The sequence below is a fragment of the Ranitomeya imitator genome, chromosome 2 (assembly GCF_032444005.1).
Source record: "Ranitomeya imitator isolate aRanImi1 chromosome 2, aRanImi1.pri, whole genome shotgun sequence".
Classification (NCBI taxonomy): Eukaryota; Metazoa; Chordata; class Amphibia; order Anura; family Dendrobatidae; genus Ranitomeya; species Ranitomeya imitator.
The window spans coordinates 489914297-489986385 of NC_091283.1; the positions used below are offsets into that span (position 1 = coordinate 489914297).

General features: G+C 44.3%; 1 protein-coding gene across 10 annotated transcripts; it reads left to right on the forward strand.

Moving 5' to 3' along the window:
* The first annotated feature begins 5792 nt into the window (after positions 1-5792).
* On the forward strand, positions 5793-40375 carry KAT7 (lysine acetyltransferase 7). 10 transcript variants are annotated; one of them, XM_069751436.1, is made up of 16 exons: positions 5825-5941; positions 6717-6811; positions 8589-8736; positions 21376-21552; positions 21727-21966; positions 22793-22875; positions 23025-23114; positions 23393-23491; positions 23576-23686; positions 24455-24646; positions 28023-28112; positions 28243-28383; positions 35794-35887; positions 35964-36110; positions 36293-36399; positions 37757-37954. In XM_069751436.1, the coding sequence occupies exons 3-16, from the start codon at positions 8643-8645 to the stop codon at positions 37856-37858; spliced, it is 1767 nt and encodes a 588-aa protein (XP_069607537.1). In that variant the 5' UTR covers positions 5825-5941; positions 6717-6811; positions 8589-8642; the 3' UTR covers positions 37859-37954. The 10 variants fall into 10 exon arrangements, with proteins under 10 accessions (XP_069607538.1, XP_069607533.1, XP_069607534.1 ...); XM_069751434.1 differs by having other exon boundaries at positions 5829-5941; positions 23007-23114; XM_069751432.1 differs by lacking the exon at positions 6717-6811 and having other exon boundaries at positions 5795-5941; positions 23007-23114.
* Positions 40376-72089: the final 31714 nt, after the last annotated feature.

A 72089-nucleotide genomic window follows, 5' to 3' on the forward strand; every position in this document is an offset into this window, starting at 1 on the left:
CACTGCACATAGGCCTCCATATAGTATAATGCACTCTCCATAGGCTTCCATATGGTATAACGCACTGCCTATAGGCCTCTATATGGTATAAAGCACTCTCCATAGACTTCCACATGGTATAACACACTGCCCATATGCCTCTAAATAGTATAATGCACTCTCCATAGGCTTTCATATGGTATAATGCACTCTCTATATGCTCCAATATGGTATAACACACTGCTTATAGGCCTCTAAATAGTATAATGCACTCTCCATAGGCTTCCACATGGTATAATGCACTGCCCATAGGCCTCTATATAGTATAATGCGCTCTCCATAGGCTTTCATATGGTATAATGCACTGCCCATAGCCCTCTACATAGTACTAGATTGTGGCCCGATTCTAACGCATCGGGTATTCTAGAATATGCATGGACAATGATGATTCCAGAATTCGCGGCAGACTGTGCCTGTCGCTGATTGGTCGAGGCAACCTTTATGACATCATCATCGCCATGGCAACCATTATGACATCTACGTCGATACTGTGCCCGTCGCTGATTGGTCGAGGCAACCTTTATGACATCATCGTCGCCATGCTGTGGCCCCATTCGAACGCATCGGGTATTCTAAAATATGCATGTCCCCGTAGTATATGGACAATGATGATTCCAGAATTCGCGGCAGATTGTGCCCGTCGCTGATTGGTCGAGGCAACCTTTATGACATCATCGTCGCCATGGCAACCATTATGACATCTACGTCGATAGTGTGCCGTCGCTGAATCAGAAACGTGGGATTTCTACGTCTTTTATGACGTCCTGATTGGCGACCTCAACCAATCAGAGACGCGGGATTTCCAGGACAGACAGACAGAAAGACAGATAGACAGACAGACGGAAAAACCCTTAGGCAATTATATATATAGATAATGTACTCTCCTTAGGCTTCCATATGGCATAATGCATTGCTCATAGGCTTCCATATAGTATAAAGCACTCTTTGTAGGCTTCCATATGGTATAAGGCACTGCCCATAGTCCTTCATATAGTATAATGCACTCTCCATAGGCCTCTATATGGTATAATGCACTCCCCATAGGCTTCAATGTGGTATAATGCACTGCTCATAGGCCTCCATATAGTATAATGCACTCCTCATAGGCCTATATATAGTATAATGCACTCCCCATAGGCCCCCCACTCTGCTGCTCGCGAGCCTCAGAGCGGCCCGGTGGCAGTGCAGGGAGATTGGGTCTCTCTGCTCTGCTGCAGAGTTTAACTGTATGGACACCCTTTGTCACACCGACAACGGCGATAAGGGCAGGACGGCATACTGGGACCCGCACCTGTCCCTGTCACTATAATGGGGCCCTGGCTTTCCCTTATCTCAGGGGTACCTATGATGGTTAGGAGGCCTGAGCTGCTAGCGTATCCCTGTCTCCTGTGCAGGCCCTATCAGTGGCCCCCTCTCCCCCCCAGGGAGGTGGACCGCACCAGTGTATAAATACAACAATAAATAGGGTATACAGACAAGGTAACTAAAAGTCTCAAACTCACCAAATGCTCACACAACCACAGAGGAAACACAGAGATGGAAGAGAAGGAAAAAACTAGGAAGGAAAACAGGTTTAACATGCAACCAAAACAGCAGACACCAATCTCTGTAAATAAACCTCCAAGCTCCAACACTACGCTCCTTCAACCTCCAAGCCAGGCAGCAGAACTGATCACTGACAATAGCTGTAGTCAAGGCTGGGTCTATGTAGAGGAGGAGATTACAAAATCCACTTCGGCTGAGAGACCCAGCTCACAGCATCTCAGCAAGAAGGTTAACTCCTGCACTGCTGGCACAAAGCAGCCAGGAGCCAGGTCAGAATACAGGAGAAGAGCTTCTGTTCACTGTGTGAACGAGGCCCAGAGCGCTGTGGTTCTCTGGAACCTCTCTGTTGCGGTAGCCCCGTGACACCCTTTCCATGTATCATACTGCCGCTGCCGCCTCCTCAGCCCTGTCATACTTACCTGTCTTCAGCGTCCCGGCGCGCCTCTCCTTCTGCAGCTTCTTCCCCTCTGCGCTCGCTCCTGGCCTCTGCTTCTCGTGCGTGCGCGCATGCCAGGTTCAGCGCGCACACTTTTGATCTTCAGTCGGCGCTCCTTTCTGTCCACTCTATGGTCCTGGAGGACTAGTACCCGGAAGTCGGCGCTCCTTATCGTCCTCTCTATGGTTCTGGAGGACTGGTACCCGTAAGTGCCGCGCTGCCTTAAGGTATTTAAACTGCTTCCTGCCGTCCCTCTGTGCCTGGTGATCATTTGTCCCTTCAAGTGCTCCTGGCTGCCCTTGGTCTCTTTTAGTCCATACCCTCTGACTTTGGGTTAATCCGGTTTTTCTAATATCCTGCCAGTCTCTGCGTTGCTGCAGTACCTCCGTCAGTCCCTGTGGCACTGCAATACCTCCGTCAGTCCCTGTACCGCTGCAGTACCTCCGTCAGTCCCTGTGTCACTGCTATACCTCCGTCAGTCCCCGTACCACTGCAGTACCTCCGTCTGCTGCCAGTTCTGTGTCCCTGCAGTACTCTCCTATCCTGTGGTCCTACCGTCTTCGCCTCTTCTTGGTCTTCTCCCGTCCCGGTCCTCCAGCTTCCGTGGCGATAGTCCCTCACGGGCCTGCCCCTAACTCTCCCTGTGTAGGGGGCGGTCTATCTGGTCAGCTCGTCCGTGAGGGGTTCGTTGTCGCGGTCTAGAGGGTCCACTATCCGTTTAGCCTCTTAGAACTGTCACACCATGCCAGTACAGTTAACAGTAGCGTAGCTCTGGGTGGGCCCCTCATAGCATGGGATCCAGGGCGACTAACCCCCATTGCCCTGCGATAGCTGCGCTACTGATTCTAACCTACCGCTGCATTCTCTGATGTCCAGTGCTGTTCTGCTCATCTTCTTAGTGATTGTAACCGTGATTCCAACTAGCCGGCTCACTCCGGAAGTTTCTTTTACAATGAAAGCCAGTTCTGTTCTGCGGTTCTCTGTCCATGGCCTATGCAGACTCTTCTGAGTGGGATTCTGCCCCGTCTCTGTCTTTAGCTTCAAGACACATCCAGACTGGTGCACATGGTCTGTGCATTCACCAGCTAACACATTTGCCTCTGCTACATCCAGCAGCCGGACACTTCCTCAGGAGACTATCAGTCCATGAAGCTACTTCCTGGCTCTTAGCAAAACCCTGCAGGCACATCTAATCAATGCAGCAAACCCTTCCCACCCCCCCGCCCCCCCGCGCAGAACTGGGCCAGATGTACCGTATGTGCCAATGATGGGACCCATTGTAAGCATACCAGAAGATTACAAAGAGGGAAACAAAAAATGGCCAACAAAACACTCATTTCTTGGGTGATAAGATCGTCTTTGCAGGTACAAAAACCCCTGTTATCGGCAGCACAAAGCACTGTGTAAGTACGGGATGTGCTGACAATAACATGATGCAAGAATATGACACATAACACAATGATCACAGTAAAGATCGTTCTGTTTCCATCAGCACTTGTAAACCAGTGAAGCACCAATCTACTTGCATATAGTCAATCAGCGCTCGATAATGGGCCAATTCAGATCAGAAACTAGACTTGTAAACGCACGCAGATACATACGTATATCAGAATGCCTAACTATAGTCCCTACATCTGTATAGGAGGCCATAATACAGAAGCTCCAGACTGAAATAAATACAGTCCCCCGACAATCCAGACCCCCGCCAATAAGTCCCTACTTATAGACCATAGATCTGTCCTTTATACAGACCTTGGTCCAGTCTCTCTCAATATACCAATATACAGTACATACCACTAGACCTCAAACCAAACACCCATTTACAGACCCCAAACCAGATGACCCCCAGTTTAAAGATCCTGGGCCTATGTACAGTCGTCAGGCCAGAATCTTCTGGATACAGCCCTCAGCCCCCTCCAGATACTGATCTAAGACAAGACCAGCTTAGACATCTCAAAGCCTTTTTTACCCCTATTCTGTAAGTGCTGAGTTCCCTGACAATTGGCGAGTAGGATTTGATATAAATGGAGATCGCTATGGGGAAGTATCTCCTGTATGACACATTCGTCACTGTGTTGCACTTTCTATGATAAACAGACTTGAAGTTCGCGTGTTGACCAGGGGTTTTCCTGGCACTATGGTTTTCTCTTTTAAAAATGATCTGATGTCTCTATAATGAGCTTCGTAATTCTTGGTTTCCTTTCTTTTCATTTTTTAGCTCCCTTCAGCCATAGTTGTGTTTTTTCATTGTACACATCCAGACCTTCTTGCCAGCTCTCTGTCAGTCCCTCTAGAGGCAGAGCTCACACACTCCCACCCTCTGTACCCACTCTACCTACAAAGCACCATCCTTAGACTCCCATACATTCTCAAGAGAGGGTAAATTGCTGTACTCCGTTTTTGCTTCCTAAAATTCCTCCCACTTTACCAAGAATGTGTTCAGACTTCCCTGTGGTTACTAATGTTAGAGTAGCTGACACTGGCTCATTGCACTGTATGAGATACGAGTCAAATAATGTACATAGTTCCCAACAGTGGGACAGTCCTGAATTTGGGAGAACTGTCTCGCGGTCCTTGGATGGTCAGGACCAGTACAATATATAAAACTGAGTTCATTGCTTAGTAGTTTCTCCTGCTCTTTCCGTCTCTTGAGGAGGACCATGCATCTATGTGCTCTGTACATACTTCTATTCATTATTTAATTATCTTTTCCTGAAGTTTAGTTTCCCCAGAATTTGAACACCCAACCTGTATCATTGGAGACAGCAGCACTAGCCATTGGCTACAGTGCTAAATCTGAGAGAATTTTCTGTACCCGAATGTGCATAATATTCTTCTTCTGTACAGGCGCACTATACCAGTGCATTTCTTCATACATGAATTACTTTCAATGAATATAATATATACACACTTTATTATCTAATCCCATCTGTGTGTTAGGGGTCGAGTTCCCGCCTCTGCACAGGGGGAATATCGAACCATCTCCACTGCGGTCTCCCATTCTTCTCCAGCCGCAGTGGAGCCTGCTCAGATGGTTACTGTTGCCTTTCCAGGCTCATCCATTGGTGCCAGTACTGGTTAGCGGCGAGCAGACATCTCTGGGACCTGCTTTTCCCTTTCTGAGCATGCCCAGGGTGAGTCCTCTCATTGGAGGTCGGGGGTCACATGCTCCGGGACTACAGCAGCTCCCATTGGTCCTCTAGGAAGATCCTGAAGTGGCTCAGGTACTGTAGCAGCTCCCATTGGTCCTTTAGGAAGGTCCTGTAGTTGCTGTAGCTGTATAAGGTTCGCATGGCCATGCGCCAGTATCAACTAAGTTGTGTGTTCTGCGCCAGTGTGGTCATGTGTATGTGGTTTCAGGGCCCGGCTGAAATAAGCCCCTAGAATACCGGCACGGCGGACCCCGGATTGCAAACGCACTTATTTCTTTCTAAATATATATTTGGTGCATTCCGCCAAACCCTAACACTGTGTTCCAGAAAAAAATCAAGAACCTTTATGTTTTACTTACTTCTGCTCATTTTTATTCAGTATAAAAAATACAAAGTAAAAAGTCATCGGCTAAAATGGTAAATAACATAAATGCCCGTATTTTGCTTTGGGAATAAGGCCCGAAACCAGTCATGAAAGGGTTAATCTGCCCCTAACGCAACTGAGCGCTCGTCTTTCCTGGCACTGTGCACAAGCCGCCACTAGGGGGCGATCATTCCTTTCGGCTCAGGGCGGAGTCGCAGTTGCCGCTCTCTAAGCACTGAACCGTGGGCGGAGTTATGTGAAAATAGGTGGGCGTGAACGCGCATGCGTGCCACTCTCCCGTTACCCGGAGACGGCGCCGAACGGATTCCTGTGCTGAGGTAACCGTAGAAAACGGGAGCCCAGCGACGTTACGAAAGGGAGGGCCGAGCTATGCCCCGGAGGAAGGTAAGGGCAAGGTGACGTAAGATACAGGCTTGGCTGTAGGCGGCAGCATGGAAAACGCGAGAAGGGCAGCACTCCCTATGGCTGGCAGGCTCAGAGCTGTGAGCGAACACCCGAACTGTGGGCCGTTCTACTAACACTGCAGTTTGTCAGCCTCGGCTCATGAAAGGCCCCAGTGTGAGAAATGCAGTCAAAACAAGGCCTGTGTCGGGTTCTCCTGTTCTTTGCTAATTGGGCGTTAGGCAGTGAAGACGCACGCTGATTGGTAGGCAGGCTAATGACTCGGCACCCCATTGGCTGAAGTACTTGTCAGTCATGGCTGGCGCCTCGCGTGTGGGTTTTGAGCTCATTGATACGCTGTGGCGCCAATCACATGAAATGCCGAAGCTTCTGATTTCTGATTGGCTGTTGTGTTGGGTCTCACTCTATCATTGGCTGGTTGTGCTGCCTCTTAACTGTTTGGCGCGCCCTCCTGTGCCGTGATTGGTCCGTAGCCGCCTCTATGCCCCTTTAGCCAGTAGCGTGTGTTGTGGGCGTGGTCATAACAAACGTGTGTTCAGTTGGTCACATGCTCAGGCTGGAGCCCAGTGCTATGGTGCATGTCTGCAGGGGCCAGGCCTTCCCCTGTGGCTACAGTGCTCTCTGCTGCCTACACCCCCAGTCTGTGCCCCTGCATTTAAAGGGATTGTCTGGTTGCACAGTAGAATGGCCAAAGGCTTGCTCTGACTATTCCGCAATCCCCTTTACTCCTCCTCCAGCGTCTGTTCTCTGTTGACAGGGCTGCAGCCAATCACTTGTACTGACTACCTCGGCATGACCACTGGGTCTGGCGACCTTTTAATTCCCGGAGAGGAGGCGCTGGAACGGTACTAGGTATGTGACGCTGATTGTACATAAAGCCTTTACGCTAGTTCACTGTCACACAAGCCAATCCCTTTAAAGCACCACCACTCCAGCAGTTTTTTTTTATTGCCGTGCTGGAGTGGTGTCACTAAGTTCCCTGAATGGCATCATTCCCTGAGAGTTATTCCCCCGATTCATCAGGAAAACCGATTCTTCACTCCAGTATTGAGTGGGAATGTTGGGAGTCGGACGCTCCTGATTCATTAAGGGGTATGTGCCTCTTAAAGGGAATCTGTCGCCACCTATTAATATGGGCACACAGGTTATAGGACTGTTCTCATATCAGATGCCTTGTTGCTGATAAATCCTCTTCTCACTTTATGTAAATGACCTCTTCCAGGCTGTGGGGAGGATGTGCCCGGCGATAGCTCTGCCGTCATTATCACGTGAATCGCCTCACTGTGTGCCGTCGTTCCTCTTCAGTGTTCGCCCCTTCTCTGAGCATTGGCTTCACGTTCCTACTGTGCAGGGGAGTCGCTGGTACTTCCGCTCCCAGTGTTTCTGTGTTCTGGAGAACCAGTGATTCCCTGGTGTAGTAGGAGCATGAAGCCAGTGCCCCATAGCAGGGCAGAACACAGAATAGGGATGACTTCGCAGGCTTGCGCCTCACCAGGAATCTTTCTTCAGCCAGTGACTGGAGTAAGCCTTCTGCCATAGGTAACACCACAACTTTTCATGAATTGGACAAGTTGTGGCATCACGTCCCAACTCCTCCCATGTTGGTGGCGCCGGGCAAAAGTGTGGAAAGTTGCAAAACTTTTGTGAGACTCCACATTGCAATTTATGCCAGAATTTGTTGCAATCACTTTGAATTGGGGCCTATGTTCTCAGGATAAAAAGCACAGTAGGGTCTCGTCTGGGTATAATTGTGACACAAGCACTATCATGGCCTAGTAGTCATCTGCTGCAATGTCCACAGAGTTGTACTGTATATAATAGTCAGAAGAGTGTGCTGCCCATTCAGGAATGAATCCTGAAAGGTTTGATTGAAGATGGTTTATTTGTCAACGCGTTTCAGAGTCAGATCCGACTCCTTCCTCAGGACCACATGAGCCAGATTTAACTCTGAAGATGGTTTATTTGTCAATGCGTTTCAATCAGACTGTTTGATTCCTTCCTGAATCGGCAGCGCTTTAGAAGTCCACTTATTCTGACTCTCTATATTATGTCTCTTGGGAGAAAGAGAGGGAAAAATCAAAGTGAAACAAAAATGGGCTGTGTCCTAAAGAGGTAGAGTTGGGGCGAATCAACTTAGCTGGCCTGGTGCAGCGTCCTTTTTGCATTGACACAAATGTGATACTGCGCCAGGCTGGGTAATCAGAAGAAGAACCATGCACGGCGCCAGGTAAGATGCAGTATTTTCTGTCATAGCCAGTGGAATGGGACATGCAAATTCCCACTAACTCTAGTTAAAGGGACACAGTCATTCTCTATAGGTGGACCCGACATGAAAAGGCTGACGAGTTCCCTTTTAAAGTGTATAGCTGTTCTGGAAGTAGCACAGTGTGTTGGTCTTGATGGTGATTATTGTACCATTGAGTGGTGGTTTTCTCGGCGATGGCGTCAGCATTTTTATTCATTGACCTATCTTAAATCTGCTCACACCAGACCTCCATCTTCTCACCTCTGTCACTGGCCTTTGGGAAGGAGAGCGAGATTTGTCTTGCTGCTGTATGTATCTTGTGTGGGCTGCTCACATCACTATGAGTAGTATGACTGGTAATCCTAATCACAGTCTGTTCCGTAGAGGAATGCTGGAAGCAGTTCGGATGGGACAGAAGATTCCGATTTCTCTACAGACATGGAGCACACCGACAGTTCTGAAAGTGACGCCAACTCCCGAGGGCCTGCACGCATCACCCGATCCACAGCAAGGCTCAGCCAGAGCTCACAAGGTACGTCAGCCGAATTCTGGGTTTGCTGAACGGAATCTCCCTCTACCTGATCTCTCTCTCCACCTGTCAGCAATGAGACCCAATGAGTGCTGGATTAAAGGAAGGAACTCACTGAGTCGGTAACTGATCAAGAATGCTTTCTGTGCTTTGTCACCTTATTACTTCCCTGTACAGATCCGACGTTTATTACCTCGATCACATTTTATGTTCTGATTTCTAATATATATATATATATATGTCTTGGAAATCCCGGCTCTCTGATTGGTCGAGGCCGTCAGGCCTCGACCAATCAGAGAGCGGCACAGCATCGACGTAGAAATCCCGCGTCTCTGATTGGTCGAGGCCGCCAGGCCTCGACCAATCAGCGATGAGCACAGCGACGATGATGTCATAAAGGACGTAGACATCCCGCGTCTCTGATTGGTCGAGGCCTCCAGGCCTCGACCAATCAGCAACGGGCACAGCGACGATGATGTCATAATGGTTGCCATGGCGACGATGATGTCATAAAGGTCGCCTCGACCAATCAGCGACGGGCACAGTGTGCCGCGAATTCTGGAATCATCATTGTCCATATACTACTGGGACATGCATATTCTAGAATACCCGATGCGTTAGAATCGGGCCACAATCTAGTATATATATATATATATACTAAAACAGACCAAAAGTTTGGACACACCCTCTCATTTAAAGATTTTTCTGTATTTTCATGACTATGAGAATTGTACATTCACACTGAAGGCATCAATACTATGAATTAACACATGTGGAATTATATACTTAACAAAAAAGCGTGAAACAACTGAAAATATGTCTTATATTCTAGGTTCTTCAAAGTAGCCACCTTTTGCTTTGACTGCTTTGCACACTCTTGGCATTCTCTTGATGAGCTTCAAGAGGTAGTCACCGAGACTGGTTTTCACTTCACAGGTGTGCCCTGTCAGGTTTAATAAGTGGGATTTCTTGCCTTATAAATGAGGTTGGGACCATCAGTTGTGTTTTGCGGAAGTCTGGTGGATACACAGCTGATAGTCCTACTGAATAGACTGTTAAAATTTGTATTATGGCAAGAGAAAAGCAGCTAAGTAAAGAAAAACCAGCTGCAATCATTACTTTAAGAAATGAAGGTCAGTCAGTCCAAAAAATTGGGAAAACTTTGAAAGTGTCCCCAAGTGCAGTTGCAAAAACCATCAAGCGCTACAAAGAAACTGGCTCACATGAGGACCGCCCCAGGAAAGGAAGACCAAGAGTCACATCTGCTTCTGAGGATAAGTTTATCAGAGTCACCAGCCTCAGAAATTGCAGGTTAACAGCAGCTCAGATTAGAGACAAGGTCAATGCCGCACAGAGTTCTAGCAGCAGACACATCTCTACAACAACTGTTAAGAGAAGACTTTGTGCAGCAGGCCTTCATGGTAAAATAGCTGCTAGGAAACCACTGCTAAGGACAGGCAACAAGCAGAAGAGACTTGTTTCGGCTAAAGAACACAAGGAATGGACATTAGACCAGTGGAAATCTGTGCTTTGGTCTGATGAGTCCAAATTTGAGATCTTTGGCTCCAACCACCGTGTCTTTGCGCAATGCAGAAAAGTTGAACAGATGGACTCTACATGGCTGGTTCCCACTGTGAAGCATGGAGGAGGAGGTGTGATGGTGTGGGGGTGCTTTGCTGGTGACACTGTTGGGGATTTATTCAAAATTGAAGGCATACTGAACCAGCATGGCTACCACAGCATCTTGCAGCGGCATGCTATTCCATCCGGTTTGCGTTTAGTTGGACCATCATTTATTTTTCAACAGGACAATGACCCCAAACACAGCTCCAGGCTGTGTAAGGGCTATTTGACCAAGAAGGAGAGTGATGGGGTGCTACGCCAGACCTGAACCCAATCGAGATGGTTTGGGGTGAGCTGGACCGCAGAGTGAAAGCAAAAGGCCAACAAGTTCTAAGCATCTCTAGGAACTCCTTCAAGATTGTTGGAAGACCATTCCCAGTGACTACCTCTTGAAGCTCATCAAGAGAATGCCAAGAGTGTGCAAAGCAGTCATCAAAGCAAAAGGTGGCTACTTTGAAGAACCTAGAATATAAGACATAATTTCAGTTGTTTCACACTTTTTTGTTAAGTATATAATTCCACATGTGTTAATTCATAGTTTTGATGCCTCCAGTGTGAATTTACAATTTTTATAGTCATGAAAATACAGAAAAATCTTTAAATGAGAAGGTGAGTCCAAACTTTTGGTCTGTACTGTGTGTGTATATATAAATATAATATATTATAATATAATATATTATAATTTTTTTTAAAAATATTTCTTGCTTACAGAGCAGAGGTGCATGGCAGCTTACAGTCCAACTAATCAGTTAGCGTGAAGGGGGGGATTTGTGCTTCTGATCCTAGCCTTGCGGATTGGATTGCATTAGATCCTAGGTTTTCACCGGAGCAGAGAGGAATTGCAGCTGAATATGTCTTATAAGTGCACCCAGGGTATTAACACCGTTCATTAGTAGTTTTGCTCAGTGCTAGCGGTAATGGCTGCTCCATTGATTTTTCAATTAGTTCTGCCTTAAATGAGGAACCGAAGTTCTAAAAGTGCATTTGGTAGCTCTAATTCTGCTGTTTTCATTTTATCAGTCTCTCACTTCTGCTAAATTCTGGTATTGCATGTTTTTGCTTTCGGCAAGGGAGCACAAAAAATGTTGCTAGGTCTCATGCGATGACAGGGATATTCTGGTATAACATATCAATATGATGATCTGTGTCTCTGACCAGGATTCATTCACTGACAGCAAGCACAAGCCAATTTTACCGTACACCCATAAAAGTTGATTTGATCATGTCCAACAAATACAGGACTGATTGCTGTCTGCTAAACAAGCCACTCCAAACTCCTCATAAATGAGCATTCTTGGATCAGTCGAGCATACATGGCTCCCGGGAAAGGAAATGATTGGTGTGTCCGACGTCACTCTTGTCCGTGTCAGTAGGACGTGATCAGGATGATTTTTTTTTTTTTTCTTTCTAGTTTTAAACAGCGGCTCTTTCTTTCTTTTTCTTGGCAGCAAGAAGAGATCTTGAAAATTTACAAAATTGAAACCCACATAATGTTAAAATAAATTGCAGCATGTTCCAGAACATGATGAATAAGTGTTATATAGAGCCAAATGTTCCATGTAAATGGTCTGTAAATTAGGCTATGTGCACACGTCAGGATTTCTTGCAGAAATTTCCTGAACAAAACTGGACATATTCTGTAAGAAATCCGCATGCAGTTTTTATGTGTTTTTTTTTTTTTTTTGCGGATTTTTCTGGAGGTTCCCAAAGCAATAATATAGTGGGGAAATCCAAAAAATAAATCCGTCAAATTAATGAACATGCTGCGGTTTTTACCGCGATGCGTTTTTTTTTCGCGGAAAAAAACGCAACATATAGTTACATAGTTATTAAGGTTGAAGGAAGACTATATGTCCATCTAGTTCAACCCATAGCCTAACCTAACATGCCCTAACATGTTGATCCAGAGGAAGGCAAAAAAAACCCATGTGGCAAAGAGTAAGCTCCACATTGGGGGGAAAAAATTCCTTCCCGACTCCACATACGGCAATCAGACTAGTTCCCTGGATCAACGCCCTATCAAGGAATCTAGTGTATATACCCTGTAACATTATACTTTTCCAGAAAGGTATCCAGTCCCCTCTTAAATTTAAGTAATGAATCACTCATTACAACATCATACGGCAGAGAGTTCCATAGTCTCACTGCTCTTACAGTAAAGAATCCGCGTCTGTTATTATGCTTAAACCTTTTTTCCTCCAAATGCAGAGGATGCCCCCTTGTCCCTGTTTCAGGTCTATGATTAAAAAGATCATCAGAAAGGTCTTTGTACTGTCCCCTCATATATTTATACATTAAAATAAGATCACCCCTTAGTCTTCGTTTTTCCAAACTAAATAGCCCCAAGTGTAATAACCTATCTTGGTATTGCAGACCCCCCAGTCCTCTAATAACCTTGGTCGCTCTTCTCTGCACCCGCTCCAGTTCAGCTATGTCTTTCTTATATACCGGAGACCAGAACTGTGCACAGTATTCTAAGTGTGGTCGAACTAGTGACTTGTATAGAGGTAAAATTATATTCTCCTCATGAGCATCTATGCCTCTTTTAATGCATCCCATTATTTTATTTGCCTTTGTAGCAGCTGCCTGACACTGGCCCCTGAATATGAGTTTGTCATCCACCCATACACCCAGGTCTTTTTCATTGACGGTTTTGCCCAGAGTTTTAGAATTAAGCACATAATTATACATCTTATTACTTCTACCCAAGTGCATGACCTTACATTTATCCCCATTAAAGCTCATTTGCCATTTATCAGCCCAAGCTTCTAGTTTACATAAATCATCCTGTAATATAAAATTGTCCTCCTCTGTATTGATTACCCTGCAGAGTTTAGTGTCATCTGCAAATATTGAAATTCTACTCTGAATGCCCCCTACAAGGTCATTAATAAATATGTTAAAAAGAAGAGGGCCCAATACTGACCCCTGTGGTACCCCACTGCTAACCGCGACCCAGTCCGAGTGTGCTCCATTAATAACCACCCTTTGTTTCCTATCCCTGAGCCAGCTCTCAACCCACTTGCACATATTTTCCCCTATCCCCATTATTCTCATTTTATGTATCAACCTTTTGTGTGGCACCGTATCAAAAGCTTTTGAAAAGTCCATATACACTGCATCCACTGGGTTCCCTTGGTCCAATCCGGAACTTACCTCTTCATAGAAACTGATCAAATTAGTCTGACATGAACGGTCCCTAGTAAACCCGTGCTGATACTGGGTCATGAGGTTATTCCTCTTCAGATACTCCAGTATAGCATCCCTTAGAATGCCCTCCAGGATTTTACCCACAGTAGAGGTTAAGCTTACTGGCCGATAATTTCCGAGTTCAGTTTTTGATCCCTTTTTGAATATTGGCACCACATTTGCTATACGCCAGTCCTGTGGCACAGACCCTGTTATTATGGAGTCTTTAAAGATTAAAAATAATGGTCTATCAATGACTGTACTTAATTCCTGCAGTACTCGAGGGTGTATCCCATCCGGGCCCGGAGATTTGTCAATTTTAGTGATTTTTAGACGCCGCCGCACTTCCTGCTGGGTTAAGCATATATGCACAAAAATTACAGAATGCGTTCTAAATAATGGGATTCATATGTATGCGTGTTTTATGCGTTTTTATCGCAAAAAATCCGGAAAACTAAAGCAACTAGGGCACAACTTGGCCATTCACAGGATTTATTCTGGCTTCAAGCAAACATTGCAAATCTTTCCTGGTCAAGAAGTGACAGCAAAAAGTACAGCCAAGAAGCAACGAAGAGTGGTGGTGGTGGGAGACTCACTACTGAGAGGCACAGAAGCAGCCATCTGCAGACCGGACATAACTGCAAGAGAAGTATGCTGCCTTCCAGGTGCGATGATCAAGGATGTGACCGATAGGATACCAAAGCTCTTCAACTCCAAGGACGTCCACCCATTTCTTCTGATACATGTTGGCACCAATGACACGGCAAGGAAGGACCTACCGACAATCTGCAAAGACTTTGAAGAGTTGGGGAAGAAAGTAAAGGAACTGGATGCACAGGTAGTTTTTTCTTCTATCCTTCCAGTAGACGGGCATGGCACCATGAGATGGAACAGGATCCTTGATGCAAACAACTGGCTAAGACGATGGTGCAGACAACAAGGATTCGGATTCCTGGACCACGGTGTGAATTACTTGTACGATGGACTCCTCGCCAGAGACGGACTACACCTCAACAAACCTGGGAAACACACATTCGCCAGGAGACTCGCTACACTCATCAGGAGGGCGTTAAACTAGAAGAAGAGGGGACGGGAAGAAAAACATTAGACTTGAACAAAGAAGACCCAGGAAAACATACTCAGAAGGGAGGTAAGAACATTTCTAAAACAATCCACAGCGAGGAGATTGGAACAAAACAAAATCCTCTAAACTGCATGCTCGCAAACGCCAGAAGCCTGACAAACAAGATGGAAGAACTAGAAGCAGAAATATCTACAGGTAACTTTGACATAGTGGGAATAACCGAGACATGGTTAGATGAAAGCTATGACTGGGCAGTTAACTTACAGGGTTACAGTCTGTTTAGAAAGGATCGTAAAAATCGGAGAGGAGGAGGGGTTTGTCTCTATGTAAAGTCTTGTCTAAAGTCCACTTTAAGGGAGGATATTAGCGAAGGAAATGAGGATGTCGAGTCCATATGGGTCGAAATTCATGGAGGGAAAAATGGTAACAAAATTCTCATTGGGGTCTGTTACAAACCCCCAAATATAACAGAAACCATGGAAAGTCTACTTCTAAAGCAGATAGATGAAGCTGCAACCCATAATGAGGTCCTGGTTATGGGGGACTTTAACTACCCGGATATTAACTGGGAAACAGAAACCTGTGAAACCCATAAAGGCAACAGGTTTCTGCTAATAACCAAGAAAAATTATCTTTCACAATTGGTGCAGAATCCAACCAGAGGAGCAGCACTTTTAGACCTAATACTATCTAATAGACCTGACAGAATAACAAATCTGCAGGTGGTCGGGCATCTAGGAAATAGCGACCACAATATTGTACAGTTTCACCTGTCTTTCACTAGGGGGACTTGTCAGGGAGTCACAAAAACACTGAACTTTAGGAAGGCAAAGTTTGACCAGCTTAGAGATGCCCTTAATCTGGTAGACTGGGACAATATCCTCAGAAATAAGAATACAGATAATAAATGGGAAATGTTTAAGAACATCCTAAATAGGCACTGTAAGCGGTTTATACCTTGTGGGAATAAAAGGACTAGAAATGGGAAAAACCCAATGTGGCTAAACAAAGAAGTAAGACAGGCAATTAACAGTAAAAAGAAAGCATTTGCACTACTAAAGCAGGATGGCACCATTGAAGCTCTAAAAAACTATAGGGAGAAAAATACTTTATCTAAAAAACTAATTAAAGCTGCCAAAAAGGAAACAGAGAAGCACATTGCTAAGGAGAGTAAAACTAATCCCAAACTGTTCTTCAACTATATCAATAGTAAAAGAATAAAAACTGAAAATGTAGGCCCCTTAAAAAATAGTGAGGAAAGAATGGTTGTAGATGACGAGGAAAAAGCTAACATATTAAACACCTTCTTCTCCACGGTATTCACGGTGGAAAATGAAATGCTAGGTGAAATCCCAAGAAACAATGAAAACCCTATATTAAGAGTCACCAATCTAACCCAAGAAGAGGTGCGAAACCCGCTAAATAAGATTAAAATAGATAAATCTCCGGGTCCGGATGGCATACACCCACGAGTACTAAGAGAACTAAGTAATGTAATAGATAAACCATTATTTCTTATTTTTAGGGACTCTATAGCGACAGGGTCTGTTCCGCAGGATTGGCGCATAGCAAATGTGGTGCCAATATTCAAAAAGGGCTCTAAAAGTGAACCTGGAAATTATAGGCCAGTAAGTCTAACCTCTATTGTTGGTAAAATATTTGAAGAGTTTCTGAGGGATGTTATTCTGGATTATCTCAATGAGAATAACTGTTTAACTCCATATCAGCATGGGTTTATGAGAAATCGCTCCTGTCAAACCAATCTAATCAGTTTTTATGAAGAGGTAAGCTATAGGCTGGACCACAGTGAGTCATTGGACGTGGTATATCTCGATTTTTCCAAAGCGTTTGATACCGTGCCGCACAAGAGGTTGGTACACAAAATGAGAATGCTTGGTCTGGGGGAAAATGTGTGTAAATGGGTTAGTAACTGGCTTAGTGATAGAAAGCAGAGGGTGGTTATAAATGGTATAGTCTCTAACTGGGTCGCTGTGACCAGTGGGGTACCGCAGGGGTCAGTATTGGGACCTGTTCTCTTCAACATATTCATTAATGATCTGGTAGAAGGTTTACACAGTAAAATATCGATATTTGCAGATGATACAAAACTATGTAAAGCAGTTAATACAAGAGAAGATAGTATTCTGCTACAGATGGATCTGGATAAGTTGGAAACTTGGGCTGAAAGGTGGCAGATGAGGTTTAACAATGATAAATGTAAGGTTATACACATGGGAAGAAGGAATCAATGTCACCATTACACACTGAATGGGAAACCACTGGGTAAATCTGACAGGGAGAAGGACTTGGGGATCCTAGTTAATGATAAACTTACCTGGAGCAGCCAGTGCCAGGCAGCAGCTGCCAAGGCAAACAGGATCATGGGGTGCATTAAAAGAGGTCTGGATACACATGATGAGAGCATTATACTGCCTCTGTACAAATCCCTAGTTAGACCGCACATGGAGTACTGTGTCCAGTTTTGGGCACCGGTGCTCAGGAAGGATATAATGGAACTAGAGAGAGTACAAAGGAGGGCAACAAAATTAATAAAGGGGATGGGAGAACTACAATACCCAGATAGATTAGCGAAATTAGGATTATTTAGTCTAGAAAAAAGACGACTGAGGGGCGATCTAATAACCATGTATAAGTATATAAGGGGACAATACAAATATCTCGCTGAGGATCTGTTTATACCAAGGAAGGTGACGGGCACAAGGGGGCATTCTTTGCGTCTGGAGGAGAGAAGGTTTTTCCACCAACATAGAAGAGGATTCTTTACTGTTAGGGCAGTGAGAATCTGGAATTGCTTGCCTGAGGAGGTGGTGATGGCGAACTCAGTCGAGGGGTTCAAGAGAGGCTTGGATGTCTTCCTGGAGCAGAACAATATTGTATAATACAATTAGGTTCTGTAGAAGGACGTAGATCTGGGGATTTATTATGATGGAATATAGGCTGAACTGGATGGACAAATGTCTTTTTTCGGCCTTACTAACTATGTTACTAAGTAGACGTATTGGCTCAATATAGGGTTAGGGTGCTATATATGCTTTGATGTTGTAGCACTGTATGGGTCTGAATCAGAATGTTTCAGGTGGTTACCGTGTTGCGATTTTGTCACTGGTGAATGCCACCAGGCTAGTGGCGACCCCTGTCAGGATCTATAATATAAGGCTGGGAGCGTCACTCTGTCCAAAGCCTTTATAGACTTCGCAAGCGCCGCCACAGTCTGGACCCCACAGAGTGACGCAGCCCAGGAGATCGCGGTATGCGTAAACACTGAACGCACACTGCGATCTCCAACAGAGAAGCAGGGACCGCCAGGAGGGTGAGTATAAGCTATATTCACCTGTCCCGTTCCAGCGCTGCGCACCGCTCCATCTTCCGGGTCCTCTGCCTGTGACGTTCACAGATCAGAGGGCGCGATGACGCGCTGCCCTCTGACTGAACAGTCACCGGCAGAGGACCCGGAAGAAGCGGCACTCAACTATATATATATATATATATATATATATATATATATATATATATATATATATATATATATATATATATATATATATATATATATATATATATATATATATATATATATATATAATATATATTCGCAGCAGCATACGGGGCATATACTATGGAGCCCATCAACCATAATGCAGCAGCATATGAGGCATATACTATGGAGCATCTTATGGGGGCCATCAACCATAATGCAGCAGCTTATGAGGCATATACTATGGAGCATCTTATGGGGGCCATCAACCATAATGCAGCAGCATATGATGCATATACTATGGAGCATCTTATGGGGGCCATCAACCATAATGCAGCAGCATATGAGGCATATACTATGGAGCATCTTATGGGGGCCATCAACCATAATGCAGCAGCATAAGAGGCATATACTATGGAGCATCTTATGGGGGCCATCAACCATAATGCAGCAGCATATGAGGCATATACTATGGAGCATCTTATGGGGGCCATCAACCATAATGCAGCAGCATATGAGGCATATACTATGGAGCATCTTATGGGGGCCATCAACCATAATGCAGCAGCATATGATGCATATACTATGGAGCATCTTATGGGGGCCATCAACCATAATGCAGCAGCATAAGAGGCATATACTATGGAGCATCTTATGGGGGCCATCAACCATAATGCAGCAGCATAAGAGGCATATACTATGGAGCATCTTATGGGGGCCATCAACCATAATGCAGCAGCATATGAGGCATATACTATGGAGCATCTTATGGGGCCATCAACCTTTATGGAGCAGCGTATGGGGCATATGGATGGGAGCAGCAAATTACAGAACGGTGGCGCAGGATGGGAGCAGCACATGACAGAATGGGGGCACAGGATGGGAGCAGCACATGACAGAATGGGGGCGCAGGATGAGGGTCACCACATGACAGGATGGGGGCGCAGGATGAGAGCACTACATGACAGGATGGGGACGCAGGATGGGAGCAGCACATGACAGGATGGAGGCGCAGGATGGAGCAGCACATGACAGGATGGAGGCGCAGGATGGAGCAGCACATGACAGGATGGAGACCATATACCAATATAAATGCTTGCCACCTGGGCGTAGAACGGGTTCAATAGCTAGTCTTATATATCCATTGATCTCTGAAATAGGCAGTGCATCTAAATGCAGAGAACATTTGTCAGAAGCCACATTTTGTGTGGGGGAACACTGGTGGAGTGCTCTTTGTGGCAGATATAACGGTCTAGGTCAGAAAATCTGAAGGTTCAAGGGTATATTCTATCATATAGATAAGGTACCCGCCATGATAATGATATAGCCAGACCATAGATGGGTATAGATAAGCATCAGTAAGCACCATACAAGAGAAACTGCAAGAACCTCTATATGGTGCCAGATGTAAAGTACTCTAGTATTACATACCTCAGACCAAATGCGTTTCGCCGGTGGCACTTTGTTTCTGTGGCCATACGCTGTGGTGAGATGGTCCTTGTATTGGTGTGTCGGATTAGTCTGCGAGGATGGTAACACAATAATGTTACACTGGTGAATGTACAACCTCACTACTGTGCATGTCACACGTTTTGCTTGCTGCCTTTCTTCTTGCACTCGGCTTTTACTCTAATGTGCAGTCCTGTATACTGAGGTCAGGTAGGGGGCTGTGTATTAGATGTACAGACCAGATCGGAATCATTCCGTCACTAGTCAGTGAATCTGTGATCACATCTGTATATCGAAGGTGACGCTACTAAATGTGTGGAGAGTTTGTACACTTCCATGGTTTGTCTTGTGATATTGATTGATATGGTGTATGATCATGGAAACCGAGCCCTGGCTGTATTTATTAAAGGAATTGGCTCAAACACTTCTCCATCCTCAGGATAAATGTACGATACGGAGACCTCCACCCCCCAATGGCGCAGCTTCCATGTGAATGGAGCAGTAATAAGCCTGTGTGATCAGCAGTGGTCACCTAACTTCACTACTGCTTTATTCACGCACTAGACTTTGGATTGTCAGACCTCGGGGCTGGTGGGTTTCCTGCATCCAGACCCTTAATGATTACACATTTATCATCCACCTGTGGCTAAGTGGTAAATGCTGTTCATGGGGCAAACCATTGGAAAAACCACCAGTTACTGGTACAGTATGAAAGTGCATGTGCACAACTTTCTCCTGAGGAGGGTGTTTCCACCAACCCCACTGAATACATTACACCTTTATGGTATCCTAATATGCCACCACCCTGGTCTACACATGACCATGGATATTGGCAATTGGGGGCAGCTACATTTGCTCACTGTGTATGACTTGCCATGACACTGTGTGGTTTGAGTCTTTAAGGGGTTGTCCTACTTGGACAACTCCTTCTCAATCTCCCTTTCCCCCTTGTCAATTAATAACCCTTGCGCTTGCCTCCGTTGCCGGTGTCAGCATCGGCTTTCCTGGGCTGCTGATGTATGTGGGGAGAGTGAAGCGCTGATTGGCTGCAGGGATCACATGACATGGTCACGCAATCCCCAGGAGAGCTAGTGCCAACAAGCCTGAATGTGAGTATAGGTGTTATTATTTTACAAGGGGGAAACATGGTGGATTGAGAAGGGGTGTGTTGACCAAGTAGTGGTCAACGCGTTTATTATTTTTCATGTCGGAACCATTTCTCCCATCATTGTTACAGTATCGGGGCTTGGGCTGGACAATGACTTGTTACTGAACCTCTGCCGGAAATTGCGCGATTTGAAGGCTGCTACCCATGACAAGACTAATCATCAAACCCTTGGGCGAAATTTAGCAAAACTGGTGCAGAAGGGACTGTGTAGCAGTTGAATGCAGAAACCTGGGTTGTTGCTACAGACAATTTTCCACTTGCTGCACTGTTCTGGGACCAGTGTTGATTTCCCACAGTACGCACATGTGTTTAGTGACATCACCTTCTTCTCCAGTGTTACTAGAGCTGGTCCTGTGTGACTCCTGTGGCATTGCTATCAATTCTTACTACATAGACCAGGCATGGGCAATATTTAGCCTGATGGCTACTGTACCTCGTTAATGTCTGTTTTCGCTTGTGGCTAGAAGTTGCCCATCTCTGGACTTAGCCCTATTCTTCCTTCTGTTTTACTCGGGGCAGATTGTTTTTGTTTCCTTTTGCCATGTATCCATGGTTAGGAAGCTGTAATCACAGGGCTGGTCACATAACTGTTGACCATGTCGGGTAGTGAAATTGTGGTTTGTATTAAACCAGATTCCAGTCCGGTTGGCAATCTGCAATCGTTTGGTGCAGAGGAGCCGGCCTACTCCACTCGGAGGGTGACCCGCAGCCAGCAGCAGCCCACCCCCGTGACTCCGAAAAAATACCCGCTCCGACAGACCCGCTCATCGGGATCGGAAACCGAGCAGGCGGTGGACTTTTGTGACAGAGGTACGGGGGTGTAGCCGAGCTTCCACTATTGACGGATGCGCTCTCTTATGTCATAGTAGATGCACGCTGGCTGTCTGTTTTAGCTGTGACCCTGTAGAGTAGACTCCTCTGTGTGCTTTCTGCCAAATGCAGTCTTTTGGAGGGGTGCTAAACCATTTATTCTGTCTGCCACAGATGCTAAAAACACCGGGGATCATGACGAGTCGCCACCTCGCACACCTACCGGAAATGCACCCTCATCAGAATCTGATATAGACATTTCAAGCCCCAACGTATCTCACGATGAGAGCATTGCAAAAGACTTGTCCATGAAGGACTCCGGCAGTGACCTCTCGCACAGACCCAAGCGAAGACGGTTTCATGAAAGCTACAACTTCAATATGAAGTGTCCGACCCCTGGCTGCAACTCACTAGGTAAGGTGCTATAGTCGTCCATTTACAGTGAAGCACATGTTAAATGCATCCATAAAGCCCATGATCACCCAGTGGAGGTCAATTTGGACCGTTTCAGTGGTATGCGTCAGACTTTCCAATTCGTGTTTTTTTTTTTTTGTTTGTTTTTTTTTGTATGGAATAGCACTATCCATATTATCACATCTGGAAAAATTATACTTAGTAGTGTGTGAGTATTTTGGTGTTTTTAGGCTCTTTTTAAACAAGAGGAAAAAAAGTGGTAATACCATTGGACAGACCAGCTTCAGGTGTCCATGACATGGACTGTTTATTGTGGCTGCAGTTGTTAGTCCATATTACAGCCATCTGTTGCCAGTCTTTTGTCTTGAAAGATGAGGCAACATGTATTAATTGTACAATTACTGCTTGCAGTTAGTGACTGCATATATTTCAGTTCAATATAAGACTAAAACGCTGTACAGACCTATAGCTTCCCTAAAGCCTGCCATCTGTCTATCGCGACCTCACTTGGCCAAGTATTCATGTGTCTTCAATGGGGAGAGAGGAGAAAGCCGCTGCCAGACTCATCTGGAATCGGTTATCTTCCCCCAAAGGGGAGAAAAAAAATATTAAGCGTTTACATTTTAACTGCTTGATCCTTCTTTCCAATTCGAGATGCATCCATACATATCACATGGACACCCAGTTTCTTTAGTCAGTGGGTTCAGCGAACTTTCATCTAACGTGTAATATTGCCTTTAGCTACATTAATATCTCTGTGGGGCTCTAAACAGGCTGCAGTCGAGGCTTATACATTGTGTTTCTCCTGTCTGATTTTGTATTTTAGGACACCTCACTGGAAAACACGAGAGGCACTTCTCAATCTCCGGCTGCCCGTTGTACCACAACCTCTCTGCAGACGAGTGCAAGGTAACCCTCTATTTTGTTCAACACCCCATTACTCACAGCACTTAGTGCAATGTGAAGGGGTTAGTGTCTCTTTCTGTGTGTATTCCTGAAGAACGCTGACCTGACCCATCCATGATTGCTTACATTCACAGACTTGTGATGAATTTCAGGTAAGAGGACAGAGTCGTGACAAACAGGTGGAAGACAGAATGCTGTCCCACAGGCAGGATGAGAACAACAGGCATGCCACGCGGCACCAGGTAGGACTGGTTTTGTTAATAGTTTTATAGCATAATTTCTGGACACAGTAATACTGAGCCTTAATACTGATGCTGTTTGCAATAGTCCAGGCAATATGCCAAAGTTATTATCAATATCCCAAGTGCCAACCTAAGGGCACATGCTATATTGAGGGATGTAGAACTCTATCTCCTCCTAAAGGACAATATGAAAGCTTTAAAGTCCTCTGTGTCCTTACACTCACGCTTCTAGACTATTCTGTTTGGTTTTGTTAGCTGATGCTTATCTGTCTTTACAGGCTCCCACTGAACGTCAGCTTCGTTATAAAGAAAAAGTCACCGAAATGAGGAAGAAACGCAATTCTGGCTTAACCAAAGAACAGAAGGAGAAGTATATGGTAATACTAGAAAACTGTAAATGTGTGTAATAAATTTATAAGAAATAAACAATCTAGTCTAAACAAGTGCCTCTATACTCACAGGAACATAGGCAGACGTATGGCAACACCAGGGAGCCACTGTTGGAGAACCTTACCAGCGAGTATGACCTTGAGCTTTTTCGAAGGGCTCAGGCCAGAGCCTCTGAGGACTTGGTAAGAATTTGAGGCGACATAGCTATAACCTTAAGGCCATGTACACACATTGAGTGTTTGATGTTTGTGTTTTGTTTGTTTTTTTATATCAGTACTTATAAGCCAAAATCAGGAGTGGAACACTCAGAGTTAAAGTATATTAGAAACACGCCACCACTTCTGTATTTATCACCCACTCCTGGTTTTGGCTTACAAATACTGATGTAAAAAAACTCATTAAATGCTTAATGTGTGCACTGCGGCTCCTGTTGAGGGCAGAGCAAAGTACTGCAGTGCGCAGGCGCCGGGCCTCTCTGACCTTTCCCGGCGCCTGCTTGCAGTACTTTGCTCTGCCCTCAAAAGAGCAGGCAAAGTACGCCGGAGCCGGAGCCGCAGCGTGAAGACAAGAAGAGGATGTCATCATAAGAAGATGGGAGGCCTTGGACCGCGACGCCTATCGGACCAGACCGCAGCGGGGACCGCCCCTGGGTGAGTATAATCTAACCTCTTTTTCTCATCTTTCAGGATACATCGGGGGCTTATCTACAGCATTACAGAATGCTGTAGATAAGCTCCTGATGCCGGTGGGCTTAGCTCACCTTCAATTTTGAGGGTGACAGGTTCCCTTTAATATGAACTTCAAGAGGCTAGACATGTACAAAACAGGTTTCCTTTTATGGTTTAGGTGTGTGTTTTATACATATTCAGTAACACAGAGCTTAACATTTTATTTTGGGCATGGATTTATATGACACCCATAGTTTAATGGATCCACTATTGTCTTTGTAGGAGAAACTTCGGTTGCAGGGTCAGATTACAGAAGGAAGCAACATGATAAAGACAATCGTGTTTGGCAGATATGAGCTAGACACCTGGTACCACTCGCCATACCCCGAGGAGTATGCCCGGCTAGGGCGGCTGTACATGTGCGAGTTTTGTCTCAAGTATATGAAGAGTCAAACTATCCTGCGCAGACACATGGTGAGTTGGGATCCAGCATCACATGTGCTTCATCCTTCCATTGTGTTTAACTACTTGGCTCCTGATTTACTGTAATAACGTTCGACTGGTGGAGTTTCCTCCAGATGCCCTGTACACATGTATTAAACATGACCTCCAACATACATGAGTTTTGAGGAGCAGGATTTGGGGGTGATGAGCTGCTGCTTGACACCTCTGAAAATTAAGGATCAGTCGTTGCAGTCCAACATTCCCAATGCAAATCCCACTCTCCCCTCCACATCAGTGTAGCACTTGGCTATCGGTGATGGAGTTTTAGTTAGTTCTTTGACTGACTAATGCTGTTGATCCTGTGACTGATCAGTCAGCATGTAAGCTGTGAAAGAATGAATGTATGTAGCGTCCAGGAGTTCCAGTAAGTTATGTGCAGACAGTCCATGACATATCTGTGGTCTCAACTTGGTAACAAATTCTCCTTAATTGAGTTGTCTCACCTTTTTATAGGAGTTATGCAGGTTTGAGGATGAAGGTCTACAGTCACTCTGAATCCTTACACAGTGAATTATCTGGTGTTGGCAGCTAGAGCGGGGATCATGTGACCAAAAGTATGCGCTGTGCATACACGCTGTCACTTGCCTACTAGAAGTGTGCTTTCTCCCTCAATTCACTTTTATTGAGCAAGGCCACTCAGGTCTGGTGCAAATCACAAACTTGCTGTCACGTGACCGCCCATTCTTGTTTTCTTGTTGACGGAACCAAAGAATTCTGACAGTGTGCGGCAGTGGCTACACACTTTCATCTCAAACCTGGATAACCCCTTTTTAACACATCTCTCGCAGTGGTTAGCACAGCAGCCTTGCAGCGCTGGAGTCCTGGGTTCTAATCCCACCTTGGACAACATCTGCAAAGAGTTTGTATGTTCTCTCCGTGTTTGCGTGGGTTTCCTCCGGGCACTCCGGTTTCCTCCCACATTCCAAAGACATACTGATAGGGAATTTAGATTGTGAGCCCCATCGGGGACAGCGATGATAATGTGTGCAAACTGTAAAGCGCTGCGTAATATGTTAGCGCTATATAAAAATAAAGATTATTATTATTATCTCTGCCCTATCCCCCCACCTTATTGTTGGGAGCTCTTGTGAAGGGTGCTAAGAGCTAACTATGCATGCATTGTTGGGCGAGATCCATCAGACATAAGTGCCCTAAGTAGAAGATGATCCAGAGGGTCCATACACCCAAATAGGACAATTTTAAAAATTAGTTTGCAATATGTAAAACTAAAGATGGAGGTCTAAGCTAATCTACTATATAATTGTCTAAGGGTCACTTCCGTCTTTCCTTCTTTCTGTCACGGATATTCATTGGTCGCGGCCTCTGTCTGTCATGGAAATCCAAGTCGCTGATTGGTCGCGGCTAGGGTCGAGCGACTTTTCTTTTTATAGGATCGGGTCGGGTTTCACGAAACCCGACTTTTTCAAAAGTCGGGTCGAGTGAAATCGGCCGATCCTGTAGAAAAGTCGGGATCGGCCGAAACACGAAACCCAATCCAGTGCATTGGGTTTCTAATGGTTCCCAGGGTCTGAAGGAGAGGAAACTCTCCTTCAGGCCCTGGGATCCATATTTAAGTGTAAAATAATCAAAATAAAAAATATTGATATACTTACCCTCGGACGCGCCCTGGTTCTCACCGGCAGCCTGCGTTCCTAAGAATGAGCGCCTGAAGGACCTTCGATGACGTCGCGGCTTGTGATTGGTCGCGTGAGCGGTCACATGGGCGTCACGCGACCAATCACAAGCCGCGACGTTATCTAAGGTCCTTCAGGCGCTGATTCTTAGGAAGGAAGGCTGCGGGTTAGAACCAGGGCGCGTCCGAGGGTGCGTATATACCTATTAGGAATATACTCACCCTCGGACGCGCCCTCGGACGCTTCCTTCCTAAGAATTAGCGCCTGAAGGACCTTAGATGACGTCGCGGCTTGTGATTGGTCGCGTGACGCCCATGTGACCGCTCACGCGACCAATCACAAGCCGCGACGTCATCGAAGGCCCTTCAGGCGCTCATTCTTAGGAAGGAAGGCTGCCGGTGAGAACCAGGGCGCGTCCGAGGGTGAGTATAGCAATATTTTTTTATTTTTATTCTTTATTTTACACTTAAATATGAATTCCGATACCGATTCCCGATATATTAAACATATCGGAACTCGGTATCTGAATTCCGATTCCAGATCAGAAGATCGCCGACCTCATGGCTGACCCCACAAAGGGGTCGGGTTGGGTTTCATGTAACCCGACTTTGCCAAAAGTTGGCGACTTCTGAATCTGGCCGACCTGTTTCGCTCAACCCTAGTCGCGGCAAAACAGCCACGACCAATCAGCGACAGGCACAGTCCGGAAGAAAATGGCCGCTCCTTACTCCCCGCAGTCAGTGCCTGGCGCCCGCATAATCCCCTCCAGTCACCGCTCACACAGGGTTAATGCCGGCGGTAACGGACCGCGTTATGCCGCGGGTAACGCACTCCGTAACCGCTGCTATTAACCCTGTGTGACCAACTTTTTTACTATTTGATGCTTCCTATGTGGCATCAATAGTAAAAAAAAAATGTAATGTTAAAAATAATAAAAAAACAAAAAATCTGCTATTCTCACCCTCCGTAGTCCGCCGAGCCGCACGCGCATCTTCCGTTCCCGGCGAGGCATTGCGAAATTACCCAGAAGATTTAGCGGTCTCGCGAGACCGCTAAGTCATCTGGGTAATTTCGCAATGCATCCTGGGAACGGAAGATGGCGGCAGCCGCGTGTGTATTGCCGGAGCTTCGCTGGATCCCATGGGTGAGTATATAACTATTTTTTATTTTAATTATTTTTTTTTAACTGTATACTACGTGGGCTGTGTTAGATACCGCATGGCTGCTATATACTACATAGGCAGTGTTATATACTATGTGGGCTGTGCGATATACTCCGTGGGTTGTGCGATATACTCCGTGGGTTGTGCGATATACTGCGTGGCCTGTTATATACTACGTCGCCTGTGTTATATACTGCGTGGCTGCTATATACTGCGTGAGCTGTTATATACTGCGTGGCCACTGTTAATACAGGTCACGCAATATATAACGCATCGGGTATTCTACAATATGTATGTATATAGCAGCCACATAGTATATAGCACAGGCCACATAGTATTTGCTATATACTACATGGCTCCTATATACTACGTGGCCTGTGCTATATATTATGTGGCTGCTATATACATACATAAATACATATTCTAGAACACCCGATGCGTTAGAATCGGGCCACCATCTAGTTTGTAATAAACTTCCTTCTTCCCCATCAGTCAGGGTTTCCAAGTCTTTTCTCCCATCTCCTGACCAGCTCTTCCTTTTCTGTGCAGGCGAAGTGCGTGTGGAAGCATCCACCTGGAGACGAGATCTACCGTAAAGGATCCATCTCTGTTTTTGAAGTAGACGGCAAGAAAAACAAGGTTGGCATTAGAGCTTTAATTGCTTTCAGTCTTGTAGCCCTCGCATCAAGCATTGGCTGACTAACTGCACTAGGCAAATCTCATTGCTGCTGGGTAATTAATAATGTCGCTGTAACCATTCTTCTTTCAGATTTACTGCCAGAACCTGTGCCTACTTGCCAAGCTTTTCCTAGACCACAAAACCCTTTATTATGACGTCGAGCCTTTTCTCTTTTATGTCATGACGGAGGCAGACAACACCGGCTGCCATCTCATAGGCTATTTCTCAAAGGTAGGATCTCCCAGATGTTTCTTTGAAGATTGTCCATTCCAGGGACTAGATGTAATTCTATCACATGACCACACAGACCATGCTCTCAGTGAGGGTGAGTGGGCGAGAAAACTTACAATTGTTGTGACCTTGCCAAGGATGAGTTTAGACTAAAAATATATAAGTAATGTGTGTTACTGCCGGGCAACTCCCTGTGTGTAATTGAACTAACAAAAAATGGTTGGAGAATAAAGACTAGAAACATTAAAACTAATATTAAAAAGACCCCCGTATTAAAATTATATATACTTTATTAATATTTAATTAAAAGTACACCACAAATAAATATTGCACTTAATACATCAAAAAGCAGCTGATACAAGGGTTATGTCTGTACCCTATATACAGGGGGGGAGGGTAGGCAGGGGCCTGATATGTACATCTATGTCGGGTAGTTACTTCAGGGTGGGGGAGTAGGGGTATGGGGGCTATGTTTTCAGCATTTTCTTGATTTTCATCTTTGTTTTTTTTTTTTTTAAATTCGTTTATTTATTGATCACAAATAAAATACAGTATAAATGTTTGTCTTTGTTATTAACTTGCACGGTTACATTCGCAAGAAAGGAAAAGACATCAGAGCATACATATACCAATCATTTGTTTATATACAAAAGAAGACATATACATAAAATTATAGAACTGTCAGTATGCAAAGTTCCTAAACTACAACCAAACTAAACCAAACTAGACTAAGCCTCCAAAGCTACTACTACTTCACCTTATTGCAGTAACATTATACTCTCTATTGCGCAATATCTGCAGAACAAGAGGTCAAATAAACTGTATCCTTATCAATTGGTTAGATCACAAAGTGAGGTGGGAGGCATTCCACCTATCCCAGATTTTATTGAATTTGCCCGGGCAACCCCTATTCTGGTACAGTGTGCGTTCATATGGGACAATTGTGTTCACCAGCTCAACCCAGGACCTAAGTGTGGGGGGTGACCTTCCCATCCACCGCAACGCTAACATCTTTCGTGCCAAAAATAATACTTCACGTAAAAAGATCCCAACATAATGTTCCCAAGCCTCCTCATCCCACACTCCAAACAGACAAACCAGAGGTTCAAGAGGAACCGGGATTGATAGTAGTGAGGTCAATAACGACGTTACCTCCCTCCAATATTGAAAAATAATTGGGCACTGCCATATCATGTGTATGAAGTCAGCATCTGGTGAGTGGCAACGCAGACATTCCGACGTCGAGTATCGACCCATCCGAAAAAGTCTCACTGGGGTCAGATATGATTGATGAATTATATATAACTGGGTCATCTTGTTATTAATTGACGGGGATACTTTAAGGGGAGAGTCGAGAACGTCCTCCCACGCTTCACTCTGCATATCGGGGATAAGTCCCTCCCATTTGCCCTTAACCAAGTCTATGGCCGAATTCGCTCCCATTGACAACAGATATGTGTACAAAGATGAAATAAGACCTTGAGGTCCCTGTGATTTAAGAATGCCTATCAGTGGCAAAGATGAGATGTTGCTGTTTGCTCCCACATTTCTAATATATGACTGAATAGCTGTTCTAAGTTGCAGATAGCGGAAAAATTGAGATCTTGGAAAAGCATATTTAGCCTGCAACTGTTCAAAAGACATAAAGACCCCCTGATCGTATAAATCCCCCACCGAGAAAACCCCGTTGGAAATCCAAAAACCTGCAGATGGATGATCTATCAACATGGGGAAATAACCATTGTCCCATAAAGGCATTTCAGCAATAATATCCCCAAATCCAATAACTTTTTTAATCTGCCTCCAGGCTGATCGTGCCAGTCGGAGCATGGGTAGCATGCGGGGAGCGTTTATTTTCCCCGACTCCAAAAGGCCCAATGGACATTTAGCGCTAACAGAGCTAACCAGATGACTCTCAGAATTAGGGAGGTAGTTATGAGGCATCCATTTACTTAGTGCCCTCGCCTGTCCTGCTAGATAGTATAGAAAAAAATCAGGCAATGCCGCTCCTCCCCCCTGCTTAGATCTCTGCAAAGTAGTTAATTTAAGCTTAGGCTTGCTTTTTCCCCATATGAACGAAGCAACCTGAGAGTTTAAGTTGGTGAAGAAGAACTTCGGCACAGTTACTGCACTATGTTGGAGACAATAGTTAAATTTAGGAAGCAATATCATTTTAATGAGGTTAATACGACCTGCTACAGATAATGGAATCTTGCTCCAAGACGCAAATTTCAATTTAGCGTAATCCAGCAGAGGGAGAATATTGAGTTGTAAGTCTGACCCACTATGTTGAGACATATATATACCCAAGTACTTAAAGTTAGATACTATGGGCAACGAGGAAAGAGTATTGAGATTAGATGCTGGGGACTGAGAGAGAGGCATTAGAGCAGATTTATCCCAGTTAATATATAGGCCTGAGAACCCACTAAATCTATCTATGGTAGTAATCACCCTCGGTAACGTCTCTTCCGTGTTATCCATGAATACTATCATGTCATCAGCGTATAAACCAATAGTATCAATGCGATCCGCTATTTTTATACCCTCAATACCGGGGGAAGATCGGAGGCGTATTGCCAATGCCTCTATTGCTAGAGCAAATAGGGCTGGGGAAAGGGGACACCCTTGACGGGTTCCCCTATATAATAAAAAGGGCTCAGAGATGGAGCCGTTTACTATTATGCGGGCCTTTGGTTTCATGTATAATACATTAACCCAATTCAGGAATTTAGCCCCGAAACCATATTTCTGCAGACAAGCAGACAAAAAGGGCCATTCAAGAGAGTCAAACGCCTTAGCTGCATCCAGCGACGCCAATGCCCAGTTATCAGGTAGCAAAGAACTGTATTGGATTATTGATTGAACCCGCCTGATATTTATAGAGGTACTCTTACCAGGCATAAAGCCAGTTTGATCCGGGTGTATAATGTCTAGTATAATAGAGTTCAGCCTAGTGGCTAAAATTTTAGTAAAAATCTTATAGTCTACATTTACTAACTATATGGGGCGATAGGACCCGCACTCTAATGGATCTTTCCCCTCCTTTCTGAGTACAATAATATGTGCCTCATAAAAAGTATCGGGCAGGCATCCCCCTCTCCATATCTCTCTGAATACTTGTAATAAAAGTGGAGCTAGTGCTTCTCGGTATTTCCTATACAATTCAACTGGAAAGCCATCTGGTCCAGGGGCCTTCCCAGAGGCCATATCCATTATAGCTTGCTCTATTTCTTCTAGGGTAAATTCAGCGTCCATAAAGGCCTGCTGGGTGGAATTCAGTGTACGGAATTCTATATCGGATAAATATTCTAAACAATCTGAAACACTGAAATCGCTCTTGGACTCATATAACCCTTTATAATAGTTATAAAAGCACTGAAGTATTTCCTCGGTGGTGGTGTTCAATGAGCCATCTGGCGAGCGAAGTTGTATTACCATATTAGACGTATTGTGTTGACGTACCAGGAAAGCTAGAAATTTCCCCGCCTGATTCCCCACTTCAAAATATGATTGTCGCGTAAAAAACAGCTTACGTTTGGATTTAGTGTCCAGGTGTTGGGCATATAATCTTTGCAGGGTTAACCACTCAACCTTATTGTTGTTAGTTTGACTGGCTGTATATGCGGCCTCAGCATCTTTCAAGCGTTGCTCAATCTCATCGTCGTCCCTCGATGTCACCCTTTTAACATAAGAAATCGTAGAGGACAAACAGCCCCTTAGGTACGCCTTAAGGGCGTCCCAAAATAAATTATTATCCTGAGGTTCTGGGTGAGATCGAGTGTAACAATTCAACTGGTAAACTGTTCTATCACTTGAATCTATTAGTTTAAGCCAAAAGGGGTTCAACTTCCATATTCTACCATTAGTCAGTTTCCCAAATGTAAGCGTGAGAACAATTGGACTGTGGTCTGAGATTCCTCTATTACCATGTTCTATACCGCTTACCCATTGCACCAAGCCGACAGACCCAAAAATATAGTCTATACGGGACAGGGAGCCTTTAGTAGATGAGTGGCAGGTATATCCTTTTTCCCCAGGGTGATGTATCCTCCACAGGTCCACCCAGCCACTATTTTCTATGAACAGTGCCAGCTGAGTCGGGGCCAATGAAGAAGACAAAGACAGAGGTACCCCAGACGACCCATCTCCCAGTCTCAACCTATCTAGACCACTATCCATGACCAGGTTAAAGTCACCCATACAGATAACATGTGCGTCTGGGTAATTTAAAGCAAAACTCATTGCCATCTTAAGTACTGAAATATTAGCTGGAGGGGGGTTGTAAATGCACAATATAACATATTCACGGGAATTAATTAATGCATGAACAAAAACAAAACGCCCCTCTGTGTCCCGCCGAATCGTCCGGGCCTCCCATCGAACATCTCTGTGTATTAACAATGATACCCCTCTCGAGTAGCTGGTATGGAACGCATGAACATGCCATTGTACCCAGGGTTTCTGTACGCTTCTGGCTGTATCTCTAGTTAAATGTGTTTCTACCAGGGCCACAATATGAGGATGATATCGCCTGATCTGGGAGAACACCTTAATTTTCTTTCGGGGCGATTTAATACCCCGTATATTCCAGGTCATACATATCAATTTAGACTCCATATTCATTCCTTAACCTATGGCATACAATGATGGTCAAGAGAGGTCTACAGATTACGCATAGATAACCATAACAGCTCTGGAGGCGACTTTTACCTAAATACTCATTAGGGCTAGTTAAACTTAACAAAAAAAGAAAACTTAACAAGAACTGAACAAACCAGGAGCATTGTTTATCGCTCCCATCCTCCGATAAACCTGGGGATACCCCCGCTGACTCCAGCGTCCGGTATTGTTGGTGTTTTTGAACGCTCGCAGAGAGAGCTCCAATTTCAGAAATTTAAAGAGACATTAGTTGGTCGGAAACTTTTCAGGGTTCCGTTGCATTAGACTTCCCACGGGATCGCAGCCAGTCCTCTGCCTCCGATGGGTCAGTGAAGAATAAGGAGGAACCATTGCAGACCACCCGGAGACGTGCTGGATAGATCATGGAGTAGATGATGTTTTTGTCTCTGAGTTGTTTTTTGACATCCATAAATCTTGCCCGCTGTTTCTGAAGCTCGACGGAGAAGTCTGGGAAAATCGAGATTGTAGCACTATTAAACTTGATGGGACTCTTTTGTCGCGCCAGTCGCAGAATAGCATCTCTGTCCTTGCAGTTAAGGATGCGTGCCAGGAACGGTCTGGGTGGGGCTCCAGGAGGAAGGGATCTTGTAGGGACTCTATGGGCTCTTTCCACCGAGAACATTGGGGAGAATGTGTCTCCCAAAGAGGATTTGAGCCAATCTTCCAGGAATTTTTCAGGTTGCTGGCCTTCTGAGCGCTCCGGCAGACCAATAATGCGAATATTGTTTCGACGCAGTCTGTTTTCCAAATCGTCTGCCTTTTGTTTCCAGGCATTTATGGACCCAGCAACTTTCGCTAGTTTTGCCTCCATAGGTTTGATAGTGTCCTCCACCTGAGACACCCTTGTTTCAACTTCTGTTATACGTCCCTTCATGGTCTGCATGTCTTGTCTTAGGCGCCCCACCTCCGTGTGTACATCTTCTATTTTTTCAGAAAGAGATGTCCTAGTTAGAGATATAGCTTGCATTAATTGCTCAGATGCTTGTTTAAGAGTCAAATCATCTTGCTCGCTCTCATCAACACTATCAGAGAGACGGATTTTCCCCCGCTGAGCTTGTGAGGAACTATTTCTAAGAGATCTTGCACCATCTGAAGTGTCACTTCTAGCGAATTCTTTTAGCCTGTCAGCTGCAGTTGTTATCTTTGGACGGTGCATGGTTAATAATTGTGTGGCCCAACAAAGCAATTAAGTTAGATCTGTAGAATTATTGTACGGTCACACCAAGGTTGTGTGTGATGTGTATCCCGGCTGGGCACCCCTATAGTCAGGAGGTGTACTGCTGTATAATCAGGGGGCACAGGCTGCCAATATGGTGGAAACCCCTGTTACAGGGAAAGTTCTTTTGCAGCGACGGCAGCAGAGGGGAGGCCCAATAGAAGTGCAGCCGACTGGGCTGTGATTAATAGGGGAGCGTGGGGCTCAGTCTTTCAGAGCACTCACCACGATTCCCCTTAGTATGTGTATAGCAGGTTAAGCGCTCACTTCCCAGCCACGCTGCGGTGATAATGAGCCGCACCGCGCCTCCTACTGCAGGAGCGCGCGCTTCAGTAATGACTGCCGCCCACACAGCCGCCAACGCAAGCCTCTCTGTCCCTCCGTCGGGCCCGGGTCCTGCAGCTCTCACCCGCAGGTGCCAGGTACCGTCCGGGGCCTAAGGGGGGTTCCAGCCACAGCCACAGACAGCCTCGCGCCGTCTGCCCGCAGAGCGTCCTCCCAAGAAGATGGCCGCCGTCACACGTGGAGCTCACCGCTCCGCTAGGTATATTCACTCCTCCGGCTCCTTCCAGTCACCGTTGTGGTCCCTTCCAGGGGTCGGCAGTCTCCAGGAGCCCCAGCAGAGGCAAATTGTGTATTTAGAAGGGGTCTTATATGCAGGATGTATACAGGATTCTAGGAGCTCTCTCAATATGCGTCCTTCCTCGCTCACTCCATAGCCACGCCCCCCTTCATCTTTGTTTTTGTTACTTTATGATATACTTATTTGAAATTACATGGTATTTTTTAACCTTTGAATAAAGTTTATTGAAATTGTTCATCGATGCTCAGTTGTTCCTCCTGTCATTATGATACGTTTTGAGCAGATTTGGTGAGTCCGGAGTTTATTGGCGGTATTCTCGCCAGAACCCGTTGCCTCACAGTATGTATTTGGGATTGTTGTTCCAATTAAAAGAGGAAGCATCTGTGTCATCAATGACAGCAAAAGCCACGCCCCCAGTAGCGCATGTATGCGGCTCCATCCAATGAAAAGCACTAAAATCCTCCCTGTGTCATAACATGTAGAACAGACCAGTACATCTGCAGATGGGCGGATGCCGCTGCCTGGCAACCGGGACCCCATGTATTGTGGACCAGGTACACTGCCCTATATATTTAAAGGGACAAACATTCAGAAATGCCCAGACCTCTATGGTAGTCTATTATAATGGGTGATTCAGTATAATAAACCCGGATCTGCACAGAAACTCTCCTAATTTGCCCACATGATGGACCGCTTCCACGTACAATAAGTTGGTGATAAATGCCATAACATCCTAAGTGTATTATGCCCTTGTACAAACTACTCCCTGTGTGTATGGTGAGTAGGCCTGTCTGTCACCCCTGCTGTAGCCACCATAGCATTATAATTGCATTTTTATAGGGCTCCTTTATAAGCTTAAGACTTATTGATTCAAATCCTAAATGTCTGATGTGGACGGTCGCCTCATATTTGCCATTTTGCTTTGCAGGAGAAGAACTCGTTCCTGAACTATAACGTGTCATGTATCCTGACTATGCCGCAGTACATGAGACAGGGCTACGGGAAGATGCTCATAGATTTTAGTAAGTGTCTGTTCTGCATATACCACTAATGGCCTTCTGAATGGAGACCGAGAACTAACAGTCTGCCGTCTTCTAGGTTATTTACTATCCAAGGTGGAGGAGAAGGTGGGATCTCCGGAGCGGCCTCTCTCTGACCTTGGCCTGATAAGCTACCGTAGTTACTGGAAGGAGGTTCTGCTACGATACCTCCACACCTTCCAGGGCAAGGAGATCTCTATTAAAGGTAGGGTTCTGTCTGGCCTTGTAGGGGTTCATTACCCTGTATATTGGGAGCAATTTAATGCCTGGGGTCCTGCCTATAGAGTGCATTTACACCTATGAGATGTGATTTATAGGCTTATTCTGAAGGCTAATGTTATAAACACTAATCATACTTATTGGGAAAATTCTTGTTTTTTTTAATAGAAATCAGCCAAGAAACTGCTGTAAATCCTGTCGATATTGTGAGCACCCTGCAGGCCTTACAGATGTTGAAATACTGGAAGGGGAAGCATCTTGTATTAAAGAGACAGGTAAGATTATCCTGTTACTCCAGCTCACCTGGACAGAATGATCTGTAAATGTCCTGCATGTTGATACCTTAGAGATCGAGTCTTTGATCTCAGCCCATTTTGCTGGACCTCAAGCGTATGTTCACATGATGCTCTTTTTCAGGTGTTTTGGAGCAGGTCTGCTCCGAAAGCCTCCTGTAAAGGCCCTCTGCAAAGGCTCTAAAGACTGAACATTTACGGTTTTATGTAGAAAACGACTTGCTGTTCATCTTTTGGAACTTTTTTCAAAATTCTTTTTTTCTAAAGTTTTTCTAAAGGTTTCTAAAGTTGCCTGGCAGTGCTTCAGGCAGCCCTGAACTTTTACAATACAAGTCAATGGGAAAGCTCAAAAAGATGCCTGCTCATCTTTGTGTTTGCTTCAAAAACCGATAGCGGTTTCTGCATTGTTGAATGAAGTTTAAAATTAAAAATAAAACCCACTGGTGATTTAAAAAAAAAAAAAAAAGCAGCAACCAGGAAATGTCCAAAAAATGCTAATTCTAAATAAATTTGCTTCGGGTTTAAAACATGTCGTAGAATAGATTTTACTGAAGCGGCTTCCACTTGCAAATCAGATGTTTTTTTTGTCCGCCTGAAAAAAGTAATGTGACCATACCGTTCAGGAGTGATATGACATCTTTAGTTATTGTATGTGGGGACTGTCTTGACAATGACAATGTCTAATTGCCTGTCATTATTTGGGGCTCCTTGGTTACAGCATTGTAAGGTTCCAGGATCCCTATCTGAATAAGGTATTGGATATGCAACATGCAAGGGGGGGGATAAGTAAAAATGGACTCTGCCAGTGTTGTGTTTCATGAAAGGCTGATCAGTGACCCATATGGCCACTATTGCTACTTATAACTTGCACCTTTAATGAGAAATTTGCCCAGTTGTAGAGCATCCCTCTGCCACTTTACTGACCTGTCAGACAGGCTACTGCTAATGGTTTGGGAACGCGCTGTGACCCCTGTGGGTGCTACAAAAGCTGCTATGTTTTTTGTCACCTAGACACACTAATATGACCAATCTGACAACAGAAGGTGTTTTCACATGTTTGCTGCACTTTTTTATACTAGTGGTAGTCCTTTTTTTTATTTTATCATAGATCCTTAATTCCTAAAAATGAATGGCCGGCAGCCCTGTGGTGACAACTATAACATGGCCCCATAGGAGTAACTGAGTGGCCATGAGGGCAAATATGCCGAGGCGTAAGGGGATGCATCACTAGACCAGTGCTGTGGCCCCTCCATTCTCAGGGACTGTCGGGGCCTAAGGTTGAGGGAGTACACCTTTCTATCCATGAATGTAATTCTCAATTCATTCTTTTTCTACAAAGGATTTGATTGACGAATGGGCAGCAAAAGAAGCCAAGAGAAGCAACAGCAATAAGGCAATGGACCCGACGTGCCTGAAATGGACGCCCCCCAAAGGAACATGAACACTTTTTTATTATTCCAGCCCCACAGTCTGCAGTCTCCTCTGTCATCTTTCTGTATTTTTAATATAAAATGACAAACTGGTTTCTTCCACCAAACTCTTGTTCTTATGGTAAACCACACTCTGCCCCTGGGGTCCCCGCATTCCCTCATCAGGCCAGATTCTGCATTCAGCTTGTGGTTGTGTGATGGGACAAGCAAGATCATCCAGAATTTGGTCATTTCCACTTATGATAAGTGTCCTAATGCCATCTTGGAGCCAACAAGTTTCCTTATAACGTCTACATAAATTGAATGAGTGTAAGGGTAATGAGGAGGCTGAGTTGTTAGCGATGTCTGTGTAATGAATTCACAGCTCAGTACAGTGTATATGCCGTATACCACCACAGTGGGAGTTCAATATATGTTGCTATTCAAAACTATAGAGCCCCAGTGCAGGGATGGCTGGCGGGTGTATGTTCCAAGCACATGCCCCATATTTTTGGTTACAGAAATTTTGTCAGCATTAATGGGCATCACTTATTATAATTCATCTCAAAGTCCCATCTGGGCGATTGATGACCACAGAATACACACTAGGGTCACATCAGAAGCTGTACTTGCAGTAACTCTGTTTTTAACTATGTGGGACAGAGCTCCAAATTCTTCTAGATACATACAGATGTAACAGATCCACGACTAATGCCACCGCAGGTACCTGGGACAAAGTGCGTCTTTCTGTTTGGAGGACCCAGCAGGTTTATTTGTAATATTCTACATGGACAAGCTACCGATTTTTCGGTGAGAACTGTGGGGGCTCTTTGGAGTAAAAAACAGTTGGTTGGATTCCCTCACAGATTGCAGCTGACAACAGGGGGCAACCTCTGGGCATATATATCACTGTAATAAGTTTTAGGCAGGTGTGGGAAAAAAGCTGTAAATTAACAGTGTTATTTTTTTGAATGAACAAAAGAGAAATCTAAATTGAATCAGTTTTGTTGTGACCACCTTCAAATCTGCATCAAAGCCTCTAGGTACTTACACACATGGTGAAGGAACTCTGCAGGGACAATGTTCCATACATCTTGGTGAACTAACCACAGATCTTCCGTGGATGTAAGCTTGTGGAAAGCCTTCTGCATAATGTAATTACAGACTCTGGTGCTGAGATCCGGGCTCTGTGGGGGCCATATCCTCACTTCCAAGACTCCTTGCTCGTTGTCCTGCTGCGGAATAAATTTGGCACCAATCGGACTCCACCTTGATGGCCTTGCATGATGGATAAGTATCTGCATGCCTATAGCCTCAGGAGATCTGTGATTAGTTTTCCAAGATGTTTTGAGCAACCTGATGAGTTTCTCCAAAAAACTGTGAATGTGTACCTAGGAGAACTGGTGTGGTTTTGGAGGTCAAGGCTGATCAAACAAATATTGATTTAATTTACATTTCTTTTGTTCACTTTGCATTTAGCTAAATGATACAAATAAACTATTAACACTTCTATTTTTGGAGAAATTCTAACTTTTTCACACCTGCCTTAAACCTTTCCACAGTTCTGTATATATTGTGTGTATGAATACATATATATGTGTATATATAAAATACTGTACATGCTTTTAAGGGTTTCTGCCCAAATCTGCTTGCACTCACTCAAACTACAAGACACAAGCCTGCCTTGGCACTTCTCTGCATGGATCTGTTTTTTTTACATCTGTGTAAGTCTAGGGTCAGACAAGTGTAGATTTTCATCTGAGTGAATCGGGCAAGTTATGCAATGACACATGAGCGTCCGCATAGAGTGATTCCATTCTCTAGGATGAGGAGAAGATGAAGAACAAAATGTCTCCATTCGGTTGGTGCGCAGAAATCGGACTGCACTCAGATGGTTTCCATGTACTCGTTGACTTGCATGGCCGAGTGCGATCTGAAATCGCAAACTCTGAAATGGTGTGATTTGATATTTTTTCCCTTGGACCGGCACAATCCGAACAAAAAAAAAAATCTTGACGTGCACAGCCCAATTAACTAATGTTTTGGCCTGTTTTTCTCTTGTCGCATGGTTTGCCTCCATGATGCATTTTCTTTTTGACTGATGTGTGTTTTGACCCCATAATTTAATTGATCCAGTGTGCTGTCTGAGGAAGAAAACTGCAAACAGAATAGAACAATGGATGTGTGAATGCAGCCAGAGACCTTTATTGAAGGAGGGTTAGGAATATGTCTTCCAGTCCCTCGGATTGTAGTAACAAGAGAAGAAATCCGACTACTGGGGTGGGGGGAACCCAAATTCCCTTTTAAGAATCTCTTTTCTTGCACCATGACTGAGCCTGTAAGTGGCAGAAAGACTTAATGATAAATAGTGGTGTGTGAAACTTGTTGCCGGTGGCTTACACTTCTGTAGCTGGGTTTTACTTGCCAAAAAGTCATTTATTTTTTTACAAGATATTGATGGAAAAAATATTTTTGAAATTTTAACCTTAAATTGCACAGAGTCTCTGGCTATTAAATCAAGATTGTCCATCTGCGCTTTATTTTTTTTTTTTAAAATGGGGATTGTCAGTAAATCATTCCCATAGGTTGCTGTCTGTATATCTTTTGCTAAAGAGCCATGTGAGAAGAATCTTGGATATATATGGCCAATGGTCACCCATACAGGAGGCACAAACATACTGGAGGGAAGATTTCAGGAGAAAACGTACAGCAGGGGCAGTGTATATTATTTCTACAAATTATTTTGCATGTTCTCGGTAAGGGCCAGGACTACCACGGTTGGTGCAGTTGTGATGTGCTTGCTGTACGCTTTGTCTTTTTACTATTGCTTTTTCTGGTGCTGCCAGACCATGTTTCCTTGATTGAAGGCAAGCTGTAATATCCTATTTTTCTCTTTCCTCTAACCTTTGACTTTTTTTTTTTTATTGAAATTTCAATGTGAAACATAACGCAGGCACATGTACGAAGCCAGGTTAAATCTTGTTTGTTGAGTTGTCTTTTCCCTTATTTTTCATGGTGTCCTTCTTGTAGGAATGTTGTTTTTCCTAGTCATCAGCCTGGCCCACTCTGAGATAAACTGAGTGGTTTTACTGATGAATGCTCCATTGAACCACTGTTGGATATCGGTATGACATCGCCTCCTTGACAGCTGATATTTCCTGTTGTGAAAAGCAAGGATTCTACTTGTTGGAATTTTGTTTTTGTTTGCCAGTGTGATAAGCAGAGACAGGGGTGTCTGAACACTTAGGCAATGTTAGTGTTCCTGTACTGGTAGAGTGTGGCAAATGTGGATTTGCCCGGACTGAGCCATCATGTCGTTACCAGGATGACCACTGGATAAGAGCAGATAGTGAAGTATTGAATTGTTCTTTGTCATGGGCTTTGTGTAAGATTCCAAAAGATGGAAACCTCAAGTATCAAATATTTTACTATTTTGTATGTGCCTTCTTTTAAGAGACTGTAATAGTCCCTGACAGTACAGTTTGATATAATTAACTCTTTACCGGCATTACCACTGAAAATTTGTAATGTGGAAACGCAGGGCAGCCTGTGTGCATCATGAGAGCTCATTAAAGTGAATCTGTCAGCAGGTTTTTCCCATGTAATCTGAAGACAGCAGGAGATGGAGGCTGAAACACAGAATGTGCCAGTTATCAAAGTGTGTGCTGTTTTTAGTAACTGAAGGATTTATCATTAAGGTTAAAGGGAACCTGTCACCTGAATTTGGCGGGACAGGTTTGTGGTCATATGGGCGGGGTTTTCAGGTGTTTGATTCACCCTTTCCTTATCCGTTGGCCGCAATATTAGGTTAAAGTTCGTGCCGTGTCCTCCGTAGTACACGCCTACGCAAGGCAATCTTGACTTGCGCAGGCGTGTACTACGGAGGACACAGCACGAACTTTAACCCAATATTGCGGCCAGCATGCAGCCAGCGACTAAGGAAAGGGTGAATCAAACACCTGAAAACCCCGCCCATATGACCACAAACCTGTCCCGCCAAATTCAGGTGACAGGTTCCCTTTAACCTTGTGATAAATCCTTCAGTTACTAAAAACAGCACACACTTTGATAACTGACACATTCTGTGTTTCAGCCTCCATCTCCTGCTGGCTTCAGATTACATGGGAAAAACCTGCTGACAGATTCCCTGTAGGCTGAAGGTTTAAGATAAACCCCAAATAAGCAGAGCTCTAAATATTAAAGTCCAGTAGGCAGATCTATGGTGAGGATGAGATCTCTGTATGCATTTCTAAAAAGAAACTCTGATCTTTTAGTACTGTATTAGGATGGACTACTGGATTACAAAGCACAATAAGAGGTTTAATGAATTATTACTTGTATTTATATTGTCCCCACAAATATTGTGCCTGCAGATTAGATAATATTACTAACCTGACAAGTTCCCTTTTACCTGTAAGAAGTGACACCTAAGCAGCAGCGCCCCAGTGTAGCAGAACATTTGTTTAGAACTCTTAAGGTGCCCTCCTATCCCCTCCCCATAGCCTCCAATCCAATTTTTGGCAGAATGAGAGCTTAAAGGGAAACGCTCATTTGTAATATGAATGCTAATCTGCACGCGGCGTGTTATAGAGCCGGAAGGGCCGAGACCATTCATAAAAGATTAAGTATAACTTGTATTTTATTTATATTGCTTCTCTTTGAAGGCTTAGGAGTCTAATGTAATGATTGACATCTGTGTGTAAAGTCCTGCAGGAAAGACTGTCTGCTCTAGAACATGCTGCGTACAGATCAGACACTACCATGGACGTGCTTGCTTCCCCTCGGGTTCACATTCTTGTTGGCGTGCGTGCTGCTTTCTCATCTCGCGCTCAGCGCCATTCGTATATGGGCTGTTTGGCATTGCAGCTGCGATACTAGTCCGTGAACAAGAGTGGTGCTGTTTACTTCCAATCTTATATGAAGTGGCAATATGTCAGCGCTTTATGATTTTATTTCACCCCTTTATCACCACGATGCTGCTCATAGACTTTCTGTCCTTTTTCTCTATGGGTTCTAGAGAATTTCACCATCCTTTGTTCTGTTATAGACCAAATGCCCATTGGGCTGTATTCACACTAATGCTGTGTTCTGTGCTCACTGTTTCTTATTACATTTATGCCCATCACTGTGCCTCCACACTGCATACGATGCTATTTACTATACTTCCTTCCAGTGATCCGTGACCAGGAGACTGCAGTCTTGCCCCTCTATCTGCCAAAACTGGTAGAGATCCTGTTACTTACCTAGCAAAGACCCTCTATGTGCAGCTTTGCCGATTATTTGCACTGGATAATAGACTTTATTTATGTTCTCTGCTGTAGGCCGTTACGTGAAATCTTTGTTAATATGATAGCGGTATATCGCCTACTCAATAAAGCATGCACTCTACTTGCTGACTGTCTCCTGTGCCAGTCTTTATTTAACCTCTTTGGATCCAGTCCACACAAGCATTTATTTTAAATTTGCGTGTTACAAAATAACTTTTTTCCCCATTAAAGTACGGTAGTTGTAATTTTTTTATTTGCATTATTTGGGGGTACAATTTTCTACAGAAACAAATTCAGAAGTCCTCCATTGTGTGGTTTATTATTTATATAGCACCATTAATTCCATGATGCTGTACATGAGGAGTTACATCAAAATACAAATATCACAGTAAACTAACAATGACAGACTGATACAGGGGAAAGATGACCCTGCCCTTGCGGGCTTACATTCTACAGGATTATGGGGAAGGAGACAGTAGGTCGGGGGTTGCAGTAACTCCGATGGTGTTGAGGTGGCTGTCTTGTCATTACAGGTTGTAAGCTTTCTTGAAGAGGTGGGTTTTCAGGTTTGTTTTGAAGGATCAGTGTTAGGGCACAGGATGGGGGATATTTGGGAGAAGTCTTGGAGGCGATTGGGTGAGGAGCGAATAAGCGTGGAGGAGAGAAGAAGGTCTTGGGAGGACTGGAGATTACGTGAGGGAAGATATTGAGAGATTAGTTTGGAAATATATGGAGGAGAACGGTTATGGATGGCTTTGTAGGTCAGTGTTAGTAGTTTAAACTGGATACGCTGGGAAATTGTGGGAGCCAGTGAAGGGATTTGCAAAGAGGGGAAGCAGGAGTGTAGCTAGGAGAGAGATTAATTAGTCGGGCAGCAGAGTTAAGGACTGACTGGAGGGGTGCGAGAGTGTTAGAAGGTAGGCCACAAAGGAGAATGTTGCAGTAGTCAAGGCGGGAGATGATTAGGGCACGCGCAAGCATTTTGGTAGAGTGAGGGTTGAGGAAAGGATGGATTCTGGAAATGTTTTTGAGCTGGAGGAGACAGGAGGTGGCGAGAGCTTGGGTGTGCGGTTTAAAGGACAGGCAGCGGATTTTGGGGACAGGGGAAAGTGTGATTTCATTTATTTTGATAGATCAGGTAGGGAAGATATGCGAGATGGAGGAAAGATAATTAGTTCAGATTTGTTCACATTGAGCTTGAGGAAGCGAGAGGAGGAGGATATGGCTGATGGACACTGTGATTCTGGAGAGCAGAGGGGCCAGAGAGGTAGATCTGATTGTCCTCAGCATATAGATGGTATTGGAAGCCATAGGACCTTGTGAGTTGTCCCAGGCTGAATGTATAGATTGAGAAGAGTAAGGGTCCTAGAACAGAGCCTTGAGGGACACCAACAGAGAGGGGGCGAGATGAAGAGGTAGTATGGGAGTAGGAAACGCTAAATGTGCGGTTGGTAAGGTATGAGGAGATCCAAGATAGGGCAAGGTCTTTGACACCAAAGGGAGAGAGGATCTGTAGTAAGAGGCAGTGGTCAACTGTGTAAAAGGCAGAGGACAGGTCTAGAAGGAGGTATAGAGAATTGGCTGTAAGTCGTTAGTAATTTTGGTCAGGGCAGTCTGTGGAATGGTGGGGAACGGAAGCCAGATTGTAGGTTGTCGAGAGATAGATGCAAAGTGAGAGGAAAGTTCAGCATGGACGTGCTCCTCAAGTAGTTTGGAAGCAAATGGGAGCAAAGATATGGGGCGATAGCTGGACATAGCGCTTGGGTCAAGGGATGGCTTTTTGAGGATAGGTGTGATTGTGGCTTGTTTGAAAGCAGAGGGGAAGGTACCAGAAATTAGTGATAGGTTGAAGAGATGGGTTAGGGATGGGATTAGTGTGGTGGTGAGGTTGGGGAGAAGATGGGATGGGGTCAAGCACACAAGTGAGGTGTGATTTGGAGAGATGAGCAAGCTCTCCTTCAGTGATTTTGGAGAGGGAAGTTATGGGGTTAGGGCATTGGTCTGGTATACAGAGGGTTTTTTTGGTTTGACAACAAAGACTTGCCTTGTTTGCCACGCACTTCAAAAATAAGAGACCAAAGTCCTCAGCAACAATTAGGGAACTCGGAGGGGGCAGTGGTGGGTGGAGGAGGGAGTTGGAGAGGAGTGTTGATCAACTGGGGTTGTGGGATAAAGATACGAGGGATGTAAAATAGGCCTGTTTAGCAGAGGTGAGAGCTGATTTGAATGCGAGTGTTGCTTGTTTGAGTGCAGTGAAATCCTCTTGCGAATGCGTTTTCTTCCAACGCCATTCTGGATACTTGCCGAAGCTTTTTAGTGATGTTATTGTCTAAGGGTTGTCTATTGAATTGTCAAACTCTGCTATGCATGACGGGCGACCGAGTCGATGGCTGATGCAAGAGTGGCATTGTAGAAACTAGTGGCAGAGTCTATTGTGGAGTGAGGATATGGATGCTAGTAGGATAGTCAGAGAGCGTGTGGGTGTCAAGGGTGTGGGTGTCAAGGTGTGCGAGGTTTCTGCAGGGGTGTGCGTGTTGCTGGACATGGGTGACCGGTGAGGAGGACAGGGATGAGAAAGTGAGTAGATGGTCAGATAGAGGGAGAGGGGAGGTTGTGAAGTTAGATATGGAGCAGAGATGGGTGAAGACCAGGTCTAATGTATGTCCGTCTGTGTGGGTGGCTGAGGAGGACCACTGAGTAAGTCCAAAAGATGAAGTAAGGGACAGGAGTTTGGAGGCTGCGGTCTGGTGGGTGTCAATGGGGATGTTGAAGTCACCCATGATGATGGTGGGAATGTCAGCAGACAGAAAGTGAAGGAGCCAGGTGGAAAATTGGTCAATAAAGGCCGTGGTCGGGCCCGGAGGTTGGTATATGATGACTATTTGGAGGTTATGGGGGGAGTAGATGCGGACAGAGTGGACTTCAAAAGAGGAGAGGATAAGGCAGGGTAGAGGTGGGATTGGGTTAAAGGTACAGTTGGAAAAAAGCAGAAGGCCCACTCCTCCACCATGTTTGTTGCCAGGGCGAGGAGTGTGGGTGAAGTAGAGGTCACCGTAACATAGTGCAGCAGGAGAGGCTGTGTCAGCCATGTTTCGGTGATCCCCAGAAAGGAAAGATCATGAGAGGCAAAGAGGTCATGAATCACGTGGAGTTTATTGCAGATGGAGCAGGCATTCCAGTTTTTTGGTGAAGCTCTGCACCCTAAGCCTACTTTCTCATAAAACTGACTTTTTTTTTCTTTTCCTCTTGTCATATTGCCCCTATTTTGCTTCACCAGTGTTTATTTTTTGTTTTTTCTCATCAGTTTATAAAAATTAAAGAGGCTTCACCATCTGGACTCCTATTTATCCATTGACTCTTTACAATGGGTCAGTGAAAATGGATGACTACTGTTTTTCAGCCATGTCTCACAGATCATCGTTTTATGGTTGAAAGAAGACGTAAGTCCATAAAGTTTTTTTTTTTGTCATTTTAAATAAAGAAATCTGTTTTTTTTTTTTCTTAAATACTTCTTAGTACTTGTCTTTACCAAAAATTTATTGATAGTTCAGATTAAATAATTATTTTACCTGCGGATTTACAGCAGCTGATGCGATTCTAATACAAAAAACCTGCATATAAAGGTTGATGCACTCGTAAGAGAGATTGACATGTTCCAGATTTCAAAATGGTCAGTTTATGCAGCATTAAATAATAAAGTACAGTGGGCATGTGATTTCTGTAAATCCCATACACTTTATTGTAACAGACTTTTTAAAAAAACAACTTTTTCTTATTTTGAGCAGTCAAAATATGTAGCATCAAAACTACACCAAATGCTCATGGTTTCCAACTTAACTTTAAGGATCCGTCATGTCACATGTCAATAGTGAAGCTAATTTTACTAAAGAGTATAAAAATACAAAAAGTGTATTAATAGTTACTGTTTTCAACTCAATCTCAAGTCAGTTAAAGGGTAACTGGGCTTTAAAGTCACTATTTGGACTAAGCTGACATTTGTGTACATGAGCAATTTCACTTTGTGGCCATTATGTGACTTCTATCCTGCATTCTCACCACTTTCCCCCTCTGCATCTGTAACTTGCAGTTGACCGTTTGCTGGGGGAGGACATGCGCTGCTGTGATCTCTGCTATCCCTGCTCTTCACTCACTTTTAGCTCACAGAGACCAGCTGTATAGAGGACATTATACAACAGAGCTGAGCTGTGTTAATCGGAATCAACCTCTGGTGTGAAGTAAAACGCTTGTTACTGAGCTGTGCACAATGTTATTCTGTCTACCTCTGTTACCTTCCTTACTCATCCTCCCTGCTCCATAGAGGAAAATGGGCTGTGTCTTATGACACCTGCAAGTCTGTCTTCTCTGACCATGATGGACTTGAGCTGCTTTTCCACCATGGATGATCCGTTCAGAATGAGGGAGGGGAAAATGTAATGTCTTATTGCCAGTGCTATTGATGCATACAAATTTTGTTGAAAAACCGGATCCACTTAAAGACAAACACCACATTAAACAAAACACAATCTCACTCACTTTTTCAGACACCACTTTCTTGTCCTTAGCCTGTCACTCAGTGTAATGTTTGCAAAGGATCTAATATCTAATTGCCAATCGGCTCTATCACAACTTTTGGCGATTATGTCGCTATCCCACAATCCACCATGGCTGAAAGTGATAAAAACGGCACTGCTATTCCGACAGGAGTTTAGCGGCGCTAGCTGCTGATCTTCCGACGGCAGCCTTGGTTCATCTCCCGCCGCAGGGAGGTCAGCGGCGCCAGCCGCTCATCTCCCGGCTGCTCGCATCAGAACTACACCAACAGCCATATTGGAACACCCAAGTTATGGGTATTCCGATGTTGCGGCCGGGATTCATATCCCCCGCCAAGCCGCGTGGCACTGCTCATTGGCTGAGATGTGCAGGATTCAAATCCGCCGGCTGAGCCAATGAGCGGTGCCGCGCGGGATTTGAATACCTCGCCAGAGCCACGCGGTCAGGGGCGGCTCAGCCAATGAGTGGTGCCGCGCGGCTTTGGCGGGGGATTTGAATTCCGTGCCAAAGCCACGCGGCACCGTTCAATGGCTGAGCCATCTGCCCAATGAGCGGTGCCGTGTGGGATTTGAATCCCCCACCAAACCTTAGCCAGTGGGTGGTTCAGCCTATGAGTGGAGCCGCGCCGCTCATTGGCTGAGGCCAGGGGTGCTCAGCCAATGAGCGGTGCCGCGCGGCTTGGCGGGGGTTTCAGATCCCGTGCAGCAATGCTCATTGGCTCAGCCAGCAGGGTGGGGGATTTGAATCCTGCGCCGCTCAAAACAGTGTTGCACCGCTCATCTCCCGGCTGCGTCGCAGGTGACATCCCTGCCGCGAGAGATGAACTGCTGATCTCCTAAAAGGATAGCGGTGTCGTTTTTCTCACTTAAGGCCGCAGTGGATTGTGGGATAGCGACACAATCGCTGGAAGCTGTGAGAGAGCCGATTGACAATTATATATTAGATGTAATGACAACCATCTCCCCAGTGCCTTTACCTGACATGCAGACCCATATCATTAATTACTGTGGAGATTTGCATGTTCTCTTCAGGCAGTCATCTTTATAAATCTCATTGGAATGGTACCAAACAAAAGTTCCAGCATCATCACCTTGCCCAATGCAGATTCGCGATTCATCACTGAATATGACTTTCATCCAGTCATCCACAGTCCACGATTGTTTTTCCTTAGCCCATTGTAACCTTGTTTTTTTCTGTTTAGGTGTTAATGATGGCTTTCATTTAGCTTTTCTGTATGTAAATCCCATTTCCTTTAGGTGGTTTCTTACAGTTCAGTCACAGACGTTGACTCCAGTTTCTACCCATTCCTTCCTCATTTGTTTTGTTGTGCATTTCCTGTTTTGGAGACATATTGCTTTATGTTTCCGGTCTTGACGCTTTGATGTCTTCCTTGGTCTACCAGTATGTTTGCCTTTAACAACCTTCCCATGTTGTTTTATTTGGTCCAGGTTTTAGACACAGCTAACTGTGAACAACCAACATCTTTTGAAACATTGCTTGATGATTTACCCTCTTTTAACAGTTTGATAATCCTCTCCTTTGTTTCAATTGACATCTCTGTGTTGGAGCCATGATTCATGTCAGACCCACTTGGTGCAACAGCTCTCCAAGGTGTGATCACTCCTTTTTAGATGCAGACTAACGAGCAGATCTAATTTGATGTAGGTGTTATTTTTGGGTATGAAAATTTACAGGGTGATTCCATAATTTTTTCCCTCAGAATTGAGTGATTCCATAATTTTTCCCCTTTAAAAAAAAGGAACCATTACTGACTACCACATTTTTTGTTCTTGATTTCTTTTAGTGTTTCTTAAAGCCAGAAAGTAGCCATTTAAATGACTTTATTTTGTGCCTTGTCTGCGATCTGCTTTTTTTTTTCTACAAAATTAAACAACTGAATGAACATCCTCCAAGGTCGGTGATTACATAATTTTTGCTAGGGGTTGTAGAATGGGCAAGACATAGTAAAAGAAAAAAAATAAAATACTGTACAGCTTTTCATTTTTATAAACTAAAAAAAAAATTATGTAGTAGATGAATGTAACACATTAAGTGGTACAAGTTTGTATTACTGTAGTTTTTATCATCCTCTCTGACAGAATGTTGATAGGATGCAGCCATGTGACCACCCAAAATTATGGCGCTGACATCGCAGGAGCGACGCTCGTCTGGGAGATGAGTGTTTTTATTTGATCTGGAACACTTAAATTAAGAACGACGACCTATTTTATCTATAAAGCTGTCAGTGTTTTTTTTTTTTTTTTACCGTAGGCCTGCAGCCACACCTGGGCTTGTATAAGTAACAGTGGCCTAAAGCAGTGTCTCACAACTCCAGTCTTCAAATACCCAAAACAGGCCGTGTTTCAGGATTTCCTTAGTATTGCACAGGTGATGTACTGTAGGTATTGCCATTGCCTCAGAATTTCCTTCCAGTATTCACATCCTAATTGAAGTAAGGGTTTTGGAATTACAGCTCTTTAATATGTAGCTGCCTCTTTTTAAAAGGACCAAAACTAACTGGACAATTATCTCTAAAAGCTCTTTAATGGGCTATTCTGTCATCAGTTATGTAGGTAAAAGGTCTGGTGCAGATGCCAGGTGTGCCATTTGTTTTTGAAAGCTGTTGCTGTGAACCTACAACATTCGGTCAATAGAGTTTTCAGTAGATGTGAAACAGACCATCATTAGGCTGAAAGTCATTAGAGAGCGCAGAAATGTTAGGAGTGGCCAAATCAAGTCTGGTAAATTTAGCAGAAAAAAAAACGTACTCTTAAAGGGACACTGTCACCTGAATTTGGAGGGAACAATCTTCAGCCATGGAGGCGGGGTTTTGGGGTTTTTGATTCACCCTTTCCTTACCCGCTGGCTGCATGCTGGCTGCAATATTGGCTTGAAGTTCATTCTCTGTCCTCCATAGTACATGCCTGCACAAGGTGCAATCTTGCCTTGCGCAGGCGTGTACTACGGAGGACAGAGAATGAACTTCAATCCAATATTGCAGCCAGCGGGTAAGGAAAGGGTGAATCAAAAACCCCCAAACCCCGCCTCCATGGCTGAAGATTGTTCCCTCCAAATTCAGGTGACAGTGTCCCTTTAAGTGTGGCAACTCAAAAAGAGGCCTGGATGTCGCCAGAAGACTACAATGCTGGATGATTGCAGAATCCTTTCCATGATGAAAAACCCCTTCACAACATCCACTCAAGTGAAGAACACACTCAATGAAGTAGGTGTTTCAATATCTAAATCTACCATAAAGAGAAGACTTCATGAGTAGGGATGAACATACATGTGTAAGTTCAGGTTTTAATACCCCACCTGAATGTTAGCCCAAAGTTTGCTTTTGGTACCAGAACCCGAAACCCATTGAAATGTATGGGGACCCAAACACCTGAGCTGGAAAATCTCTCTATCTCAGTTCTGGAAAAGCATTCTTTGGACAGAGGAAACTAAGATCAACTTGTAGCAGAATGATGGGAAGAAGAAAGTATGGAGAAAGCTTAGAACTGCTCATGATCCAAAGCACACACACACACACACAACATCCTCTGTAAGGTCGCATTCACACATCAGTATTTTTATGTCAAAATCATGAGTGTCTCCAAAACACAGAACATGTGTCAGTCTGTCAATTATAGTTTTTCATGACTTTGGCATACCAATAATAATGGAAATGAAGCCTAAAACATGGTGGAGGCAGTGTGATGGCACTGGTTAGTGTTTATTGATGATGTGACTGAAGACAGAATTCTGAAGTGTGCAGGGCGATACTTTCTGCTCCGATTCAACCAAATGTAGCAAGGTTGCTTGGATGGTGCTTCACAGTACAAATTGCCCAAAACCTACTGCAAAAACAACCCAGGAGTTTTTTTTCTTTCTATTACATAGTAGTGGAAAATCCCGTAATGGCCGAGTCAATCACCAGATCTCAACTCCATAGAGCAACATTTCACATGCTTAAGACAAAACTTAAGTATTTTACATCAGTATTTGTAAGCCAAAACCAGGAGTGGGTGATAAATGTAGAAGTGGTGCAAATGTTTCTATTATACTTTTCCCCTAATTGTCCCACTACTGGTTTTGGCTTACACATACTGAGGTAAAATACTGACCAAATACTGAAAGTGTGACAGCAGCCTAAGGCCGGTTTCACACGTCAGTGGCTCCGGTACGTGAGGTGACAGTTTCCTCACGTACCGGAGACACTGACTCACGTAGACACATTAAAATCAATGTGTCTCTGCACATGTCAGCGTGTTTTCACGGACCGTGTGTCCGTTTGAAAAACACGGAGACATGTCAGTGTTCGTGGGAGCGCACGGATCACACGGACCCATTAAAGTCAATGGGTCCATGTAAAACACGTACCGCACACGGATGCTGTCCATGTGCAGTCTGTGTGCCATGCAGGAGACAGCGCTACTGTAAGCGCTGTCCCCCCACGTGTGGTGCTGAAGCCCCATTCATTTCTTCTCTCCAGCAGCGTTCGCTGGATAGAAGGAATGAATAATCTTTTTTTTCTTTCCCCTTTAAAAATAAAGTTTGTGCGTCCCCTCCCGCCTCCCATCCCCTGTGCGCCCCCCCCCCACTTGCCAGGAAATACTCACCGACACCCAGCTCCCGCGATGTCTCCTCTCAGCGCCGGCAGCAGGCCCTGTTGTGAGCGGTCACGTGGTCCCGCTCATTACAGTGAGGAATATGCGCATATTCCTCACTGTAATGAGCAGGACCACGTGACCGCTCACACAGCACAGCCTGCAGCCGCTGAGGGGATGTACAAACTTTATTTTTAAGGGGAAAGAAGAAAAAAAAGATTATTCATTCCTTTTATCCAGCGAACGCTGCTGGGAAGAAGGGATGAATACCGGCTTCAGCACCGCACGCAGGGAACAGCGCTTACCTGTAGCGCTGTCTCCTGCACGGTCCGTGTGGTCCTCAGTCGGCACACGGCTGCCGCACGTGTGCCACACTGATGTGCTACGTAAGCACATGGACACGGATAATTCCGGTACCGATTTTTCCGGTACCGGAATTATCTGGACTTGTGGGACTGGCCTAAGGCAGAAAGACCCACAAACAAGCAACAACTGAAGTCAGCTGCAGTAAAGGCAGCAAAGCATCACCGAGGAGGAAATCCAGTGTTTGGTGACGTCCATGGCTTCCAAACTTCAGACAGTCATTGCCTGCAATGGATTCACTAAAAATGAACATATTAATTATGAGGACGTTAATTTAATTACTTTTGAGCCCCTGAAATTACGAGGTTTTGTTTAAAAATGGTTGCAATTCTAAATCATTTCAAAGGATATTTTTGTTCAGCCCCTTTAATTAAACCTACAAGTCTTGCATTTAAGTTGTTTAATTTTAATTAGAAAATGGTGAGAGAGAATTGTACTATGTCACCATGATGTACCGTTTTGTCATTGTGTGGTGGTCCTGCTCATGATGTAAAAGTACATGTATAGGTGATTACTCCATTTGGTCTCTCCGCGTCCCGCTGTAGATGTGGACATTAGATCAGTGTCAGTACTTTATTGGACTAGGAAAGCATGGAGAACCTGTGAAGTCTCCTGCAAAACGCTGCCTTTGTGGTTACACAATGGCCTAAACTTTTGCCATTTCTTGTCAATATGATCTATGTGTTTTGATCTCACAGAGGGGGTGTCCTACATTATATTAAGTGAAGAACCACTGGAAAGAGTCCCTCTCGCATTGGCCCAACCAGTTATTGTACAATCTTTTCGTTCAGTGGGCACAATGTGTGAGCTGCAGGGGAAATGTGGCACCACTGGCATATAGGAGACATATGGAGTAGCCGATTTGGGCAGTACTGCTAATGAGATGGGTGACCATGTATTGGAGATAGAAAGGAGTCAATATGGTGCATAGCCACTAGATGGCAGTAAAACTCTACATGCCTTTTGGGTGAGGGTGAGTGTCCTCGCCATAGTTGTATGATTGAAGTCTCCTTACCGTACTATCTCTGCAGCTGCTCAGCCACGCACATTTTCTGTGTTTTTGTGCCGTCCTCTATGTAGTGATTATCCATATCTGAAGATGAGACGTGAAGCTTCTAGGCCACTAGGATCAATCATTTTTTTGCCATATATCACAGAGATAATGAGGCACATGTAAGAATGCTGTCCAATAGTTGGCTTAAACAGCAGGCTTAGGCTGCCGTCACACTATCAGTATTTGGTCAGTATTTTACATCAGTATTTGTAAGTGGGTGATAAATACAGAAGTGGTGCATATGTTTCTATTATACTTTTCCTCTGATCAGAGGCATAGCTAGGGTTTAGGTCCAGGGGAAGGGGGGGGGGGGAGGGGGCGAAGCTTCTGAGTGGGCCCCTAACCAGGTAACCTTGATTACAACTCGATGATGCCCAGTAATAGTGGAGGAGAACCTCAGCAGATGACCGCGCTGTTACTGAAGATAATCTCTATATAACGACCAACATGGATATTACCACCATATGGTCAGTGGTAAATACCAGCCCTACAGAACATATAAGTGATCACAGCCCAGTTACAGATAAGGACTTACCATTGACGTTCTTTATAATGGAATCGTCACTTTTCCCGTCTTTTCCATCTGGCCCAGACCGACATGACAACTTCTTCCAGCTATAACTCGTCTGCAGAGAATACAACAAAGACACGTTTCACTTCTCACATTCCAGCCATCACTATCTATTCCCAACCTGCACAAACCCCTCATCCTGCTTATACCCCAATACTGAGCCCCGGCTGCCGTATGTGTCTCTATTACTGACCCTAATACGCCAATACTGAGCCGCTGCTGCCGTATGTGTCCCTATTACTGACCCTGATACCCCAATACTGAGCCGCTGCTGCCGTATGTGTCCCTATTACTGCCCCTGATACCCGAATACTGAGCCTCTGCTGCCGTATGTGTCCCTATTACTGCACCTGATACCCCAATACTGAGCCGCTGCTGTCGTATGTGTCCCTATTACTGCACCTGAGACCCCAATACTAAGCCGCTGCTGCCGTATGTGTCCCTATTACTGCACCTGATACCCCAATACTGAGCTGCTGCTGCCATATGTGACCCTATTACTGCACCTGATACCCCAATACTGAGCCTCTGCCATATGTGTCCCTATTACCGCTCCTGATACCCCAATACTGAGCCGCTGCTGCCGTATGTGACCCTATTACTGCACCTGATATCCCAATACTGAGCCTCTGCCGAATGTGTCCCTGTTACTGCCCGATACCCCAATACTGAGTCGCTGCTGCCGTATGTGACCCTATTACTACACCTGATACCCCAATACTGAGCCGCTGCTGCCGTATGTGTCCCTATTACTGCACCTGATACCCCAATACTGAGTCGCTGCTGCCGTATGTGTCCCAATTACTGCACCTGATACCCCAATACTGAGCTGCTGCTGCCGTATGTGACCCCATTACTGCACCTGATACCCCGATACTGAGCCGCTGCTGCCGTATGTGTCCCTATTACTCCACCTGATACCCCGATACTGAGCCTCTGCTGCTGTATGTGACCCTATTACTGCACCTACTCTGTGGTTCTCTGTACCCTCTAAATTCTAAAGCACCCCTCTATAATATAGTAATGCCGGGTGCAAGTGCCCTAGAAAACAGCCCACATTTTGCCTCCTAGAAAGTAATAATGCCCTCTGTATGCCCCTTTGATAGTCACAGTAACCTGAGTTCCCCTATTACAATAAGTGCCCACTTAAAATTTAATAATGTCCTGAGTCTCCCCCCCCGTACAGCTCCCCTATACACAGTATAATGCCCCCTAACTGTATAGTATCACCCACACAGTATACTGACCCCTTAGTAGCCTTCAATCTGTTTGATGGCTCCAACACTGTAATCCCCACATTGTATGATGGCCCCATAGATAACCGCCATATAGTATAATGTGCCAGATAGTCCTCAATATAGCACAAGACAGCACCCCTATAGGCAGACCCTGTAGTTTAAAGCACCCCCCATAGGTAGACCCTGTAGTATAAGGCAGCACCCCCCCATAGGCAGATCCTGTAGAATAAGGCAGCACTCCCCCCTATAGGCAGATCCTGTAGAATAAGGCAGCACTCCCCCTATAGGCAGATCCTGTATATAAGGCAGCACTCCCCCCCCATAGGCAGATCCTGTAGAATAAGGCAGCACTCCCCCCCCATAGGCAGATCCTGTAGAATAAGGCAGCACTCCCCCCCATAGGCAGATCCTGTAGAATAAGGCAGCACTCCCCCCCCATAGGCAGATCCTGTATATAAGGCAGCACTCCCTCTCCTATAGGCAGATCCTGTATATAAGGCAGCACTCCTCCCCTATAGGCAGATCCTGTATATAAGGCAGCACTCCCCCCATAGGCAGATCCTGTATATAAGGCAGCACTCCCTATTCTACAGGCAGATCCTGTATATAAGGCAGCACTCCCTCGTCTATAGGCAGATCCTGTAGAATAAGGCAGCACTCCCCCCTATAGGCAGATCCTGTATATAAGGCAGCACTCCCTCCCCTATAGGCAGATCCTGTAGAATAAGGCAGCACTCCCCCCTATAGGCAGATACTGTAGAATAAGGCAGCACTCCCCCTATAGGCAGATACTGTAGAATAAGGCAGCACTCCCTCCCCTATAGGCAGATACTGTAGAATAAGGCAGCACTCCTCCCCTATAGGCAGATACTGTATATAAGGCATCACTCCCTCCCCTATAGGCAGATCCTGTATATAAGGCAGCACTCCCTCCCCTATAGGCAGATCCTGTATATAAGGCCGCACTCCCTCCCCTATAGGCAGATCCTGTATATAAGGCAGCACTCCCTCCCCTATAGGCTGATCCTGTATATAAGGCAGCACTCCCTCCCCTATAGGCAGATCCTGTATATAAGGCCGCACTTCCTCCCCTATAGGCAGATCCTGTATATAAGGCCGCACTTCCTCCCCTATAGGCAGATCCTGTATATAAGGCTGCACTTCCTCCTCTATAGGCAGATCCTGTATACCACACACACACTGTATACGCAGCCTCTTGCGTGGTACCACCAGCGGAACACCGTTGCGAACATGCCACCGCCGGGATCAGCTGAATAATTCGCTGACCCCCACCATCTTTGTACAGGAGGAGCGCATGTGCAGTTTTAATGTGACCACCGCTATCTGTCTGCACAAAGATGGCAGTGGTCTGATTTACTGCGCTTGCGAGAATTCCACGCAGGCGCAGTGAATCATTGAGCTGATCCCGGCGGCAGATGTGCGACGTGTCTACAGGCAGAGGAAGCCGGTCACATTAAAGGGGTTTTCCCACAAGCGAAAGTTCATTTTAAAAATTGTCTGCGTCTGAACCGGTACGGAGCATACCACATCTCCTATGCAGGGGAGGAAGCAAAAGACAATACTGACATTACAGCAGGGGTTCAGAGAGGATTCATTTTGTGAGGTAAAATATTTCACTGACTGTAAACAATATTTTACCTCACAAAATGTATCCTCTGCGATCTCCTGCTGTAATGCTAGTATTGTCTTTTGCTTCCTCCCCTGCCCTGGAGTTGTGGTATGTTCTGTAGATGGTCAGACGCAGACAATTTTTAAAATGAAGGGGTGAGAGAGACAGAGCACAGGGAGGAGACAGATCAAACGGGACAGCACATGATGGGAGAACACAGCACAGGAAGGAGAAAAGAGAGCAGACAAGGGGGATAGCACATGGGGTAGACAGGTCAAAGAAGAAAGCACAGACGGGAGAAGTCAGCACATGGGGAAAGAGAGAGTGGATAGGTGGGGGAGAGACTGTCAACGCTGCAAAGCCTGCCCCCATTGTGACATTACGCCCTCCTGATGTGATAGCATCGTGCCTCCATTTAGTCTAATATAATTTACACACAACAGGTCATTGGCGTAACTTATAGCATGTGGGCCCCAATGGAAAATCTCCAACAGCACCCCCAACTCTCACAAGTCTTCAACCCTTTATTGACCTGGGCATTTTTTTCCCCTATCATTTTCCTCCCCTTCTTCCAAGAGCAATATGGGGGCTTGTTTTTTGGTGGAACGAGTTGTAGAATTGAATGATAGCTTTCATTTTACTATATAATGTGCAAAAAACAGGAGAAAATTCCAAGTGGGGGGAAATGGTTAAATAAAAACAAACTATATTTTTTTTTTGCAATTTGTTTTTAGGTTCTTCACTGTGCAGTATCTATCTATCTGTCTGTCTGTCTGTCTATCTATCTATTTATAAATATGAAGACACAAAAGAGCACAGCGAGGTCAAAAATACTCTGTTGTAAAATAAATCACAGCAATAAGGAACTGCTAGTCAAAAGATGAAAAAAAACAGGGTATTTAGTTGATACGTTTTTTTGCAAAAAAAATGTATACTAAGCTGCTCCACCAATCGTCAAGGTATACCCATATAGAGCAGTCCTAACTAATGTATATAATCCCTATCTGATGTATTTAAAAACCTGATCATCTGTATAGTACCTGTATAAGCAGGGTTCAGAGGGAATATCCATGTGGACATGCTGGATGGAACAGCTTAAATGCAAACAACCCACAAAGGAGTGGTGGACTCCCCAGTCTTGTAGAAACAAGAGAACAATTATAGAACCAGAACAACACCCCCAACTATCACAAGTCTTCAACCCTTTATTTAAACAAGTAAATAAGGCAGCACACTGCAGCGCTAAAACATGCAAACATGAAACATGAAAATTGAACTGCATTACTGCACTAGAAATATGAAAAATGAGAGCGTTTAGCGCATAAAAATGGCCCATTTTATGTGTACCTGGTAGCCACTTTACGGCATCTCTCTTATACCAGGTCCTACACTTGCCTTTCCTCGCTGAGAATAAACGTCTCCATCTGAATGGGTACCTGTGAAACCTCTTCTTAGACTAAAATTCTCTCTCTCTGTGGAGGGGTATTGGACCTGCTGTAATTAAAACACCTGTGGCTAGGAGGCGGAGTGCTCGATCAGAAGGCTAAAGAATACATTTCAAAAAACTGACCGTCACATCCAAACATAGACTAAGTGGGAGCAGGTGCTGAACCTAGAGTAACCAACTCGTATATAGTCAAGTAAATAAGGCAGCACATATATTTTTTTTGCAATTTTTTTTAGGTTCTTCACTGTTCAGTATCTATCTATCTATCTATTTATAAATATATATAGATGCATATATATATGTATATATGTATATATTCGTGTTTAAAAGAAAATTAGAAAATTCTGAACCTTGTAAAAAATAAATCATTGTACCGTATGTCTCTATTTTCTGAAAAAATATAGGTTATTTTTAAAATAAATATTTCCATTCATGGAGCTGTGTGAGGCTTATTTTTTTGTGTGCTGAGCTGTATATTTTTTTGATTCCATTTTGGGAGTAAATACGACATTTTGATAGTTTTTTATTGTACTTTTCTAGGGAAGTACAGCAACAAAATAAAACTGAAATTGTGTATTTTTTCATTTTGGCATTTAACATATGGTTTAAATAATTTTACCTTTTGAAGGATCTGACTTTTATGGACACGAACATGGTAAATATGTTTATTTAATTTTATGTAAATTTATTTTAGAATTGGGAAATAAATGGTGAATTAAAGAGAACCTGTCATTAGGATTTTATACCCCAAACTAATGACGTGAATATAAAGGTGCTTTAATGCTGAGTAAATCTTTAGTTTTCTTGTAGAAATCAATTTCGTGGTTTTAGAGAAATCCATGGCTGAAATTATGTGCTAACAAGTTACAAGTACAGTCGTCGGCCTTCCACCTACAGCTCTCCTGTAACAGGAAGATGCCGACTATGTTACACATTCAACTTGGTGAGAGTGCAGAGCGAGCTCAGCTCCAAAGCCCCCTCTCTCAATACAGCAGTCAGCGACCTGTGACGAAAATGTATGTCATAGTTTGTCAAGGAGTTAAGCGCATTAGTCTTCTCATATGGGCTGAAGGGATGCTTTTGGGTCCCTTAGACTCCATGGCCTGGGGTGACTGCAGCTTTGCATCCACTATAAATGCAGCCCTGCCTTTAGGACAAACTTTCTGGTCCCATCTTCTTTGCAACTTTGTGCCAAGAACTTGTAGCAGACCCCCTCTCCAGCGCTACTGTATTGTTGGCCTATAAGCAGGTAGCAAACTGATTCAAAGAGGAGCACCTTATTCTATGTTAGAAATATTATGCAGCATTTCTAATAACATGTGAAAATGTCCCACACCATCTTATAATAATAATAATAATTTTATTTCTATAGCGCCAACACATTCCGCAGCGCTTTCAGTAATTCTGTATTTAGTCAGAATCTGCCCAACAAAATTTTGATCATTTTGTGATCACATACAGTGGCTTGCAAAAGTATTCTCAACTCCCCTCCTCTCTTTGGCATTTTTCGTATTTTACTATACCACAACCTTGAATTTATTTTTTTTTTTTTAGGGTTTCCATAAGTTCATGTAAAGATCATGCCTACAACAGGGAACATTTCATTTTCTTTCTATCTTGAAGCAAACAAATAGGACAAAATAACTGAAACCTTCAGTGTGCATAACTGTTCACTCCCCTAAAGTCAGTACTTTGTAGAGTCTCCTTTTGAAGCAATTACAGCTGCATGTCACTTTGGATAAGTCTCTGGGAACGTTCCACATCTGGCCTCTAGGAGTTTTGAACATTCCTCAAGGCAAAACTGCTCCAGCTCCTTCAAGTTAGATGCTTTCCTCTGGGGAACAGAAATCTTTAAAGGGACACTGTCACCTGAATTTGGAGGGAACAATCTTCAGCCATGGAGGCGGGGTTTGGGGTTTTTTGATTCACCCTTTCCTTACCCGCTGGCTGCATGCTGGCTGCAATATTGGATTGAAGTTCATTCTCTGTCCTCCGTAGTACATGCCTGCACAAGGCAATCTTGGCTTGCGCAGGCGTGTATTATGGAGGACAGAGAATGAACTTCAATCCAATATTGCAGCCAGCTTGCAGCCAGCGGGTAAGGAAAGGGTGAATCAAAAACCCCAAAACCCCGCCTCCATGGCTGAAGATTGTTCCCTCCAAATCCAGGTGACAGTGTCCCTTTAAGTCTGACCACAGATTCTCAATCGGTTTAAGGTCTTGGCTTTGACTAGGCCGCTTGTTACACATTTATCTTTAAATCACTCAAGTGTTGCTTTAGGCTAAGTGCACACGTTGCAGAATTGCCATGGAAATTTCCGCGGCAATTCCGCAACTCCTGCCGCGGGTATATCGCATGCGGAATTGGCATGCGTATTCCCGCTAAACACTAGCGTTTTGCAAGCGTAATTAGCTTGCAGAATGCTAGCATTTTCCAAGCGATCTGTAGCATCTCTTGGAAAATTGATTGACAGTTGTCAACATAGTGTTTGACAAGTGTGACCAACTTTTTACTATTGATGCTGCCTATGCAGCATCAATAGTAAAAGATCTAATGTTAAAAATAATAAAAAAAATAGTTATTCTCACCTTCTGACGTCACCCGATCTCCTCAGCGGTGCACGCGGCGGCTGGGATGCTGTGTGCGAAGGACCTGGGATGACATCACGGTCACGTGACCGCGACGTCATCACAGGTCCTTCACACACAGCTTCCCAGCCGCCGTGTGCACCACTGAGAGGCGGGAGGACTCCGGGGGCCATCAGAAGGTGAGTATATCACTATTTTTTATTTTAATTCTTTTTTTAACAATTATATGGTGCCCAGTCCGTGGAGGAGTCTCCTCTCCTCCACCCTGGGTACCATCCGCAAATGATCCGCTAACTTCCCGCATGGTGGGTATAGCCCCATGCGCCATGCGGGAAGTAAGCCGATTCATGCATTCCTATGTATGCGGAATCCCCACGATTCCACAAATTAATGAACATGCTGCGTTTTTTTCCAGAATGTCTTTACGCTCAGGAAAAAAACGCAGCATGTGCATACAAAATGCGGATTGCATTCTTTTAATAGGATGCTTAATGTGAGCGTTTTTTTCGCACATTTATCGGGTTTTTATAGCGAAAAAACTTGAAAAATCTGGAACGTGTGCACACAGCCTTAGCATTACACTTTGAGTCACTGTCTTGTTGGAGGGTGAACAAGAGGTGAAGGTGGAGGTGATTTGAGCCTCCATCCGAGGCTCAAATCACTGACAGACTGAAACAGGTTTTTGCTGAAGAATAGCCCTGTATTTCGCACCATCCATTTTCCCCTCTACCCAGACCATTTTCCCTGTCCCTGCTGCTGAAAAACATCCCCACAGCATGATGCTGCCACTACCGTGTTAAACTATGGGGATGGTGTTCTTGGGGTGATGAGATCTGTTGGTTTGTCTCCAGACATGGCGTTTACCTTGGTGGCCAAAAAGTTCAAAGGCCACCTATATGGAGTATACGACTTATTGTGGTTGTTTGGACAGATACTCCTGTCTCTGCTTGGGAACTCTGCAGCTCCTTCATGGTTACCTTTGGTCTTTGTGCTGCCTATCTGATTAATGCCCTACTTGCCTGGGCTGAGTGTTTGGGTGGGCAGCCCTCTCTTGGCAGGTGTGTTGTGGTACCATGTTCTTTCCATTTGAGGATAATGGATTTGATGGTGCTCCAGGGGATAATTAGAGATTGGGATATTTTTTATAACCCAACCCTGACTTGTACTTCACAACAACTTTGTCCCTGATTTGTTTGGAGATCTCCTTGGTCTTAATGGTGTTGTTTGGATAGTGGTGCCTCTTGCTTACTGGTGTTGCAGCCTCTGTGGCCTTTCAGAAAAGGGGTGTATATACTGACAGACCATGAGATACTTACATTGCACACAGGTGGGCTTCCTTTCACTAAGCATTTGACTTACGAAATGAATTGCACCAGAAATTTTTAGGGGCTTCATAGCGGACATGTGACAATAGAAGATACCGCACAGGGCAAACTTCACTCTGAGATTAGCCCTGCTTCTAATTATACTGGTACCAGGAGCTGTAGAAGATGTCTCCCTGTTCTCCGGTGACACATCAAACATTTCTCCATAAAATGTAAAAAGCGTCTGTAGCAACTTTGTTTTATGGCTGACAATGTGGTTTGCAGGAGTTGGAGGGGGGATCTTGAAGGAATTAAGTGTAGAAACTGTTAAATACTTAGGTAAATACTTATAGACATTTGTAAGATATTTTCCATTCTCTCCTATCTCCATTTTTTTTCTGGATGGCTCAGGGCAGGACTTTTTTTGTGTTCCACAATCCAAAGTTGAGGAAATAAGGCTAAGTTCACATTAGCATATCTGTGCGCAGCGTATCATCAGCATGTGCAAACTCATGCCAAAACGCATTTAAACGCATGCTTACGCTGCGTTCCCATAGACAGTAATGCGTTGTTTATACGCACTCATCGCATGCGTATGCCTGTGCATATTTGATGCCTCAAAAAATGTAACCTGTTGCATTCGCCGGACACCACGAAACGACGCACTGGGACGCATTTGCATACATCCGCATACAAACTGATGCCAACGCATTTCCCTGCGTATGCAATGTTAAAGATAGATACGCAAGATGCATGCGGACAGTAGGCAGGCCTACGCTGCGCAAAAAAAGCTAATGTGAAACCGGCCTAAGTGACGCAATTGTCACTGTCAATTACCTGACATTGGAATCATCTACTGATTGTCGTATTCTTTCTGTAGAGTCCAATTGTGTGCCGTTTGCCACTGTCCAGTAGTCTCCTCTCAGCAGTCCCTACAGTTTATCAGTTTTGTAAACTCTGGAGATACACAACCAAAAGGGTTTCTTAAAACTAGATATTTTCTTGGGTATTCCAAGTTACAGGAGAATTTCACCAGTTTTGTAGAACCTTTTATGATGATGATGATCCATAATGGGATTAGAATACATTAGGACAACTCATTGTTCCAAAAATAGTGTTCCATCTGCTCACAGGTTGTGTCAAGTATTGTAGCTAGCTTTGTTCAAATTATTGGGTCTGCTTTTAAAAGAAAGCAGAAATGTTTTTCTAATAATTTGTAGATTGTCCAACAGGTCTATGAACTTCCAAAAACAAACAGAGGTAGTCCCTATGACATCTGTGGAGTGGCACAACTTGGCCTCAAACTATTTCTTTGGGTGAATTGACTCAGCACATGACTTATAGTAAAGGGGATTACTATACTAATAGAGATACACTGTACTAATCTCCAACGTATGAGAAGTAGGAGATCCATCAAGCCTGAGGCCCTCTTGCCCGAAGATGATAAAATAGAGTAGTTTGGCTATTACATCTCCTCTGTATATAGAGGATTTGTCCCTGCCAACCTACCTGAGGAGCGTATAGCTAACCCCTTAACGACCGCCAATATGCCTTTTAACAGCGGCAGTTAAGGGTACTTATGCTTCAGTGCCGCTTTTTAACGGTGCTGAGAAATAAATGTATAGAGCCCCCCCAGAGTCAAAATTTATCCAGAGTCTCGGCTACCGGGGGTAGCTGAGACCCCAGAAAACATGATTCAGGTCGGTTTTTACCGACCCCAGAGTTATGATCGCCGTTATTAACTGTATAACGGCGACCGCAAAAAAAAAGTCTGATTTTTCATTTAATTTCTTTCTACTCTGATGTGATCGCATATCAGGTGAAATAGAAATAGGGTCCCCAGATCCCCCCGGTACCTCCAGAGTCCCTGCATCCCCCATGAAGTCCCTTGGGCCACCGGCATCTTCTGGGAGAAAATGGCGGGCACATGCGCAGTGCACCCACCAAGATCTGCTGGCCGACATCCCGGCAACAATAGGACATTCTTCCTATTGGTTCATTTTGATTACTTTGATAAACTCTATCACAGTGATCAAAATAAAAAAAAGTAAATCAAAACCCCCTTTATCAATCCCTTAGTTAGGTAAAAATAATAAAATAAAAAAATGTATTTCCATTTTTCCACTAGGGTTAGAGTTGGGCTAAAGTGATTTGAGCTAAAGTTAGGGTTAGGGTTGGGATAAAGTCATGGTTGGGATAAAGTTGGGGTTTGGGTTGGGCTAAAGTGAGTTGGGCTAAAGTTAGGGTTGGGCTAGGGTTAGGGTTGAGCTAAAGTTAGGGTTGGGTTAGGGTTTTGGTTATGGTTGAGATTATGGTTAGGGTTGGGGTTAGGGTTATGGTTGGGATTAGGGTTAGGGGTGTGTTGGGGTTAGGGTTGTGGTTAGGGTCATGGTTGGGATTAGGGTTATGGTTGGGATTAGGGTTAGGGGTGTGTTGGGGTTAGGGATGGAGTTAAAATTGGGGGGGGGGTTCCACTGATTAGGCACATCAGGGAGACTCCAAACGCGACATGGCGCCACCATTGATTCCAGCCAATTTTGCATTCAAAAAGTCAAATGGTGCTCCCTCCCTTCTGAACCCTGCCATGCACCCAAACAGTGGCTTTTCCTCACATATGGGGTATCGGCGTACTCAGGAGAAATTGCACAACAAATTTTGTTGTCCATTTTCTCCTGATACCCTTGTGAAAATAAAAAAAATGGTTCCAAAGTAAATTTTTTGTCAAAAAAGTAAAATGTTCATTTTTTTCCTTTCACATTGCTTTAGTTCTCATGAAGCACCTGAAGGGTTAATAAACTTCTTGAATGTGGTTTTGCGCACCTTGAGGGGTGCAGTTTTTAAAATGGTGTCACTTTGGGTATTTTCTGTGTTACTGACCCCCCAAACTCACTTCAAATGTGAGGTGGTCCCTAAAAAAATGGTTTTGTACATTTTGCTGGAAAAATGAGAAATTGCTGGTCAACTTTTAACCCTTATACCGTCCTAACAAAAAATTATGTTTCCAAAATTGTGCTGATGCAGAGTTGACATGTGAAAAATGTTACTTATTTATTAACTATTTTGTGTGACACCAAGCTCTGATTTAAGTGTACAAAAATTAAAAGTTTGAAAATTGCTAAATTGTCTAAATTTTTGCCAAATTTCCCTTTTTTTTTCATAAATAAACGCAAGTTATATCGAAGAAATGTTACCACTATCGTGAAGTATAATATGTCACAAAAAAACAGTCTCAGAATCAGTGGGATACGTTGAAGCGTTCCAGAGTTATAACCTCTTAAAGTGACAGTTGTCAGAATTGTAAAAATTGGCTTGGTCATTACCATATTTGCTCTGTCACTAAGGGGTTAAACCTACTTTGACCAACCAAACAATATATAGTAGAAAGAAAAAGAGAAAGCATAGCCTTCATATATAATAATGGTAACCCATAATCATACTAGGATTCTGCACTATTCTGAATGATCCAGCACTATGTGGGTTAATGTAATATAGTAAATACATTTAGAATGTGTATCTGCTTTAAACTTTAAGGAAAAAACCAAACCCTTTAATTATTTCTTATTTTTAGGCCTCTGAAGCTTGGCCTGGGTTTGAGGCTGAGCCGTGGATGTGAGTGGGTGAGAGGAAGCTGCAGAACGCAGAGCTGGCTCCAGGGACAAGAACGTGTATGTGGGGGAAAGACGGGATGTGAGCAAATATATGATGTATGAGTTCATGACTTTCAGGACTGTGTCATAAATCTACCAGAAATAGATTGATAGATTGCCATAGCTCTATCTATCTATCTATCTATCTATCTATCTATCTATCTATCTATCTATCTATCTATCTATCTATCTATCTATCTATCTATCTAATAAATAACATATACATACGTACGTAAAATTATGTTTTACAAAAATCTGATTGAAAGCATGATTATTCTACTGGAAAGAGCAGAGCGGGCCCCTAGCAAACATTGGGGCCCTCCACTAGTGATGGCAAATGGAGAATCCTGTTTGCCTTTTCCCATATTGCCTAATAGTTCAAAATGGAAATGGGTTATTTAAATGAGCCAATTAAGCCTTGGAATTACGTGTTGTCTGACAACCTTCTATAAAAGGCTATAGTGGCTAGGTAGGGTACATACCTTCCAACCTTCCCAAATCCCATGGTACTGTAATGAATTTGGTCCCACTATCCCTGGAAATTGGGGGTATATACCGACACCAGCAGTGTCTGTGTCCTCAGGACAAAGATACAGTTGAATATAACAATGGAGCAGAGAACCATTTTTCAATTGCCTTTAGGTCACATAACTAGGTAGTTGAGATAAGGGACAGGACACTGTGGTGGTATAATTCTGTGTGGTGGCCTATGGGAGCATCATACTGTGTGTGGGGTTTTGAGGGCCATCGTACTGTTTGTGTAGGAGCTGTGGGGGCCATTATACTTGGATTGGGGGGCATCATACTTTGTGTGGAAGAGTCACTGTTGGGACCATGAAAGGAGTGCCACAATTTGTGGGAGCCCCAAGAGGCTTCTTTATGAGCAATATTCATGTTAGGGGGCTGGCTTGGTAAGAGGTGGAAATTTAATTTTATACTATGTATACAGTAGTATGAGTCCCTCTTTCTTATCTTTGAAGGTTGGGAGGTATGGTAGCCATAGTAACCAGTCTGTCGTGTGACTGTGGCAGTACTAATTCCTCTGCAGCAGTGGTAATGGCATGGTAGTCCGTATCACATGCATTATCCAGCACATTTCTCATACATTTCCTTTGCCAGGTTTATTACAAGGATACAATTGTATTTTTTTTTTTTTTACATATGCCTGTGTCTAGTTAGAGCCTCACATACCATCCCGGGCCAGGTCCCAGCATGGCTGTCCTCTATGCCTTCAGGCAAAGTTCTCTGACATCTCCTGTCCCCCCATCTCCCAACTCATAAAATGTCTTCATCTACTGGAATCATCTTTATGAACTCAGCAGACCAACCAAGCAGGAGTATTTAGGAGGACGCCTTCCTGTCTGTGCAGAAGATAGCAGGGCCGCCCGTCCCTATACTGTAAACTCCAGTAGGAGAAACATATTGAGCACAGATGGTTTTGGTTAAAGGAAAAGCTGGGTGGAAGGAAGAATCTTCTGTAGAGGAAAAGCTTTTATCCTACATAGTGGGAGCCGTGCCTTGGGGTGACAGTAAAACTGCAAATAACCCTAAACTCAACCACCATAAAACCACAAGACTGTACAAGCACCACTTGAAACGTAGGATGAGTAGCAAAGAGGCGGACAGATAAATGAACTATTCCACATAGAGAGCAAAGAATTATAGCCTGGGCTGCCCGCTGGAGCCTGCTCTAACAGCGGGACAGGATATGAGCACATGGAAGGAAGAGATTCTAGGACATCCTTCTCGGTCTACATGATTCTCTACATCAATCCCTTTTGTGTTGTATCGTAGATCTATCAGTGCTGAATTTGTTATTTCACTCATTTATTTGAAATATTGCAACCAAGGACAGCTATGGTATATCTACAGGGACATGTGTTAGTTTGGTAGTCAAAATTGGAATATAGGAGGAGAGTTGACTGCATATACAGGCTCAGCTTAAAGGGGAGCCAAACTCTGTAAGTGCCTATGTTCCCATAAGTGCCCCGCATCAGGGGACAGCCACTTTCAACTGCATCCATGTTCATATTTGATTGTGTGGGGACACAAAAGAATTATTACAGTTTTAGATGGAGCACAATGGGGAGAACTGTTATTAAGTAATTTGTTTAGTAACAGTATAGCGGTAATATTTATTCCATGTAGGATAGTAACATTTGTGACATACATTATACCTATGTATATAAAGCATTGTGTGTGTGTATCTCAGAGGACATATACTTTAGGAATCATTTAAGACAGGGGTGTCAAACTGCATTCCTCGAGGGCCGCAAACCATGCGTGTTTTCAAGATTTCAAGGTGCTGTAATCATTATGTGTGTAGGTGATTAAATTATCACCTGTGCAGTACAAGGTAATCCTGAAAACATGACCTGTTTGCAGCCCTTGAGGATTGCAGTTTGACACCTCTCATTTAAGACATTAAGGTGGCCAAACAGATTAGATAAAAGTAGTTTGATGCATGAGTAACCGTTGAGAAATCGACTGTCTGGTGAACGGCCATTGTGCAGATGCAGCCATACACCTTTTAGTCCATATTGGTCAATGCAGTCTCTTAAACTGGTCACACATGTTCAATAATACTGGGTGAAGGATGAATGATCCTTCGGGGAATATTCATTCAAGCAAAGACTTTCTTCTGACTTTTGGATTAAACGTTCAACATGGACAGATGCATTTTAGATAATCTCGGTTGCCTCAAATGATTATTTCTTATAAATGAATTCATCCATTTTCATCAACTGAACTCTTACATGTACGCACATCCTCAGCAGGAAGACCTGGTAGACATGTCCATACGCTTTAGGGAAAGGTTGCCCTATGAAGACCGTGGTGAACAGTACTGCAGCTCTCTTTGTCTACAACCGAACTGGTGCACATGGTTTAGGCTACTTTCACACTAGCGTCGGCCCGATGTACCGACGCAAACTGCGAAAAAAAAGAACAACGTGGGCAGCGGATGCAGTTTTACAACACATCCGCTGCCCCATTGTAAGGTCCGGGGAGGAGGGGGCGGAGTTCCGGCCGCACATGCGCGGTCAGAAATGGCGGACTCGACGCACAAAAAAACGTTACATGGAACTTTTTTTGTGCCGACGGTCCGCCAAAACATGACGCATCCGTCGCACGACGGATGCGACGTGTGGCTATACGTCGCAATGCGTCGCTAATGAAAGTCTATGGAGAAAAAACGCATCCTGCGGGCAACTTTGCAGGATGCGTTTTTACTCTAAAACGACGCATTGCAACGCACATCAAAAACGTTAGTGTGAAAGTAGCCTTAGTCTACAAGATTGATGGAAAAACCCAGAGGTGTGTCCTACCTACCTTTTAGATATATCCTGTGACTATTCCCTAAATGTCTTTAGTTGGAATACCCATTTCAGATTGAAGCCACTATATATGGAGTATAAGGCCCTCATACACATTAGTCTAAACGTTGACGGTTATCTGCAATACGGGTTGGCTCGGACGACAGTATAATGTCTATGGGGACCTCCAAACTGTCCCGTTACCGATAATGTTGGGGGAGGTCAGGAACCTGTACAGAGCTGGCTAATAAGAGCTGGGGAGTGGTTACAGCCTCTGCTCCCTATGTACTGAACGGTGACTGAAAGCCAGAGGCTGCCCGGAAGAATATACTTAAATTCCTCCCGGGAGTCAGGCTTTCAGTGCGGCAGCCGTGCAGCTTCAGAATACTATTAACCTGCAGATTAGCCCCGTACCTGCAGGTTTATAGTGTTTTTTGACATGACAGGTTTCATTTAAGCCTTATAGAATGGGAGCTTTTAAAGAAGAAGTCCTAAGAATTGAAGCTAGACAGAGGAATTTGCGAAAAGTGGAAATAGTGTCTCGAAAAAATGTATGAGTAATGCATTAGCTTTACCTGCAGTCCGGTGTAAAGACTTTTCTTGAAGGTAGATTTAATCAGCGTAAAAAGTTGGGTCACTGTGTACATTCACTAAATTATTTACCTTGTAATGATTTTTTGTGGTTGTCTGTATTATACTCTAGAGCTGCATTCACAATTCTGCTGGTTGAGCCATTGTGTACATTCATTACATAACTCTGTAATGACTTTTAGTTACAGCCTGTATTATACACTGTACCCCAGAGCCTCACTCATTATTCTGCTGATGGAGTCACTGTGTACATACATTACTTATCTTGTACTGATCATGAGATACTTCCTGCACTTTAATCCAGAACTCCCTATTCTGCTGCTGGAGTCACTAAATACCTACATTTATCTTACAGTGATTCTTGGTATCATGCTTCAAAGCTGCACTCATTATTCTGCTGGTAGTGTCACTGCATACATATAATAATTATCTTGGACTGATCCTGCAATATGTCCTGTACTTTACTCCAGAGCTTCACTCACTATTCTGCTGTTAGGTCACTGTGCCTACATGACATCATGGGGTACCAATCCGGAGGTGCATGCTGTATTGTGTGTCAGAGCTGCATTCACAGTTAATGAAAACAGTATAAACAAATCTGTAATCGCTTAGCTCATATACTATAAAACACAGGGGCAGTTAGTTTTTCTTGCAGAAAATGACTGTACAATTTTTTGTCTAGGGCCAGGGTCACACTAGCGATGAATACGGACGAGTGCTATGCAATAAAACTTCGCATAGCACTTGGACCAGTATTCATCTATGGGGAAACTCAGATCAGCATTTTTTTTCTCGGCCATTTTGAAGATGCGAGTGAATCATCCGAGTGTCTCCGGCAATGGAGGAGATGGAGAAATTAATTTCTCTGCTTCCTTTGCAGCTGTGCTCCAATTTTCTCTGTGCGAGAAGCTCGGAGCACAGACGTATGACACTCGGCTCCTGCTCCTGGGTCAGTGCATATCTCATCCGATGCTCTCGCATCGGATGCCATACGCTAGTCTGACCCCGGCCTAAAGGAGACAATTCCCAGAATCCAAATCACCGGTGAAATCTGTGCAGACATTGAGCAAGTAAGAAACTTTCAGAAACTTCAGCTTCAAACTCTGCAGAAGTTTGAATGCAGCTCTGGAGCAGGGCCGGTTTTAGACAAAGTGGGGCCCTGGGCAAAATTTTAAAGTGGGGCCCCAAATGCTCACATATTGCACCATCACACAGAAACATTTCTGTTGTATATATATCCGTTGAGTTTAGGCCGCTAAACGAGCGCGATCGACAATATTGGAGTCGTTTGACGCGTGTTTCCCGACCTCGTTACACCGGCTGAGGAAGAATGATGGGTGCACATAGTCCTCGATACAGTATAATGCAGGTTCCATATAGTGCATATAGTATAATGCAGCACCCCTCATAGAATATAATGCAGCCCCCCTCAGAGTATAATGCAGTCCTCTCAGAGCATAATGCCACCCTCCCTCAGAGTATAATGCAGCTCTCTTCATGGAGTATGATGTAGTCCCCTCCGAGTATAATGCACCCCCCACACACAGCACACGCAGTATAATGTAGTCCCCTCAGGGCATAATGCAGTCCCCTCAGAGCATAATGCAGCCCCCCTCACAGAGTATAATGCAGCCCCCTCAGAGTATAATGTAGTCCCCACAGAGTATAATGCAGCCCCTCATAGAGTATAATGTAGCCCCCTCATAGAGTATAAAGTAGTTTCCTCATAAAGTATAATGTAGCCCCCTCAAAGTATAATGCAGCAACCTCAGAATATAATGTAGACCCCTCAGAGTATAATGCACCCCCCACACAGTATAATGCAGCACCCTCAGAGTATTAAGCAGCCCCCTCAAAGTATAAAGTAGCCCCCACAGAGTATAATGAAGCTCACTCAGAGTATAATGCAGCCCCCCACACACAGTATAATGCAGCCCCCTCAAAGTATAAAGTAGCCCCCACAGAGTATAATGCAGCCCCCGACATACAGTATAATGTAGACCCCCACAAATACACACACAGTATAGTGCAGCCACCACACACAGTATAATGCAGCTCCCTCAGAGTATAATGCAGCCACCCCCCACACACAGTATAATGTAGCT

What these genes read in the sequence shown, in the direction of transcription:
- KAT7 (XM_069751432.1), top strand. An exon ending in CCCTGGCTGCAACTCACTAG is followed by an intron (nt 21,967 to 22,792) that starts GTAAGGTGCTAT and finishes TTTGTATTTTAG; the next exon opens with GACACCTCACTGGAAAACAC. An exon ending in CCAGAGCCTCTGAGGACTTG is followed by an intron (nt 23,687 to 24,454) that starts GTAAGAATTTGA and finishes TTGTCTTTGTAG; the next exon opens with GAGAAACTTCGGTTGCAGGG.